At 38.3% G+C, this 72,089-nt stretch overlaps 1 protein-coding gene across 1 annotated transcript; it reads right to left on the bottom strand.

Annotated features, from left to right (window-relative positions):
• Nucleotides 1-41,690: 41,690 nt before the first annotated feature.
• On the bottom strand, nt 41,691-43,745 carry LOC149666694 (uncharacterized). The gene has a single exon (XM_089841610.1). It carries the CDS (start codon nt 43,743-43,745, stop codon nt 41,691-41,693), a length of 2,055 nt encoding a protein of 684 aa, XP_089697736.1.
• Between the last annotated feature and the right edge of the window lie 28,344 nt (nt 43,746-72,089).

The following is a 72,089-nucleotide window of genomic DNA, read 5'->3' as shown; positions in this document are numbered from 1 at the left end:
ACTTTTAGTGTATTTTATTGTGTTTTATTGTACCTTAGTGTATTTTATTATGGTATAGTGTAGTTTTAGAGAGTCTTATTGTACTTTTATTGTACTTTTAGTGTGTTTTACTGTGTTTTGATTTGGTTTTATTGCGTTTTACTGTGTTATGGTGTGTTTTTATTGTAGTTTTAGTGTATTTCAGTGTATTTTGTTGTAATTTAAGTTATTTGTCATAAATTCACAAAGTTTCTGTAAGACTCAATATCATATTGAACATAATAATACGTGGAACAAAGTATTTAGTTTATTATTAGTTTATTTAGTTTATTATTATTATTAGTTTATTATTATTATTAGTTTATTTAGTTTATTATTATTATTTAGTTTATTATTATTATTAGTTTATTTAGTTCATTATTAGTTTATTTAGTTCATTATTAGTTTATTATTATTAGTTTATTTAGTTTATTATTATTATTTATATATATTATGCATTTATAACATTAAAGTAAAACGAAATAAATTTCCTTACCTACATCCCCAATATAACTCCAAAATTATTATGATATTTTTCGTTTGAATCAACTAACCATTCCACGAACATCTGTCACGACAAAACGGAAACAGTAGGTGTACCATTTTTGAACGCTTTTCTCCCAATACCAGTTCAGTATAAATCTCTTCAACTAGAAAGTGTATTTTATTGTCCTTTTCGTGTATTTTATTATGGTATAGTGTACTTTTAGTGTGTTTTATTGTACTTTTAGTGTATTTTATTGTGTTTTACTGTATTTTAATGTAGTTTTATTGTACTTTTAGTGTATTTTATTGTGTTTTACTGTATTTTATTGTAGTTTTATTGTACTTTTAGTGTATTTTATTGTGTTTTACTGCATTTTATTGTAGTTTTATTGTACCTTAGTGTATTTTATTGTACTTTTATTGTATTTTATTATGGTATAGTGTATTTTATTGTGTTTTACTGTATTTTATTGTAGTTTTATTGTACTTTTAGTGTATTTTATTATGGTATAGTGTACTTTGAGTGTGTTTTATTGTACTTTTTGTGTATTTTATTGTGTTTTACTGTATTTTATTGTAGTTTTATTGCAATTTTAGTGTATTCTATTGTGTTTTACTGTGTTTTGTTGTAGTTTTATTGTACCTTAATGTATTTTATTATGGTATAGTGTACTTTTAGTGTATTTTATTGTACTTTTATTGTATTTTATTATGGTATAGTGTATTTTATTGTGTTTTACTGTATTTTATTGTAGTTTTATTGTAATTTTAGTGTATTCTATTGTGTTTTACTGTGTTTTGTTGTAGTTTTATTGTACCTTAATGTATTTTATTGTAATTTTAGTGTATTTTATTATGGTATAGTTTAGTTTAGAGTGTTTTATTGTACTTTTAGTGTATTTTATTGTATTTTACTGTGTTTTATTGTAGTTTTATTGTACTTTTAGTGTATTTTATTATGGTATAGTGTACTTTTAGAGTGTTTAATTGTACTTTTAGTGTATTTTATTGTGTTTTACTGTGTTTTACTGTAGTTTTATTGTACCTTAGTGTAGTTTTAGGTTTTCTTGACACCTTAAGCAATATGGTTTTTGTTGGGGCATGCAAAAACATTTTCTAATTTAAAATAGTCTTTTACAACGTGATTACCGTGACACCAATCGGGAATATTGTGCGGTAATTGTGAGGGGCGCGTCATAACATAATTGTACTGTAGAAATGAAAGTTTATAATGCGCTTTAACTCGAAAACCTCTTGTGCCGAAAGATAGTTTAAAATGTTTGAATCGAGACACTCACCGGTTGCAGCGAGTGATTCTTCCAGTTCAGTAGCGATATGAGTTGGTAAACAACCCGAATAAAGATCATGCCGAGAAGCGAGTTCATACTCTTATAGTATATTAAAAGTTTCGCGCGACGCTACTTTAGCCAAGGTATACAGAGAAGGTATGTTCGATAAAGACATGACTAACAGTTGTTTTTATAAAGCAAAGGCAAGGTTGGTTGATGTCAAAGATAATTTGAAATAAACGTATGACGTCAAGGTTATCCGTGATAAAAATATATTTTTATCACGGTATAGGCGCTATATTATTCACCTTCAGGTACAACGAAGCCTCGGATCCTAGCTAGCTTAATAGTATTTTATGGAACGAAGTCTATAACCAGCAACTGTTAAAGGAGCAAAATATAACACGGTATAGATGCTATATTATTCACCTTCAGGTATAACGAAGTCTCGGATCCTAGCTAGCTTAATAGTATTTTATGGAACGAAGTCTATAACCAGCAACTGTTGGAAGAATCACTCGCTGCAACCGGTGAGTGTCTCGATTCAAACATTTTAAACTATCTTTCGGCACAAGAGGTTTTCGAGTTAAAGCGCATTATAAACTTTCATTTCTACAGTACAATTATGTTATGACGCGCCCCTCACAATTACCGCACAATATTCCCGATTGGTGTCACGGTAATCACGTTGTAAAAGACTATTTTAAATTAGAAAATGTTTTTGCATGCCCCAACAAAAACCATATTGCTTAAGGTGTCAAGAAAACCTAAAACTACACTAAGGTACAATAAAACTACAGTAAAACACAGTAAAACACAATAAAATACACTAAAAGTACAATTAAACACTCTAAAAGTACACTATACCATAATAAAATACACTAAAAGTACAATAAAACTACAATAAAACACAGTAAAATACAATAAAATACACTAAAAGTACAATAAAACACTCTAAACTAAACTATACCATAATAAAATACACTAAAAGTACAATAAAATACATTAAGGTACAATAAAACTACAACAAAACACAGTAAAACACAATAGAATACACTAAAATTACAATAAAACTACAATAAAATACAGTAAAACACAATAAAATACACTATACCATAATAAAATACAATAAAAGTACAATAAAATACACTAAAAGTACACTATACCATAATAAAATACATTAAGGTACAATAAAACTACAACAAAACACAGTAAAACACAATAGAATACACTAAAATTGCAATAAAACTACAATAAAATACAGTAAAACACAATAAAATACACAAAAAGTACAATAAAACACACTCAAAGTACACTATACCATAATAAAATACACTAAAAGTACAATAAAACTACAATAAAATACAGTAAAACACAATAAAATACACTATACCATAATAAAATACAATAAAAGTACAATAAAATACACTAAGGTACAATAAAACTACAATAAAATGCAGTAAAACACAATAAAATACACTAAAAGTACAATAAAACTACAATAAAATACAGTAAAACACAATAAAATACACTAAAAGTACAATAAAACTACATTAAAATACAGTAAAACACAATAAAATACACTAAAAGTACAATAAAACACACTAAAAGTACACTATACCATAATAAAATACACGAAAAGGACAATAAAATACACTTTCTAGTTGAAGAGATTTATACTGAACTGGTATTGGGAGAAAAGCGTTCAAAAATGGTACACCTACTGTTTCCGTTTTGTCGTGACAGATGTTCGTGGAATGGTTAGTTGATTCAAACGAAAAATATCATAATAATTTTGGAGTTATATTGGGGATGTAGGTAAGGAAATTTATTTCGTTTTACTTTAATGTTATAAATGCATAATATATATAAATAATAATAATAAACTAAATAAACTAATAATAATAAACTAATAATGAACTAAATAAACTAATAATAATAATAAACTAAATAATAATAATAAACTAAATAAACTAATAATAATAATAAACTAATAATAATAATAAACTAAATAAACTAATAATAAACTAAATACTTTGTTCCACGTATTATTATGTTCAATATGATATTGAGTCTTACAGAAACTTTGTGAATTTATGACAAATAACTTAAATTACAACAAAATACACTGAAATACACTAAAACTACAATAAAAACACACCATAACACAGTAAAACGCAATAAAACCAAATCAAAACACAGTAAAACACACTAAAAGTACAATAAAGTACAAGAAAACACAGTAAAACACAATAGAATACACTAAAATTACAATAAAACTACAATAAAACACAGTAAAACACAATAGAATACACTAAAATTACAATAAAGTACAAGAAAATACAGTAAAACACAATAAAATACACTAAAAGTACAATAAAACACACTAAAAGTACACTAAAAGTACAAAAAATACACTAAGGTACAATAAAACTACAATAAAGTACAGTAAAACACAATAGAATACACTAAGAGTACAATAAAACTACAATAAAATACAGTAAAACACAATAAAATACACTAAAAGTAAAATAAAACACTATAAAACTACACAAAGGTACAATAAAACTATAATAAAACACAGTAAAACATGTTTACACTAGACCGCCAAGAAGAAAAAACACTGAATTTTTGAAAGTTATTTATTTGCCTTAGTTTTCCCAGTTTCCCAGGTTTGTACGAACCCTGAATTCAACCTCGTACAGATAGGCAGTTCAGCGCTATTATGAAAAATGCAGAAATAATATCCTCATAAAAAGTTCACCACAATGTTTATTGGTAACATTTATTTTCTGTTTTTCTTTACAAACAAGAGATATTTCATTAAGAAATACAATGAAGAGCTATTGTTGTTATTTGTCTTTGATATTTCTTTTTTCGTTAGTAAATATATTACCTTTATCTTCTTTTAGGTTATTTGATAGGTCCAAAGTATGAAAAGGTACATTTGGATTACTTATCAAAACCAATGCAAGTTTATGAGCAAAATCCCTATTTTAAAATACAAATCTTTACATTAAATAACGTCATTATAAGAATAACTTGTACGAATATACACCATTTAACTCCTATATTATCTAAATAGAGTTCCTCAATGGAGACAGTTTTTTCATAACAGCCAAAATCTGTTCCAAAGCTTCCGGGACCAGTGTTTTTATACACAATGGAAGGTAGATTTGATTTTCTTTTTACTTACTCTTTAAAACTAACCTGATAAATTACTGCTTTTTTTCATGTAAATGGAAGCTTCGAGATCAGTAGCACCTCCTGGAGGAGTCTGGATATTTTTCCTTTAGTTCAGTTTTGAACTGTCGAAATAAGATACGGTTCTTTTCTTGATCGGTATCCTTTTCTTTATGGAATGAGGGGGCCATTTTCAGGCCATAATGGATGACAAAAAGCGTTATTTAAAACTGAAAATTAGTATCTTACAACGTGTAATTCGCAAACCTACAAAGATATCAATCAATGGGTTAGTTATCGATGGTTTCTTCTTTCTACACACGGTGGTATCTTGGTCTTACTTGACTTTTAAATTAAAGTCATATTGTCTAAACCTTTCATCATGATAAGGCGCTGAATTTCTGCTGAAGAAGAAGGTTCCCAAGGATCTCTCCACAAGACTTCAAAAATGACAGCTAACTTATTAGTCATTGGTTCTCTATACCAGGCTTCGTAGTCAATATGTTTCTGACATTTCCAACAAAGCTCGATGTAAAAGAGGTGGGCGCCCATCATTTCCAAACGTTGTCAGTTTTATCCTTGGGTATTTGGGCTATTTCTTTCATTTCGAATGCGGGTACAAGGTAAACAGTTTTATCATCTTTTCGAGATTCGAGAAAGAGCCTATTTTCTCAGGCATACTCCAGGAACATTTCGTGGAGGTTATAGTTGGGCATCATATCGACGTCTAAGACTAATACAAATTCTGTGGTGGAATTTCTTCTCGCCACCTTACGTAATAACGTTATAACTTGGAGGTAGGTTAGGTTTAGACACGTTAGGACGAGTCCTGGCGTTTGGTGTTGGCCTGTAAACGGGGTAGCCTCTGCCTCTAACGTTGACTTTAGTACGATACTAATAGAAAAATTAGATGTGAATTGTTTTGAATACGAATGATTTGAAAGGAGAGTATTTACACACGGTTACTTTTCTGTGATTGTATTTTGAAACTAAGTACTGGTATTTGATTCCGTTTGAGCTGTCAAATCTTTGTTCCTTTTGTAAGTATAACTCTACACCCGTATCAGTCCTTTTCCAGTAAGCCATTACCGACCCAAACCTCTACTGTATCGTTATGAACCTGACACATTTTCATTTAGCAATGATAAAACTTTACCGCCACCCCTTAATATACGCTACGCGATACAACAACTCTTCGAATGACGTCACAATTGTTGGATTATTATAGGCAGAATTTAACCAAGGCTTACAAATAGACGCTAACACACCAGTAACACTTTGATTTTCAGAGGTTAATTACGCTTTCTACTATTACGTCTAAGATGATTTTCTTATATATTAATTACGCTTTTACGTGTACCTTTTAATTACCATTAAAACAATACCATAATCAAAATAAACTCCTTGAAAAAAGGTTGAAATTTTGAGTCAAACTAAAAATTACAATGGGTTGCGCAACTTCCAACAGACATTAACCCTTGGCAATGTACGTTTAAAGCTATCCATTCTCGTCTATACTACCGCCACCCCTTAATATACGTTACGCGATACAACAACTCTTCGAATGACGTCACAATTGTTGGATTATTATAGGCAGAATTTAACCAAGGCTTACAAATAGACGCTAACACACCAGTAACACTTTGATTTTCAGAGGTTAATTACGCTTTCTACTATTACGTCTAAGATGATTTTCTTATATATTAATTACGCTTTTACGTGTACCTTTTAATTACCATTAAAACAATACCATAATCAAAATAAACTCCTTGAAAAAAGGTTAAAATTTTGAGTCAAACTAAAAATTACAATGGATTGCGCAACTTCCAACAGACATTAACCCTTGGCCATGTACGTTTAATAAATTCTCGTCTCTTATCAATGACGTCACAAATACAGTTGTAGAAGGGAGGAGTTTCCCAATAGGCGGCGCACGGTGTTTTCCCGCCAATGACGTCATAGATACAGTTGTAGATTTTCCCGCCAATGACGTCACAGAGACAGTTGTAGACAGGACTGCCAGATTCCCGCGCAATGTTTTCCCGCGAGGGGGCGCGCGAGTTTTCCCGCGAGGGGGCGCAGCCGCCAGGGGGGCGCGCGGGAGTTTTCCCGCGAGGGGGCGCGCCAGGGGGCGCGCGCGAGTTTTCCCGCGAGGGGGCGCGCCAGGGGGCGCGCGCGAGTTTCCCAAGTGGGCGTGGCGAGAGGGTGACCTTGAAATTCTACACCTACACTCTACACCTACATTCTACACCTACATTCTACACCTACGGAGGTACGAAGTGCGGCTTTACACTACTCGTAGTAAGCTCGTTTCAGAAACATGAGTCTCTGGGTTTTTCGGGTACGTAGAGGTAGGGGATTGAAGTAATTATTGATACGTTTGGATTAGTTTTTGCATCCTTTCTTCCCTCACCCTTGGCTTCGCGGGCTTTCCGCTTCCGACATTGTTCGCTGGTGTGGTTAGATTTATTGCAATATTTGCATCGTTTTTCCGACTTAAGTTTTTGCTTAATAGTTTGATTACTTATTTCGTCGTCATTCTGACGCGATTTTACATTATTAACTTGATAACCTTTTTGGAAATTGTTTCTATCGTTTCTTGACCTATTACTCGACCCATTGCAGGCTTCGCTATGCTTATTAGTTTTAAAATTACACTCATATTATTCGCATTATTCTTCCAGGTATTGCGCTTCTTGAGCGGCTGCTTGGACGTCTGAAAGTGTGGGTTCATTCGGAACTCTCATATTTTTGATCAAATGTGGATTTAATCCATTTAGAACGCGCATAGCCACTTCGTACGTCGTCATGTGGGGCTCCAATTGTTTGCATAGCTCTTCCATGGCGAGTAGGAAGTCAAGAACTTTCTCGTTCGGTTTTTGTTTGCGATTGCTAATTTGAGCTTCTAATTGTCGCTTAAAATCCCGTCCGAGAAATGCCTGAAAAAAATTTAACCTAAACTGCCGCCAATCATCTACAGATTCCATCTCTCGTTTCCACCAGAGGCTATTGTTTCCCTCTAGCATTAAGGGGACATAATCTAGGATTGCCTCGGACATGAATTTTTTTATATCATTCAAAAACTCCATGAGGTCTCGTTTCGAATCGCCAGATTTAGGAAGGTTGAGTGGTAACTCTCTACGGAACTGAGCCGATATGGCGGCCGGTTCGCGCCTTTCTCGAGAGCGGCTAGTACGGGGTGATGAGTCATCAACGATCAATCCAAATGGTCCGTTCCTTTGGCACCCTCATCGTTATAAATTTCCGTTGTTTGGGTATATGACGGCCTTCTATTTTGAGTTGGAAAATTCGCGGGTGGGCGATTTGAGGTCCCCCTATTGCTATTTAATATGGTTTGTTGCAACTGGTGTTGCAATTCCATCATGATCTTTATGTTTTGAGTTAAGGTGCTTCTAACCAGTGAGCACAAAAATAGAGTAGAGTCGGAGAGACCAAATTCTCCGTCAGCCCCCTTTCAAAAACGTTACCAGTGCCAGTGGCTCTCTAAGAGCGTGGCGCAGATGCGCAATCGGCGCAACCGAGAGAGAAAAAAAAATCAGAGAAGTTTGTTTACATTGTTACGGCCGAGTTTTAAGTTTTACGGTGATACTCCGATACTCGTCCCGCTTCGCGAATCGTGCGTGCTTACAGTGCCTCGGCGACGGTAATTATCAAATTTGTTTCTTGTTTTTAATCTACTGACCCTTTCCAGGGTTTTATTTTTTAACCTCTCAATATTCACAGAAAAATAATAAATATGGTTATAATAAAGTATTGTTGTTACCGTGGCTGTCGCAATAATTCTAGGCATTTGGATACCTCTTTTGTTCAAGGGGCACACATTATGTGTTCTTTTTATCTTTTCCGTGGTTAAATCAGTTCAACCGCACGAAATATTCCATCTTTTACATGTGTCAAATATGGTTTTAGGTTTGCGGAATGGGATGAATTTAATATTGGGGCTACAGTTTTTCGTATTATTGCTACAGTTTTTGAAACAACATTTCTTATAGGAAACCATTATTAGGCCTATAAAATGTTAAAAATTCTAAATTAACAGTAGACAAAGCTACAGCATGGCTACATGAACCATGCTCAATGCTGATCTCTAGTCTAGTGTGTAGTGTGAGCCTCTCTCTAACCGTATTTTCGGGTTTACCCTTTTTGAATTTCCCTCTCAAAGGATCAAAAGACGTCTTACTCCTCGGCTGTGCGCCGAGGTAGTGCGCGTGAGAGCCTTGGTTCCCGGCCGATATAGTCTGCCTTCCACCTTCTATCTTTTACTCTCCTTTTCCCTGCTGTAAGCATGAAAAAAGCTCCTAAGTTTTTACTTTCGCGCGTTTTAGAAGTTCGGGAAAGTATTGGTCCGACCCTGGCTGCCAGGCTAAGCGTCCCTTCAACCCATTTTTTATTCTTAAATAGTTTTATACCAAAAAAGATAAATGCTTTTATGCATATAATATTGTTTTTAAATTAACTTTATTGGCACAAATATTATGGGATTTTTGTAAGTTTTTTCAGTTCCGGCTTCTCTGATTAATCAGCGCTTAGTACGTCATAAACAAAAAAGGAATGAGGTTGCTTTTGGAGGTAATATCTATCGGGTCTGCCTTCTATTCCAGTATGATTTTCTCTGTTCTTTATCTCCACCATCCGTTTCCGTGTCACGTCTAGCATTGTTCGGTGGGGCTTTTGCAAATTACTTCATTTCCATTCCGTCAAGTTTCGTGACAACATGTCTCGGGGCTAATTCTAAGCGCTTGTTGCATAAGCGTGCAAACAATGAATAATTATAGTACCCAAACGCATCTATTATCCCACAAACATTAGGTTTGCAACAAAAATATCAACAAAAGTTTTCCAGTTCATAGGACAGAAGTTGGTTATTTACTTGTTTCATTAATCTAGAACCCAAAATTAAGCTACATTATTTTTATTCATAATTGGAATGATATTTCATATTTGAAATAAAAAAAATAACCGTAAAGTATATAGGCCGGGGTGACCTTACAATAAATTTAGCTAGTCCAGGCAAAACGGTAATATGGCCGGGTCCATCTTCTTTTCTATATTTTGCAAAATAATATAGCTTCAGGAGTAGGAAGATTTTTTCAAGTTAAGAAAGTATTATAAAGAGCGAATAAAAATTAATCAAATACTGTAAAGATCAATTGAATCTCATTGAACCTTCTTATTATATCCTTGGAAGTAGGAAAACTGGTAGATTGATGGTATCGTTCCTTTCAACCGAATTCCCAATGGACCGAAATCCCATTCGACCGAATATCCCGCAATGATTTTAGATTTCCAGCCCAATGGCTATATTCCCGATGGACCGAAATCCCAATCGTCCGAATATGCCCCTAAAAATACATGAATATAACTTGTAACACTGTAGCCGTCAGCGATTCGGTGGTGTAGTGGTTACGAAGTTGGACTGCGAAGCGATAGGTTGTTGGTTCGAATCTCCGAAAGGTATGTTAAAAATATTAAAAGTAAATGTTTCGTGATACTAATTAAAACGCTCACTTTCATTCCTTTCAAGGCAAGAGATATATAGAATTAATAAACAAATTGTGCTTAAAATGAAGTGCAGTCTTAATGGTAGTTTCATCAATGTCTTTAAGTTTTAAATTAAAATTTTAATATTTTGGTTTCGGGTGGGTTAGGTTAGGTTAGCTTAGCTTAGCTTAGGTTAGGTTAGGTTAGCTTAGCTTAGGTTAGGTTGGGTTAGGTTAGGTTAGGTTAGGTTAGGTTAGCTTAGCTTAGGTTAGGTTAGGTTAGGTTAGCTTAGGTTAGGTTAGCTTAGGTTAGCTTAGGTTAGGTTAGGTTAGTTTAGGTTTGGTTTGGTTTGGTTCCAATAAAACGTTGACACCTTTTCTAAAATATGCGCCTTTTAATTAGCTACCACCTTTTCCAAAATATTCTCCCATTAAATAGCTACCACCTTTTCCAAAACATTCTCCTATTAATTAGCTGCCACCTTTTCCAAAAGATTTCCCTATTAATTAGCTCCCAACTTTTTCAAAATATTCTCCTATTAATTAGCTACCACCTTTTCCAAAACATTCTCCTATTAATTAGCTGCAACCTTTTCCAAAACATTCTCCTACTAATTAGCTGCCACATTTTCCAAAATATTCTCCTTTTAATTAGCTACCACCTTTTCTAAAATATTCTCCTATTAATTAGCTGCCACCTTTTCCAAAAGATTTTCCTATTAATTAGCTGCCACCTTTTCCAAAATATTCTCCTATTAATTAGCTGCCACCTTTTCCAAAATATTCTCCAATTAATTATCTGACATCTTTTCCAAAATATTTCTATTATTGCTAATAAAATGTTTTAATACTCATATAAATAATCTTTTTAGCTACAAACAAGGTTGGGTTGGGTTAGGTTAGGTTAGGTTAGGTTAGGTTAGGCTAGGGTAGGTGAGGTGAGGAGTGCAGTAATACATTTTCAACTCACATTTATTTTAACAATAATAAGTTGTGAAATTAAAAATATATTTAATGCAAAACCACACAGTATGTCTTCTTCCAGTTCAATAGAATTTCGGTCCAATGGGACTATAATAAAATCGCACCTTTGGCTACGTTCGGTCGAATGGGACACCACAAAAAAGCCGTTCTGTCGAATGGGAATTCGGTTCAATGGGACCAAAGCAGATTGATTGTTAAAGACACGCTCACCTACATTTCAATTATTGAAGTTCTAAAGCATTTGTTATCTCGTGAAGATGCTTGGGCTGAATATTGGAAGGATAAAAAATTTATGAATGACAAATATATGTTTGATTATGACGATAATCAAATTTGCAAAGCACATTCATTATTAGGGAAAACAAAAAAAAATTTAAGGCTCCTCTTCAACTCAGACTGGTTAATTCTCTAGGAGTTAAAAGTGGAAAGCACAAATTATTTTTTACTTATTTCATAATTGGAAATTTCAGCAAACAGTATCGAGGTAAACTAAGCAGCATAAACTTAGCTATGGCAATAAAACATTTTTGACAAAATATGGTAATTCAAAGTCGAGGGGTCGGACGTTCGTCATTTTAGTGTACGGGATTTTGAGATTTCAGGATTTTGACCAAGATTTTGAGATTTTCCCCAGATTTTGAGATTCTGACTGAGATTTTAGAAATCTTGAAATCTACTCCAAGATTTTAAGATTTCGGGATTTTCAATGAGATTTTCAGATTTTGAACGCGATTTCCAGATTTTGAAGGAGATTTCGGGATTTTGTTCAGGATTTTCTGATTTTGAAGGAGATTTCGGGATTTGGAACAAGATTTTCAGATTTTGAAGGAGATTTTCCGATTTTTGATAAAATTTTAGGTATTTGCAGGGGATATCAAGATTTTGCTATAGACCAATACGAATATTACATGAAGAGAAACAAACTTCCAGGGGCACGCCTCTATAGAGGATAATTTCAATCATGTCAGGGGACACCGCTAGAGGCATGACCGATTTGGCTACCCTCTCTGATGCAGTGAGCTTGGGCTGCCTCTAGTGTTGTCTTGTGGCGATAGGGAAATTATCCAGTATGTAGGCGTGCCCCTGGAAGTTTGTTTCACTTTAAGTAATCGAATTGGTCTATTAACTTCCGGTGTTCATAGGATATTTCGAGATTTTGAAATATAGGTTTAGGTTTTAGACTATAAATTTGTTTTAATTTACCGTAATGAATACCGGAGAAAAATCGACAAAAATAGTCTAATTTGTAATACAGTACTCTTATATAGCGCAGGCGCCAAAATCGAGACGGAAGGCTGAGTTTCCCTCTTAAATAGATGCAAAACGTATATTGTAAGCGTGGGGATTTTCAGATTTTGATATTTTAGGGTGAGATTTTGGGAATTTACGTTATGATTTCGGGATTTCTAGATTTTAATGTGGGATTTCGGGATTTTGGGTGAAGATTTCGGAATTTTCAGATTTTAAGGTAGGGATTTCGGAAATTTACGTTAAGATTTCGGGATTTCTAGATTTTAATGTGGGATTTCGGGATTTTGGGTGAAGATTTCGGGATTTTCAGATTTTAAGGTAGGGATTTTGGGATTTTCAGATTTTGACGTGAGATTTCGGGATTTTGAGATTTTAAGGGTAAGATTTCGAGATTTTCGAGAGAGATTTTAATAGATTTCAAACGAACTGTACGGGATTTTGACAAACGTCCGACCCCTCGTTCAAAGTCCTTAAAACCATTATTGGAAGATTTTGAGCTTTTACAAACTGAAGGATTTCAAATAGAAATACGATTATGATGGGGGGTTTAGCAACTATCCCTGGAGATAGTTTATCTAGTCACGGAATAGACCCAACCAACAAATAAACAAGTTGGCTTGGTTTAGTCTCCATCTAAGGGATCACTTGACTAACAAAGTTGATTGTAGTACCATCTGTCGTTGAGCGACGAAAATAAATCTCTTATTTTCAGATTGGTTTAGAGTCTGACTCTTGGGGTGAAACGGGTTCTGCTCATCGCAAAATCAAGCCAATCAGGTTATCCCTTTTCTCACCGTAAAACCCGAGCTCGAGATCTGAGTCGTTATGAAAATTCAAAAGATTTGATGGTTGGGTTTATTGGTGGATTTCTACAATGTTTTTCCTCTGCTAGAATATGCCGATTCTGTATGATAAATACAGAACAAATATCCACATATTTGATTAGGATGAAATGATAATTAGAACTGAGGATATTCACATTTACCATTTAGATGCGATTCTCGAATATCATGATAACGCATAAATTTATGGAGTAAAAATCCGCTCGCCCTTCTGGGCATTACCGCACTTTTAAGTAGTTCAGTTCCTCCCCGATATAATGCATAACTTAGGCGTAGCATCGAAAGTTTTAAAATTGTTCCTGAAATACATGATAGATGTCATGTCTTAAGATTACATTAATTCAAAAATTGAAAATTTTAGTCTGGGAAAGTTGAATGTAATAGATGTGCGGTTGTTATCACAAAGACCGTTGTTACTGGTAAATGGTCCCTTGTTGGCACAGCGGCCCAAAAATTGTCCTTTGACATTTTTTCCTTTAATGTTCGGATCTTATTTCTAAAGGATGAAACGCATTGGCAATTACTCTTAACACTCATAGAAATAGGAGAATAAATTACTGACATTGTGGTTAATAAAGAATGGTTACCGTATTTGTACGACCTGATCAGTGATTTTAATCACTGGCTTAAAGAGATACCGAGTTCTAGGTTCACCCCAAAGATGCACTACCGTATACACTATCCCAGATTAATTTATGAATATGGTCCATTAATTCGTCTTTGGTGTATGCGTTTCGAAGCCAAACACCAACATTTTAAGAGCATAGCTGCAATATTCCAAAATTTCCGAAATAAAAGTTACAGTGTTTCGAAGCGTCACCAATTACTTCAATGTTGGGAAAGTCTACAATGAATTGTTTAAAGATTTTGTCTTGTACGCAAGTCTCGTTTCAGCATCAGATTTGCTGGTGTCATGGCCGTCCTTAAGTGAGGTGTAACCCGATACCGGAAGATAAACCGACGTATGGCCTCACTTAAATCCAGCCCCGTGTCCAACGATGCTCCAACGCATTTCTTGAAAGTCCCAACGAAATTTTCCGCCGCACCGTTGGTTGCTGGGTGACCAGGTGGGGAGAACTTCTGGCGGACCCCGTTTCTTGTCATGGCGTCACGAAACTCTTGCGAAGTGAACTGACTGCCATTATCAGTGACCAACACTTTCGGCAAACCATGCTGAGCGAAAACGTCTTTGAAAGCCGAGATGGTTTCCGCCGCCGAGATGTTCTTCATGAGTTTGACCTCCGGCCACTTAGAGAAAGCGTCAATGATCAGCAGGAAGGTATGACCACGAAATGGCCGGCAAAATCCGCATGGATTCGGCTCCATGGCGTGTTTGGATGTTCCCATACATGCAGCGGAGTCTTCACGTCTGACTTTCGACCCTCCTGACACGCTTGACATCGACGGGTTAAATCTTCAATGTCACGATCCATTTGTGGCCACCAGCAATACGATCTCGCAAGACTTTTGGTTTTGACAACTCCCATATAGCCATCATGGAGCTCAGCCAAAATCTGCTCACGAAGCTTGATCGGAACTATTACACGAGATCCCCACATCAAACATCCGAATTCTGCCGAGATCTCGTTGCGCCTGATGAAGAACGGCCGAATGTCATCGTTGGGTGACGTCTTCTCCGGCCAACCGTCTTTAACCGAACGTAAAACTTGCGAGAGCAGGACATCTCTTCTTGTTTCCGTTGCAATCTTCTTAGAGTCAACGGGCATGACGTCCAATTGCTGACGAAAGATACTTCTGATTTCGTCGCTCTCGCCCGGTTCTTTGTCCATCTTGGGTAGCGGCAAACGGGACAAAAAATCGGCTATGACGTTATCGGTTGTGCGGACGTATTTAATTGTGAAATCGTAACCCATCAAGATGATGGCCCATCGCTGCATACGAGGATTAACGGTGTCTGGAATTCCCTTCGTCGGATCAAACAACGTTACAAGTGGTTGATAATCAGTCCACAGGGTGAAATGTTTTCCATACAGGTATTGGTGAAAACGTTGAACAGCGTAAACCACTGCAAATGCTTCTTTATGAATTTGCGAGTAGTTCTTCTGGGTTTGATTCAAAGACTTCGAGGCATGAGCTATGGGCTTTCCACTTCCGTCGGGACATCTATGCATCAATACAGCTCCTACGACGTATCCTGACGCGTCGCAGAATAGCTCAACTGGTAACGTAGCGTCGAAGTGAGTCAGAAACGTTGATCGTGCAAGGCGATCCTTAACATCTTCAAATGCTCGCTGGCACGAGCCATTCCAGGTCCACTGTGACTCTCCTCTAAGCAACTTGTGAAGCGGTTCCAAACAGGTCGCCAAATGGGGTATGAACTTTCCATAATAATTCAGCATTCCCAGAAACGATCTTAGTTGCGTGATGTCCCTGGGTGCGTTTACTGCCAGAATCTCTTGAACTTTTTCGGGTACAGGATGAATTCCATTCCTGTCAATGACGTGGCCCAGATATTGAACTGATTCTTGCATGAACTTGCACTTGTCTTTCGAGATGCGCAAACCGGACTCTGCCAACCGACCATGAACCGCATCCAAATTCTGAATATGCTCATGGTCATCCGCTTCGGTAATGATAAGGTCGTCCTGGAAGGCTCCGATTTTCGTCAGTCCTTTGATCACGCCATCAGTCGCTCTTTGAAAAATTGATGACGCGGGCGTTATTCCAAATGGTACGCGCGTTACTTCATATAATCCGTTAATGGTGTTGATAGTGGTGTATCGGATGGAATCTTCTTCCAATTCGATTTGCAAGTAAGCCGCAGTCAGATCTATCTTCGTGAACTTGTCACCTCCCGCCAGCCTTGTAAACAAGTTTTCCTTCGTGGGAAGCGGGTACTTGTCCTTGCGCAAATGCGGATTGATTGTGACTTTGTAATCGCCACAAACTCGTATGGATCCGTTGCCTTTCACCACAGGAACTATCGGTGTTGCCCATTGAGAGTGCGAAACGGGCCTTATAATGCCCGCTGTCTCCAACCGTCGTAACTCTGTCTTCACTGCCTCTGGAATTCCAAACGGGACAGGTCGCGGTCAAAAAAACCTTGGTTCCACCGTCTCGTCAATGTACAGCTTGGCCTTATACCCTTTTTGTTTTCCATATCCTGGCTCAAAAACGGCTTGATGTTTCAGCAACAATTCCGGTACCGTAGTTCCCGTGGCAGCAGATGCAGAGTTAATCTTGATTTCCTTCCAATTTACTCGGAAACAGTCATCCAATCCCGTCCGACCAGCGCTGGACCATCGCCTGGAACAACGTACACTTCAAAATCGTGCGTTTGATCTTCGTACCGCATTGAAGCTCGGAATACCCCCAACGGTTTCATGATAGGACTCATGTACGGCTTTAGTTTGACCGACGTCTCCTTCAGTTGACACTGACTGAAACCTTCAGTGTACATTCGATGGGAAATGACCGTGACTGCAGACCCAGTATCCAATTCCATTACCACCTTCCGGTCCTGTATGTACACGTCTACTAGAATCGGTGGAATATTCTTCCCGGCGAGTGTATAAAACGGTAACGCGTCAGTCTCGTCTTCCTCGACGTAATTTGTAGTCTTGGTGGTATTTCTATTTGCGTGCCTACGTCGTCGATGTGATCCATGTTTCTTCCTGCCCGGAAGACTGGCACCGGTATTCCCGGAACTGTTGCGACAGACATTCGCATAATGGCCCTTCTTTTTACAGCTATTACATGTCTGGTTCATGGCAAAGCAGTCGCTTGGGCTGTGTCCTGACCTTCCGCATCGGTGGCATGGCTGCGTACCGGAAGACTCGCCCTGAGACTTTCCCGATACACGGTTTACGTCAGCGACAGGGTCCTTTGTTGTCTCAGCTCGATGGCATGACGACCAGCTGATTCCATAGACACTGCAGCACTGAGAGCCAACGTAAGGCTTGACTCACTCAATAAACTTTTCACAATGCCCTCATTCTTCATTCCTTGTACGAACTTGTCGCGTAAGTTGTTTTCCAACTGTGCTCCAAAATCACAGTGCATCGCCAAGCGTTTCAGCTCCGTCAAGTATTCGCTGACAGTCTCCGATCCTGTCTGGTTACGTAGACTGAAACGGTAACGCTCCACCGTCGGATTCGGAGCAGGGTTAAGATGTTCCTTTACCAATTTAACAATGACGGCATACGTCTTCGTGGTGGGCTTGTCCGGTGCTGTTAAGTTTCTTACCAGCCCGTAAGTATCTCTTCCGATCAACGCTAGCAACGTGCGACCCTTCTTCGCTTCCGGAATGTCGTTGATCTCGAAGAACAGCTCCAACCGTTCTACGTATGAGTCCCAAGTCTCCAATTTACCATCAAACGGTCCAACATTTCCAATGGTCGCCGCCATTGCAACTGGCGAACTAGCGTTTGTGGCAGAAAACTTCCTTTCCTCTGGCATCACACGGAACTGCAGCCCGAAACTAGCGCGAATACGCGGCAGAAATCTCCGTCGCCACTCCGTCCGTCCATTGGGCTCTGCCCGCGCGAGTTCGAATCTCGCCTCCGTCGCCACTGTAATGTCTTTATTAGCAAGAAACTACATCCACGAATCCGGGTACGAAAGTGATACTTTATTACAATTTGAACACATTTATATACAATGGTTGCATCGTTAAAAAGATAATAAAAACATAGTTAGTCTATTATGATAAAAAACCTAAGACATTACAAGGAGTAAAACATAATCTTTCATATAGAGTTTCGTGTTGTTAACTTTATTTTGTTTTCACTTTCAATTAAAAGGTATCCAACAAAACAAGAAAAAGAAAGAATTTTCTCTGCACTGGTGGCTCGCTATCCTTTTATAGAGGATAGAATAAAGTTGGTTATGTAAGAACAAAATAATACTTTTTTGCTTCTATGGTTATTAGGAGGATAATGAACTTTCTCCTCAGATAGAATTCTTGGATGAAAGGCTTGAAAACTAAGTTTCGGCATGAAAGGTCAAAATATTCCCCTTACTAAAATATTGAATGATTAATGTGTCTATATTACCCAATATCACGTAATTGTTACGTTTAGCACGTGAATATTAGTTGACATCAAGTGTCAATGTTTTTACCTCTCCGAGTGACGATGACGTCACGGAGAGGTAATACACTGACCGTGTCTGTGTGTGTGTGTGTCTGTCTGTCTGTCTGTCACCGCGTTCGCAGTTGGCAAATCGGAGCAAACGATTCGCAATTTCCGGACCGCGTTCGCAGTACACAGAAATTCCGAAAAGCTTTATCTATCTTATTTAACGCCAATCATTGACTAGTCGTTACGCCTTCATCTGCTGACTAACCGCCAATTCTTTCACTCAACACCCTCAGTATTTATTGGCTTCCAACAACAACACCATGCGCTGGTCTTTCGTGTATCCCACATACACACCAATCTATCCTTACTGGCTTCTAGCCACCACCATCTCCTGGTCTTCCGTCTATACCACATAGACACCAATCTGTAACATTGGCTTCTACTCCATTATCGTCGTTAGGCTTAAGATGTACGCGGCGAGCGGCTAGGGTTACGAGAAACGTCTAGCCTCCCAATGGCAGGGCTTCCACCAAAGGTTCACGCAATTGCGCATTTTCTTATCACTTAATGTGAATCAATCGCCTTATATACCCTAAATTTACGAAAGTTCTGATATAGGTGTTCCCTAGAGGTATAACGTTAAATATAGCTATGTTTAAAATAATTTTAGGAATTAAGTTTCTTAAACCGATTTAACTATAATCAACGTAAAATACTGACGATTAAAATAATTAATATCAGTTATATTTAATTAATTATTTAAGGTAAACTTATTTCTATGTAATGACACAAGTGAGAGTTTATATAGAACGAGTAATGAAGATTGCATCCGAATCGAAACACTACACGCATATCAAAGTTAATATAAAGCGAGTAGGATGATAAGATCTCTTACAAAACGATAACATTTCCTTTTTGCAGAATATTAAAAGGAAATATTTTAAATAGTTTTCGGCATTACGATTCTTTTAGTAGTTGTGTAGCTATAAAGCTCTGTTTCATCTCAATATTCCAAGAAAATCTTTTATATTAACATTTCAAATTTGGTGTTTACTTTTTAAATCAGCTTTACTACATTTATATAATAAGATAATTCCAAAAAGTAACTTCGCTGTAGTTTTTAAGTTAGCGGTGGGGAAAAATCACGAAAACCCCATGTTAGTCTCCATAGGAAAATAGCAAAGCGGGTGAATATTACTTTAACGTTACAAAACGGTATCAAGTCATATCTACAAGGGCCTACCGGCAATGTAGTATAGTGTAAACGCAACTTTTAACTTCACTAACCACTACATAATATGGATTTTAATACTTCGTCTCTCTATAAGTGTTGAAGCGATTGGGTTAGATACCCTAGATTTAAGTCAGAATTGACCTTGTTTCGTGTCCTCTTACAAGAGGTGTTAACAGTTCAGAGTGAGCCGAAAGTTAAATACACACTTAAAGCAAAGGACGCCTCCGTTGATGCCCCTGAAAGATGCCTTTTCTGCTACACGTTGGCTAAGCTTGGCAAAGGCTAGTTAAACCAAAGGCAGGAACCAATGGGACCAAGTGCATTAGGTCTGATTGGTTTCTGTCTTTGGTAAGGTAAAATTCGTGTCCAGAAGATTAGCCAGCATGCTAGGGGATAATGGAGCCGCCTGTTACTTTAAGTGATAGATATTAGGTCCTCATTAGAATTATGAGGATACACAGGGAAATGTTAAACGAATAAACCTTTACAAATGACCTTCGCAATATCCCGACAATTTGAACTACGTATTTCCGGTTTTTCTCACTGGCTGGTGGACCTGTGTTTAGATTAGAAAGTAAATTCGTCTCGGCTCGGAGAGGTTTATTTTGGTTTTCCCAACTTGTTTACCTCTCCGTGTGACGTAGTCCAGGAGAGGTTCTGTAACGGCCGTGTCTGTCTGTGTGTCTGTCCGTTGTTACACCCACGTGACCGCGTTCGCAGTTTGCGTATCGGAGCAAACGTGTTCGCCATTTCCGAACTGCTTTCACAGTCACGGAAATGGCTCCTCTACTTGAGTTCTCACACCACCATCTTCTGGTCTTTGTCCATCCCACACGGACACCAGTCTGTTTTACTGGCTTCTAATCACCACCATCTTTTGGTCTTCGTCCATCCCACATGGACACCAGTCTGTACATACTGGCTTCTAATCACCACCATCTTCTGGTCTTCGTCCATTCCACTTGTACACCAGTCTGTACATACTGGCTTCCAACACCACAATCTTCTGTTCTTTGTCAATCCCACATTGACACCAGTCTGCACTTACACTGGCTTCTAACACCACCATCCACTGGTCTTCCGTCTATTCCACATAGACACCAATCTGTATCATTGGCTCCTACTCCATTATCATCGTTTGGTTTTAGGATATACGCGGCGATCAGCTAGGGTTACGAGAAACGTCTAGCCTCCCTAAGGTGGGATCGGCCACCAAAGGTTTTCGCAATTGCGCTTTTTCCTTACTGTTATAAGGGAAACGATTTCCATATATATACCAAAATTTAAAAAAAATCGGGTAAGAGGGGTACGCTTCAATTTAAACGTCAATATTAGGAAAGTTTGAGAAGATAATAGGTATAACTTTATTTTAAACCATTTAACTATTATTAATGTTAATTATTGAAGATTAAAATAATTACAAATAATTATATTTGTTTAAATACTAAAGATAAACCTCTCGTGCAAAGAGAGAGATTATCATTGACTCCTATATCTACCAAGGCCCGTGCATGCGATATATTTCCTTCATTGCCTCCTATATCTATCAAAGCCCGTGCATTGTGATATATTTCATTCATTGCCTCCTATATCTATCAAGGCCCGTGCATTTCGATATATTTTTCAAAACAACAACCAAAATGGGAAGCTCCTCTCAGAAACATAATAATTTTTTTTCTCTGTATATGAAATGAAAATATGGATAATATTGCGCTTCTTCTTTAATGGTATGAATCCTTGCCTGTCTATTAATATTTTACGTAGGAGTAATACGTTTTTAGCGAAGTCTAGTGAGGATAAACACAAGCGAGATTGTTTCGGAAAAAAATACTGCTTCCACTAATGGGTTGTATAGAGTAATCATGATAAAAGCTTAAAAAATTACGAGAGGACAGACCTTTTTTATCCTCTTGTTTTATTCTTAATAGGAATATAAAACATTTATTTTGTATAAAAAAATATTTTTTGGTGCTGAGATTGCTTTAGAAAAATCGAAACGGTTAGGCATTGGTAAAAAAGAAATGTGTAAGCTATTTGCAGAGATGATAATTGTTTTACATGTTTTAAAAAGACTGAAGCTTCCTCTATTGTGTTTATGCTCCTTGTTTGTTTGACTGAAAACCGTCTAGGTGTAGATAACAGTCAGACCAAATATTTCAAAAATATATATTTTAAATCTAATCAGATACGCCCATCTAGTTGAAAATAGAGCTTTTAAATTTGCGGAAGCCATTCTTGAGAATTTTTCTTTGCTTGTGGGTTGTCAATTTATCTACCAGTAAATATTTTTGTTTGGAAGTTGGATATTAAGTCAAATTAAGTGGTTGTAAAGAGCCAGCAAGTTTTTGCCGCTTCTTTTTGTGAGTATTTGATTTTTGTATGTAGAATGGAGGAAGATAATGTTGAGGGTAAGGATGAAATGAGGAAGCGCAAAGCGCGGGAAAGGATGAGAGCAAAAAGGTCGACGTTTTCATTGGATACTTAAGTTTATATAATCTTCTCGACACGGAGAGGTAAAATTTTGGTTTTCCCAACTTGTTACTTATGTGCTAATTAAATAGATAACGATTTTCCCCGTTACCTACCCCTTCCTCATGTGTTTCGTTGTCGTTCGGTAGCTATAGCCATCTATGTTATGTTTGACTGGAACGTTTTGGCGGTTAATTCAAATATGGTTTTAGATAGAGCTAACTTAGTTTTAAATGAGCGTTATGCGTTTGATCATTTTAGCATTGCTAAAGGTAATTCGAGGGGATAATCACTATAACTTAACTTTCTCTTTCAAATGTTTCTGGGCATAAGTCCTTGTTAGAAATTTATAAGATGCGATAAGTGTGCATCGGCATAAGTCTATGCTGTAAACTCATCGAGGGGATTATCACTAAAATTATCTGTTCTTCGACTCGCCGGAATATTAGAATTACAGCATAGGTAAATTTATGCGGTTATAAATTTATCACTGTTAGAGTAGCAAACAAAAAGTTTACTGTGTTTTCCCTGCGGCAGTTATAAGAGTGGTGTTTACGTTAGCGAAGTTAATTTAACATTCCCATATGAGGTATAGAGGGTTTCATGATTTGTTAATCGCACTATAATGCTAATAATTATGAAGGTCTGTGATATAATTCCTGAAACTCAATCCAGCGTAGAGTGTGACGCCAGTATATGGTAGCATCCTCCACCAGGTGTAAATGTTACGTGAAAGAGAAGTTGGCCTCTCTCCGTCTCCGGGATAGGCTCTCGAGTGTCAACCCCCCTGGATGGGACCGAGGGGAACGAGAGCCCGGGACGAGAGAGCTACTCACCAAGGTAGTTAGAACCACGACTCAGGAGAGTCAAGACTGTCCCTTTAGAGGATGAACTTGTAAACCCTTTATGGAAATAAATGTATTTATTTTAAAATCTAAAACCTGTGGTTTTACTTAACTTTTGTAGCTAAGGCGCGATTTTCCCCCATCGTTAAATTAACGTCTTATCGCCCGCTACAAAATGGTGGAGGGGCCGGGCAGCCATAATTAACGACTTTAAGTACGATCCTGAAAAGCTGCACCGAAAAACTACGATACAACAAGGGACAAAGGTAGAAAAAAATTGGCGAATCTACGGACGAATAGCGATTAATGGGAGCTGACCGGACCCGCACGCTGAACCACAAAAAAAGACGCCATTTTGCAGTACCGAAACTCGAATAGGGACCCGCTCGCTTCAAGAAAAAGAATGGACTCCTACGGTATACGGACCGATGGAGTCCAATTTCCCGTGCCGTTAACCGAACAGGACCAGCTCGCTTGAAACTAGAACAAAGGAGAACATTACGATACTCGAACACTGAAAATGGCCATTACCAGCAACGAAGTATCCACACAAAGGAAGACCCATCGCATAATCAACGTACCAGAAAGAGTATCAAAATTTTGTTTTGTTTTAATTTACTTTACTGAAAACTCGTGTTTACGTTGTTTACGATAATAACCTTACGAACTCTATTAACTATAATTCCCCTTGAATTAAATTGTTGGTTAAAAAGGCAACATTAATTTTTATCTTTAAATTTTGTTAATTAATTAACTGACTCTCTCAGAAGATTTTCGAATAATTCCTTTAAAAATGGATCGCGAAGATCAAAGTGGTAGTGAAGGTGACGAAAGTCATCCCATGTCCCCTAATAGGGTTAGAAAACAATTTAAAGGCCTAACGGCAACCATGAATTCTCTATTGGAGATGCAAAAACAATAAAACCAGTTGTTACAATAACTCATGGCTTCGGGAATTTCTAATACTCAAAATGTTAGTTCATCCAGATCTAGTTCCGAAAAAACGGAAATTTGCAATCCTATCACGGGCCTACCTGACAACCTGTTACTACCACTTTAAATAGGAATTTTCCGCCACGTGTTACCGAAACGGTAGAGCAAGGTGACCCCGAAGAGTTAGTAATCCCACCATTCGGACACACCCCTATCTTCGGGGATTCCCCTGAAAGTAAACATGGCAGATAGAAATTTCTATCTATAATCGAAAACAGAGACCCAACGAGAAAGTTTTGGAGTTAATCCTAGAAATAGAACAAATGTGTAAACAACTCGACCCTAACATATCAACACATGAAATAGCTAGGAAAGTTTTGAATGGATTAAACCCCCACCTGGTTCGATCCAGGCAAATCTCGGGCGAACACTCCCTCACCGAAGTACAAGAGGCCGCCCAAGACGCACAGCATATGCAGGCTCAATGCGACGCGTACGATTCAAAATTTACAAAATCCTCTAATGTTAATTTTAAAGTCAAATTGGGAATAAAAATAGGGATAATAAGTTGGGCCAAGAGGACAATGCCAATTCAAATTGCCAATTCATTGTTAGGGAAACCAATAGGGAGACGGTAGAAGAAAAACGACCTCCTCGCCAGCGCTCGTATTGTGGCAAAAGAAACCACAGGGAAAAATATTGCCACAAAAGGAACCGCGATTAAAACAAAGCGGAGTAACGTACCGACCAATCTCGGTCTGGACCACGTGCTTCCGCTGCTGTGATAGTGGTTGGCCCAACTTATCAGGCGAGGGATACAATTTTAGAGCCCCATACACCTGTTAAGACGCTTAATCCCCGAAACCCAGAATCTGACCATTGGGATGACCAATCAAGGATAGACAAAGAGGTTAGTGAGGGTGAAAGCGATACCCATCGTGTTAGGCAAGACGCGAGGCTTAGCTGCTGCGTTTCAACGTCACGTGCAAGACCACGCGTACCAATTACTATTCGTGGGTGGGAAAGTACCGCTCTCATAGATAATGGCGCTGACGTCACTTTGATGTCCAAATTCCTCTTAGACTCCCTAAGGTACCAAAATGAGGAATTAGAACCTTAAACAGGACCGCCGCTAGGGGCAATAGATAACACTAACGTAGAATTAGAAGGGCGATCCACTTTCGTGGAAAACATTAGCGACAGATCCTGGAAGTAGAAATTTTTTGTATCCACTAACCCGAAAGTCGACATTATAATAGGTTGGGATTTTAGCCTTCATACGGGACTTCACGCAAAGCCACACACGTTGACGTACACGTTTAGAGAAGAGGCCAAGAATACCCTTTAGTTTCTTACGCGACCGGTTTCGGCTCGAATTTTTGCGGCGCCTCGGATCATGGGTCGTCGGAACTCAAACGAGTTAATCCGAGTACCGATCTAGTGGAAAATATTCCTGTAGGTCAAGCCTCCTGAAGTTCCAATAGATAGGACCCCGAGGAGCTGCAAGGGCTAGCAGCCTAGCACAAATCGAAAAGATAGTAGTAAGCTTTCCCGATTTGTTTTCAGGGAAAGCTGGCCGAACAAAAGTAGTCGAACACGTAATCAAACTATCTTACCCAACCTCCTATAAATCGCGCCCATATACACTTTCTCCTCCCAAGCGAGAAGTTGTGGAAAAACAATTGGATCAAATGCTCCAAGATGGGTTAATTAGGAAAAGTAACTCCCCCTTTTCATCCCCCATATTACTAATCAAAAAGAAAAGCCTAGACCCAAACAGTAAACCGAACTACCGTTTCTGTGGGGACTTCAGAAAACTTAGTGTGACAGTACCGGATGTGTATCCGATTCCGCTAATTAGGGCACAGCTAGAATAATTATTAGGCAATAAATACTTCACAGTCCTTGACCTAAAAGATGGGTTTTGGCAGGTGGAGTTGAGTGAAGAAAGTAAGCAGTACACAGCCTTTGTGACACACAAAGGTCTGTTTGAGTTCAACGTCATGCCCTTTGGTTAGGTAAACGCCCCGGCGACCTTCCAAAGACTCATGGAATCAGTTTTTAGGGACTTTCTTACAACCCACGCCGAAATATACTTCGACGATTTGCTTACCAAAACCCTGTCAATAGAAAACCACGTGATCGTCTTTGAGAAGATTCTCGAACGCATGCGTGAAGATGGTCTCACGTGCAAACGAGAAATGCCATTTCTTAATGACAAAAGTAAAATACCTAGGTTAATTAGCTTGTGAAAACGGAATTGAAACGGAACCATCCAAGACACTGGCTTTTAGAGAATACTCAGAATACCCCCGTCCCCCTAATCTGAAAGAGGTCAGGTCCTTTCTAGGAATGTGCGGCTGGTACCGCGAGTTTATAGACCACTTTGCCGAATTAGCCCTCCCGCTAACTAATCTCACCAAAATCTCGTCTCAGCATTTTGGTGGATGGAAATAATTTAACAGATTCTGACTTGCGTATGGAAAACTGCCTCAATGAAACGTTCGTTCATAATTTCAACCGGCGTATTACGGACGACTCTCATCTACCTCAGTTAACCGTCAACATTATGGATGACTTCGTGCCTTCCTTCAAATCCTTCCTTAAATCCTCTTCCGGCCCGGATGCCTTTCCCAATCGACTCCTTAAAAAATGCTCTTCGACTATTTTTCGCCCACTACATGCCCTTTTTCACAATTCGCTGCTACAAGGCAGTCTCTTCAGAGATTGGCTAATGGGACACATTACTCCTATTTACAAAAATTCTGGTCAAAAATCCAATGCAAAAAACTATCGTCCAATAAGCCTCACGTCCACTATATGCAAAGTACTGGAAAAGTGTATCAAATTTGCTCTAACAACTCACCTGAAGCCATTTCTTTCCCCTTACCAACACGAGTTTCTACACAATAAATCTACTGTTACCAATATGCTTTCTTCACTTCACCTATGGATGGATGCCTATGAAAATAAGAAGCGCGTGGATGTCCTGTACCTTCATGTGCCCGAGGCCTTTGAAACGGTCCCGCACCCCCGTCTTCTGTCCAAACTCAAGATGTATGGAGTTAACAATAACGTACTACAATGGATATCGGCGTTTTCGCAAAATCGTATGCAGATGGTTCGTGTCGATCAGACGTTAAGTGACCCGTTGCCAGTCTATAGTGGCGTACCACAGGGAAGCGTTTTGGGTCCTCTTTTATTCTTGGTATACATTAACGACGTACCAGAACGGCTACAATCTGAATGTCGTTTGTTTGCTGATGATCTTAAACTATTCCGCGTCATCAATTCTTATTCCGATGTTAAAACTCTTCAGGATGATTTGAAGACTCTTGAGGCTTGGTCGTATGCAAACGCACTTTCATTCAATGATTCAAAATCGGTTGTTCAGAGTAGCCAAGCCAAGAAAATTCAGCCTACCTCGCCATCTCCGTATTTTCTTGTGGGCAAAAACATCAGACGTGTTACCGAACACAGCGACTTGGGTACAATTATAACGGCTAGCCTTGACCAACACTCCCATGTCTCTCGCACGGTGACCCGTGCGAATTGCCTCTTGGCCGTAATTAAACATAACCTTTCTGGCCAGTCCCTAACTACTTTGACCTCAATCTACACGACCTTTATTCGACCATTACTGGAATCAGCCTCTTGCCTATGGAACCCCTATCGTGTTCGGGACATAACCCTCCTGGAGGATGTTCAAGCCCGGGCTTCAAAGATCTCGTATGTGCTGAAAGCCTTTAGGCGAGAAGACAGACTGAGGTCCCTAAACTGGCAATCTCGAGTTCGAGTTCACTTCCTATACAAGTTCGTAATGCTGGAGACTTGCAGCTCGAGCTAGTTCGAGAACGACGGTGGTTAATTTTGCAATCCATCTTATTATTATTTAGTCTGCATAACTCAGCCTTTGACAGCAGCGCCTCACCACCAGGCGTCGCTTTACCCTGAATCTATGACCTACTTCACTCGCTTCATGACGAGCTATAATGTTTAACCAGTTACTAAGTTATCGATGAACACATAACTTGTGTTGTTAATAATTGGTACTTTGGAAGGAACTAGTTTAAGAAGTACTTTTTTATTTCTAATTATTTTGCAGACATGCGAGTTCCTTCTGTGTATCTTAAGAAAATGCACCCCAAAGTTTTTAGAACTGTTTTTAAACGCTACTCGACGTAACTCCAACTTCAAAGTTTTAAAAACGTGGCTGCTAAAAGGGTTAAAGGAAGGCGTTGTTGACAAGTTGCCACTCCTCGCTATTCAAATTATTAAAGAAGTTATTAAGGTATTTATAACATGGAGAATAAATTAATAATATTTTCAAATTGAAGAAAAATAAAGGAAAACTTCAGCTAACATAACTGATTACGCCTTTAAAGAACGGAGTCCTTTTTCTAAACATATAAAAGGAATTTAACATTAAAATTAAATTAATAAGTTACATTAGCATTTAATTAGTTATTAAAAAAAATCCAGGACTACTGCGCCGCCATCCGCCATTGCAGGTTTAGTAGCGTCTGCTAAATCGATCTTACCTTACCCTTACCTCTCTCAGCCTGTGAGAATTCAATCAATTCCGTTTGGGGTAAGAGAGGTTCGATTTAGCAGACGCCACTAAAGCAGACGCCACGGATGGCGAGGCAGTAGCCCTTGATCGTTTTTAAGACTAATTGAATGTAATTGAATTATCATATTGTAATAAGAGATCATTTACTTATTTCATTTTAATATTTGCTTCCTTTTATATGTTTAGAAAAAGGCCGTTCTTTTAAGGCATAGTGTTTTGTTACCTGCACTTTTCTATTAAATGCGATGCTAATTAATAGATTAATGGCGTCACCAATGAAATCCTGGCCTCTGTTAAGAAAGTGGAGCTTCTTGAAGTAATCAACCAGTTTTTTCTCGAGAAGGAAATTAACAGTTCAGCGACTGATGTCTTAAATATTCCAGTAGAATGTTTAAATTTAGTCTCGGGTAAATACCGAGTTTTATTATTCCTATAAAATCCTGTGTTTTTCAACCTGTTCTATATTATCCTATAATTTCATCATTCGGAGATATTTCGTGAATGTTTCATTATGCGGACTGGTCTTATAGTTACTAGAAGCCTAAGTTCATAAGATATGTTCCGTTCCACAAGTTTGTCACTGCATGTTACAAACTGGAGCTTGTCATGAATAGATTCTGGTAAAACGACGCTTGGTGAGTGGGGCGCTGCTGTCAAAGGGGGCTTAGTAAAGCAGACTAAATAGGACATAGATGCGGAAGTTCTGCAAAATTAACCACCACCACCGAGTGTAGGCCTAATCAATTCACTCGCTTCCGTCGTTCTCCCTCAAACTAATTATCTCGAGCTGTGTAAGTTTCTCAGTAGCATTACGAACTGTAGAGGTATATTGACGTCATGCTTATGGAAGGAACATATCACTTATAAATTTACGTCGATGCTGTTAATGCCATGAACTTCTGAAAGAAATCTTTTGATTTTTTTTAGTTCTTTGCCAAAATATAGAATCCAGCAAGGTCGTAGCCCAAGGATTAAATAGTTTTATTACCGCGGTTTTCGAGCCGAAATTGATTTTTAATTGCTATAAGAAGTGCGAACTGGGGTAATTATGGCGTAAGGTATTGCAAAATTCTAAAATTTAATTGTTCATTAATTCTAGCATGGTCATTGCTCCTCAAGCATCTTATATATTAATTAACGCCAGGGATATCTTCACGCCTGAGGTTCAAGATCTTCCAAGAAAATTTAACGAAGTAAGTGAAAGGTTTTTTTTTAATTTAAGCAATTCTTAAACCAGGGTTCATGGAAACCTGGAAATACATTTTTGACTAAAAAGTCTGGGAATTTTAAACGATTTTATTAAAATTCAGGAATATTATACGAGCATTGTTGGTCCTATATTTTCCTAAAAAAACATTTTTTTTCCTATTAAATCCCATAATTCCGGGAGAAAAAATCCAATTTTTTTCTGTAAGGAATTTAAATTTTTGGCTGGGCTCCCTGGCATTTTGTTACCTATGATTCTGAATTTTGTTACAATTTTCAAATTTATATATAGGAAAATGAATTGGAAAGCCTATTAGCTTTGGGTCTATCTAACAATTCACCTGCTGTCCTGAGGTCTGCGTCATCACGCTTGATTTCCGCCATGGAAAACTCTCAACCCACGTCACTTAATTATCTATAGATAATTATTTATATTCATTGAAACTCTTAAATTGAATTTCAACTTGAATTATTTTCTTTTCGTTTCAGCGCAATTCTCCAAAAGGTAATTGAAAACAACTCCGAAAATTCCAATGATGCCTAGCTCTCTAGGATCAGTCCTTATTTATCAAATTCAACAATTGAAGATGATTTCTCAAATGAAGTAAGTAAAGCTTAAGTTTATAAGTGATATGTTCCTTCCATAAGTATGAGTGCACTTCCTATACAAGTTCGTAACGCTACTGAGAGACTTACAGTACTAGAGATAACTAGTTCGAGGGAGAACGACGGAAGCGAGTCAATTGACTAGGGCTACACTCGGTGGTGGTGGTTAATTTTGCAGGACTTCCGCATCTATGTCCTATTTAGTCTGCATTACTAAGCCTCCTTTGACAGCAGCGCCCCTTCACCAGGCGTATGTCGCTTTACCCTGAATCTATGACCTACCTAGGCCACTTCGTGAGAAGCTCCAGTCTGTACCCAGTGCCCAAACTTATGGAATGAACGTATGTCGGAGAGAACTTATGAAATTTCAAAGAACTTAAGATCTAGAGGTGGAAGCGCGCGTTTGAAAAGATCAGTCACGAACTGTAGAGCGCGACAATTAAAAAGGGGTTTAGTAAATTAGTGATCATCTGTCACTCGATGTAGCGCCATTTGGCCTCGCGCTATTGTGTATATTTCATTCAGTATTAATTAAAGGAAAAGGGCAGCTTGAATAACTGATTATACTTTAAAAGAACTGTTTTTTTTTCTAAATATAAGTGGAATTAAATATTTTTTAAAAAAATAAATGACAATCTTACTACAATATGATAATTAGTGGATTTTATTAGTCTTAAAAACGATCAAGGACTACTGCCTCGCCATCCGTGGCGTCTGCTTTAATGGCGTCTGCTAAATCGAACCACTTCTTCTTTCCCCCCCCTCTATGTCTCTCTCCCTCAGCCTGTGAGAATTCAACCAATCCCGTAGGGGTAGGAGGTTTGATTTAGCAGACGCCACTAAACCAATGGCGGATGACGAGGCAGTAGTCCTTGATCGTTTTTAAGACTAATTAAATCCACTAATTATCATATTGTAGTAAGATTGTCATTTATTTTTTAATAAGGGCGAATCAGTTATGTCACCATAACATTTCCTTTACTTTCTAAAAACTAGATGTTGCTAGCGAAGAGAGATTCTTTACTGGCGACGAGAGTATTAAGAAAAGGACGCGGGGGCGATAAACTATTGCGTGGCTGTATGAGGTTAAATTTTCATATTTTATTTTTATTATTTCAGGATGTAAGCGTAAGTATAAGAGAACATTACGAGAGGCGACTCCACGAAAACTATGTGAGTTAAATTTTCTTTACATTAGCTCGTATGTGCTAGGAGTTGAACGGGAAAGAAAAAATACTTCAGTCTGAAGTCCTTTCTAAGTGGATTCTAATTGATTTCAGCTTGAAAAGGAAACGCTCACGAAAGCCTATTTTAGTTTGGAACTTGCGCTTAAAGATCAAATGAAATTACTCGCGAGGTACTCTTCGCAGCAAGTGCAAAGCAGCGCTGAGGTGAGTTTCCCAACTATATCCATTGGTGTGAGTGAGATAAGTGTAGACTACCGAATGACTTTACTGTCCCTTTATTGGCTTGAACTACTGAATGGAAAAAATTCTTCTTTCGCTCTCGAGATCACGTATGTTCTATATTTTCCGAGTTGTCTGCTCGTCTCGTGGTGCGTGTTATAACGTTTTCCAATGGGATCGACCGAGAGCGCTCGGAGATCGCTTCGTCATCGCTTTACCTCGGAGGAACTGATCTAGTTGCTCCCAATGAAAGACGAAAGTATTTTCAGAGCGGTTTTGTGACGTCATCAGACTTTCTCGTGTCGGAGCGGTTGCGATCAATCCGGGAGCGACTGGATAGATGGAAGACGCGCCTCGGTCTCGGAGCCGCTCGTGTTTTTCCATTGAAAATTATCTATACCCTCAACTCTCTACTATCGATTTCTATTCTAAGGGGACGTCAGCACGGAGTTCACTATCCAGTTCAACTATATACTTTGTTTTTCTTAATTCTAGATGGCACGTTTAATCCATGAACTACAAGATAGTATTGGAAAGCGCGCCTCGCTTGTGGACCAAAGTTCCATGTTACGCGAAGAAGTGAGGGCGCAAGCCGGAGAAATACAAATTAAAGATTAAACGAACTTACCAGAGAAATTAATAAATTAAAAAATTCAACCGCTACTGGATATGATAATATCAGTGCGATGGTACTTAAATCGATTGCAAATTATATAGTTAAACCCCTAAAACACATAATAAATAAATCTATCTCTACTGGAATATATCCTGATGCCCTCAAAATAGCCATATCTCACCTGTACCAAAATCTGGTAGTCGCTCAAAGTTAACTAATTACAGGCCTATATCAGTACTCAGCCAAATATCAAAACTTTTTGAAGCTTGCCTTAAAAAACGTTTAGAGAATTACTTATAGCGATTTCCACTGACTGCACTAGAGCACTCTAAGTGCACTCTCGGCGCGTTTTCGTCCGCCACTGGGAACACGAGTGCAACACTCGCCCAGAATCGCGTTTTCCACTGACCCCAAAAACTGCCCGAGAATTGCTCTTTCGTGCTCTGAAAAATTCGACGGAGCGACGGTGCTCGAGTATGACGTAATAAAATTAAAATGGCGGACCATGGGGTATCTCATAGAAGACAGGCTCTCGCTTATGCTTATTTATTTCTGGAATCATCTTAAAGTTCTGAAGATGAAGAATACGAGGTTTTATCATTACTTTAAAGATATTACGCCTCTTCCTAAAACCAATAATTATATCAGAGACGTTGTCGATCATTATTCAAAATAGATTTTTTGAAAATTAATTGAAATGTTAATTCTATTAATTGGTTTCGGCCCATTTGCGTCAAGATATACACACTTTATTGCAATTTCGTCTCCGGCGCCAATTTTGATTATTCAGAGCGCGCTCTGACCTCTCGATCGTGTTCCACTGACGAAACTATTCTCTCCAAAACTCGCTGAGGGCAGTTACGTCATCCTGACACTGAGAGCACTCTTTGGAGCAGTCAGTGGAAATCGCTATTAATAATGAATAAAATTGTATCAGGAAATCAGTATGGATTCCAAAACAATCTCAGCACCAATGATGCTATTTACCATTTCACAAAAACCATTACTAATGCACTTGATAATCGTAAAAAAGCCCTGGCAGTATTCCTCGATCTAGCAAAAGCGTTTGATACCATTTCCCATGAAATACTCTTGGTAAAACTTAGGCGTTATGGTGTGAGGGGTATTGCCCTTGAGTTATTTAAAAGCTACTTAAGTAATAGGAAACAGATGGTGCGCGTGGGTAATTCATATAGTGAAGCTCTATCAGTAAAATGTGGAGTACCACTAGGCACCATTTTGGGCCCCATCCTGTTCTTAGTCTATATAAATGATTTTTGTGAAGCTAAAATATCCAGCTCGTTAATATCATTTGCTGACGATACCGTCCTAATCTACATAGATGAGACATGGGAAAAGGTATACTCGGCAGCTTCGATAGGTCTTAAAAAGGCATTTAACGTATTGCAAAAAACTTGCTAAGTTTAAATATCCCGAAAACTAAATATATAACCTTTTCTATGAGATCGCCTACTGACATACCAGAATTTGAATTGAAAATACATAAAATGAATTGCTTATCATCAAACTGTTCGTGTATCAAACTTGAACAAGTAAATTTTATTAAATACTTGGGCTTATATATAGACTGTCATCTGAAATGGGATACTCATGTACAGCATGTTACTAAAATATTAAAATTCGTATCATTTAATTTAATAACCTTGAGTAAATTCTTAAACTTAAAACTATTAAGAATTGTATATTTCGCCTTGGTCCAATCGCAACTTCAATATGGTCTAATAGCATGGGGCAATACGCATTATGCGATTTTACGCCCATTAGTTGTTCTCGTTAATATTATATTGCGTATTTGTTTACATAAACAATATGATTATCCGACTAAACTCTTGTATGAAGAATTCAATGTTTTCTCGGTATCTAAATTATATGTGTATAATATCCCACTGGATGGATTTAACAAGCGATTTAAATCCGCTGCGATTAGTCATGGAAGGAAAACTAAGTTAGTTTTAAAAGGTAGCCTGGCTCTACCCAGGGTGTTTACCTCTCTGGGACAAAAACATGCTTCGTATACAGCAATAAGTTGTTTTAATAAGTTGCCTCAGAACATAAAGTGTCTAAAAAATTATAATCAATTAAAAATGGCTGTTAAATTTTACATAAGAAATAATTATATAGAACTAACTTATTAACATTGAACTGAATTTGTAATTAACATATAACCAAATTTGTAATTAATATATAACTAAATTTGTAATTAATATGTAACTAAATTTGTAATTAATATGTAACTAAATTTGTAATTAATATGTAACTAAATTTGTAATTAATATGTAAGTAAATTTGTAATTAATATGTAACTAAATTTGTAATTTATATGTAACTGAACTGGAAATTAATACACAACCGAATTGGTAACTAATATATAACTGAACTGGAAAAAATGAAAAGCCGCGAGATTAGCCTGCGCGCGAGAACAATATTAAAAAGATTAACATGTCGCCCGCACACAAGTCTTACTTAGGCGGACGGTGAAATTCCAATTAATTAATCATGTCAAAAATATGTAACAATTGTGGAAAATAAAATATATCAATATCAATATCAATATTGAAGAGCTTGAAACTCAGTAAGTTTGTATGGACATAATTGTAGATTATAGAAAGATTTTAAGTCAGTCTCAGAGTTCGAACAGAACCTGGATAAGTCAGGGATATGAAAAAATGGGGGAAAAGTCAGGGATTTAAAGCTGTTTTTTAAAAAAAAGTCGGGGATTTCGTTAGGTATGTCATACTACGATTGCTTCGAGTAATGCTAAATAAATATGGGCAGTGAGCCCAAAAATAGAGGAGAGTCGGAGAGGCCAAATTCTCCGTCAGCCCCCCTTTCAAAAACGTTACCAGTGCCAGTGGCTCTCTAGGAGCGTGGCGCACATGCGCAATCGGCGCAACCGAGAGAGAAAAAAGTCAGAGAAGTTTGTTTACATTATTACGGCCGAGTCTTGAGTTTTACGGTGTCGGTGTCTCGGTGATACTCCGATACTCGAGCCGCTTCGCGAATCGTGCGTGCCGCGTGCGTGCCTACAGTGCTTCGGCGACGGTAATTATCAAATTTCTTTCTTGTTATTAATCTACTGACCCTTACCAGTGTTTTATTTTTTAACCTCTCAATATTCAAAGAAAAATAATAAATATGGTTATAATAAAGTAAATAATCCATCTTTACATAGGTCAAATCTAGTTTTGTGTTTAGGGAATGCCGGAATGAAATGAATTTAATATTGGGGCTTCAGTTTTTCGTATTATTGTTACAGTTTTTGTAACAACATTTCTTATAGGAAACCATTATTAGGCTTACAAATTATTAAAAATTGTAAATTAACCGCTAACAAAGCTACAGTAACCACGCTGAATGCTGATCTCTAGTGTGTAATGTTAGCCTCTCTCTAACCGCATTTTCGGTTTTATCCTTTTTGAATTTCCCTCTCAAAGAATCACGTGACGTCTTACTCCTCGGCGGTGCGCCGAGGTAGATGCGCGTAAGAGCCATGGTGCCCGGCCGTTATAAAGTACCTTCCCCCTTCTATCTCTGACTCTCCTTTGGATAATGTGCTCCCTGATATGGGCCGTCAGGGATAAGCTGCGTGAAAAAAGGGGGATTTTCTATATAAAGATATTGTCCGAACCCTAAGTCTGCCCAAAGACTATTAAATACGGGTGGCGCGTGGTTCTTATAGGGCAGCGTCTCTCTAGCGCCGCGCCGTGCCGCGCCGCGACCAATATTTAAACTTTTTCGTCGATTAAAACCATGGCCATAACAAAAGACTTAGGAGTCGAATTCAGTTACGGGACTCTCTGCTAAGGGAGCTGCTGACAGCCGATGCCTTTAGAAGAACATGTGTTTTTAGCTTATAATTTTTCCAGTCCTGTGTTTAATAGTCTTGGTACTTCACGGGAATTCAAATGATATTAGCTTCTAGTTTCATCTAAGCGTTAAACGTTAATTCAAGTATTTCTTTAATTAAATAAAGATTGGAGGAATTAAAGGCCCAATGCAAGAAATTGGATTCCGATAATAAAGAACGCATTTTAGGCTACGAAACTAAATATGCTGGGTAAGTGCGCTTAGTTTGAATTTGAATTTATACGGCACCGTAGTCCTCCCAGCATCGTGAGCGGTTAGGTAGGGTCGTACCGGGCAAAATTGTAAAGGACGCTCCTGGCTCTATCTTAAAAATAGAAGATAGTTCTCGTACAAATAAAATGGGGCTACGCGGCAGCACTTAGCAATCGCCTACTGAACCGAAGGGTAGGGGCGTGTGCGAGCGAGGTACACTGGGAGAGATACGGTGCCGCAGGTCGCCCATCATCATTTCCAATACATCTCAACTCCCTTATCCCTGAAAATAGTACTGATAAAATAATAGGCTATTTAGGCCCAAAATTTGGCCTTGAATAGCTCACCAAATCATGTACACTATATAAGCCCAAAATTTTGGGCCTAAATAGAAGCAGCTTTTTTATAGTTAGAAAGTAATTAGCTTTTAAATACCTGAAAAGTGAAATAATTAATGGTTTAAAACATAAGTTTGTAGGATTAAGTATGACACTTCCTATACTTCGTAATGCTAGAGACTAAAGCATGGTTTTCACTTGACCGAAAAAAAACTGCTTTGCAGCTGGACGTCAAATGTCAGATAAGTTTTTTACGTTGCCGCCCAGCGGCAGCGGCAGCATTATAGCGTTTTCACTTAGCGTACACAGACAAAAACTGAACATTGCAGTAATTGCGGCCCATCTATTGCCTTTCTTTTTTGGTCTTTGTAATATTTGTTTCCCACATCTTAAAAATATGGAAGGTTCTGAACCTCTTCAATAAAACTTTCGGCATTCTAAGCGATAGTAACTGACTCGATTAGGAACTAAATAAATAAAAACGGCAGGTTCTTAAATTCGCTAAGTCCTGTTTTTCTTGGGATGCTTGGAGAAGATGGTGGTAGGATTTTACCTTTTAGTTTGTCACGCATTATGATACCTGAAAGAAATAATAATGGCGCCAGTATTGAATTAATTTTTCTTTTTAATTGAAACTTAAGTGCATGCTTAAGAAAAAAACAACGTTCCATTACCGTTTTCCGTTGAAATAAATTATTTTACTGGTAATCAATTTCAAAAATTTACTTATCTCGGCTTTTCGACCACAATTCCATTCCCCGAAAACATTTTATCATTACATTAATTACTTTTGGGAGAGTACGTGCATGGTTTTGCATTTTGAAAGGTTCCTAAAGACGTTACATCCCCATTCGTGACCGGCACGCTTCGCAGTGGAACATTTTAATTATTCTAAAACCAATGGCGCCAAATTCAATAGGGACAGTAAGATTTTTACTCGCGGTTTTGCAAAATGATGTAATATCAAGTGTACTTTAGTCAACCGTCGTATTGTTCTTTCTCATAGTTCAGGGCATGATCAGTGTTACTGCCCAATTTCTCTCTCTAGTTTCTAACAATGGTTAGAGACTATTTGATATGGCACGGACAACATTTGTAAATTCTAAGTAGCACAAAAGGAAAAAAAAACAATTTTTTTATATTTTGGTTTGAATTAAATAAACTCATGATAGTAGTTATAACGAACAGAAAGTCAAGGGAATGGCACCGGTAATGAGCAGCAAAAAGAGAGGAAAGTTTGCTTCAAGTTAGCAGAGGGACATGGTAGTGAAAATGGTAATCTAGAATTTTGCTCGTTCAAACCTTAATATTTCATGAAAAATTCAAGTGAGGAGGCAGCACTACCATGAAAGATTGATTTTGGCAGATAACAGCGAAAAAATTAAGTTCTACACACACTGGGACTATGGGAGAGTTTCAAGGCCGAGGTCGCACATGATGAAATTTCAACTCCAGTTTACATCAATTCTCCCTAGTCGTACTAGTAGCAGGTTAAGCTATAGTTTGCTCAGGTCCTGTTAGTCTCGAAAGGGTTATATAGTCCTTGTAACTTTTAAAAGGTTGTTGTCATGGCTAAACAGACCGCTATTACAGTTTTTTATTGTTTTATAGGCTATTTTGACACGTTATCTCCCAAAAGTAATTAATGTAATGATAAAAAGTTTTCGGGGAATGGAATTGTGGTCGAAAAGCCGAGATAAGTAAATTTTTGAAATTGATTACCAGTAAAATTATTTATTTCAACGGAAAACGGTAATGGAACGTTGTTTTTTCTTAAGCATGCATTTAAGTTTCAATTAAAAAGAAAAATTAATATCTGATCCTTCAGACAAGTGATAACCTCAGTCTTATCGATACTTTTTAGGTCTTGATTCTAATCAAGACATTTTTGATTAATATCTGTTCCTTCAGTCTTCATTTTAATTTAGAATGTTAAGAAACTGTTTTACATTTTCAAAATCTGCACTAAGCAGAAACATATATAAAGGGGACCATAAATTTAGCTCAATCAGACATTTATTTATAATGATACTTAAAAAAAAAAAAATCAATAAAAGATTGTATTCTTATTGTAATTAACATGATAAAATTTTTTACCCCAGAAATAGGACCAAATTGACAATTTTCCAAATTTTTTAAAGATGCTGATTTATGTCCGTTTAACATTTAACTCAAAATTGTCATAAAGCCAATATGAAATTCGGATATCCTTAAAACTTCACAATAACGATCCGAGATTGTCAATTTCAAACTTTTATGCAGCAAAAACTAACGTCTGTTTGATATTAAGCTTAAAACCTTAAACAAAATATAGTCAGGGCTACCCTAAAAGTTCACAAAGATGATCCAAGATTGTTAATACGCCTAAAAAGTGCCATCTTCAAAATATGTAGTCGGGGAAAAGAGAGCGTGATCGAGTGGGCTATGCTAGTGGTTGGAAGTCGCGGGGGTTGTGACAGAGATAAGCGAGTTGAGATGGATAGAAAATGGTGATGGGCGACCTGCGGCACCGTATCTCTCCCAATGTACCTCGCGCACGCCCCTACTCTTCGGTAGGCGATTGCTAAGTGCTGCTGCGTAGCGCCATTTTATTTGTACGAGAACTATCTTCTATTTTTAAGATAGAGCCAGGAGCGTCCTTTACAATTTTGTCCAGTATTTCTTAACAATACAGTTATATTCGTTGTTTTCGAAAACTACCTTGTTCTGTGATCATTTAGTCAGTAATGTGATCTACTAACGGATCGTGTTTTTAAAGTACACTTAATTATTGCACTATTCTTCAGGCTGTATCAGTATACAATTCTAATACCAGGATAGAAAATATTTCAAGAAAGCTTATTTTACTTCGGAAGTAGATAATTGTAAACAGTAATTTTTAGAAAAGGCATATTATTATTTGGGGAGTGAATGAAGATAAACAACAATATTTTGGAAAAGGCGTAACATTGTTACACCATTTCCAAAATATTACTAACCTAAGTCTAACCAATCAAAACGAAACCTAAGAAACCCAACCTAACCTAACCTGACCTAATGCTATTTAATTGAAATAATCAGCTTTAACCTAACCAAACCAAACCCAACCTAACCTTACCAAACCAAACCGAACCGAACCCTATCCAACCTAACCTGACCTGACCAAACCTAACCTAACACTATTGGGGGCTCAAATAATCAACTTGAAGCTAACCATATCTGACCTAGTTCTATTTAAGTTCATATAACATAGCGTACACCATAACAAACAACAGTCGTTTTTCGCATTCCTGTTTTTCTGCCCTCTAGAGAGCTGCTGTAATGGTACGCCGCGTTTACGAGAACCGCTGTATCGGTAACTGTTGTAACGGGTAAACTGCCATTTCGGGAAACCGCTATTTAGGGAACTGCTGATATGAGGACGGCTATTATGGAATCCGCTCATATGGGAACCGCTCATATGAGGGCTTCCCATTTTATGGTGGGTAAAAGCCAATAAAACCCGCCGGTTTTTTATTCGAACCCTGTAAATTACCCATTTGTCGACAACTGAGTAAAGATTATTTTCGTTTGTAGCATTTGTTCCGAATAATATTTGCAACTTTGAAATCAGAAATGGATGCGTAGTAGCAAAGTCATTGAAACGATCCCTGTATAATATTATTGGAACCAAGCAAAAATCCGCCTCCTTAAGATGGGAAACAATATATTATTAGTTTTCGATATTTATTTCATATTCAATATACACTACAACTGACATTTCTTTGAAGCATACCGAAGAGTCCATCCCACGAATCACCTACTTTCGCACCCCAACGTTGTTCCTGGCTCGGGACTAGCGTAACGCTGCAAAACATTGGATAATCTGGGTAATGGTGCATCATAGGAACTGACCACTAGAGATGGGCCGATAACACTTATTCTGAGAGAGCGGTAGCTCTCTTAGATATGACTTCATACTGCTCTTAATGTATAAGGAGGATTTTTTGTTTGGATTTAGATTTTTTTGTATTGCATTAACAGTTTTGAAAAAATTCCACAGAACTACAATTCTGGCCCACAATATGTGGTTAAAATTTCAAAGAGATCCATTAATTAGTTAATTTTATAAAAAATAAAATTGCCAAGGGTGGTTTTCATTTCCATAAAACTTTTCACACCTTTTTATGAAAAACAGGAATTTTTCCTATAGAAATAACATGGGAAAGGACATCGCACTTTTTCTATGGAAAATGGCTTTCTACGGATTTTTTTAAAATTTATGTATGTTGTTAAGCTTTGTCAGCTGATCAAAAGTTTCCGTGGGCGTTTTTCCCTAGCTACCATAGTTTGATCGGTAATTGAAGTTGAAGTTGGACAATTACTTAGTGTAGTCTTTTACAGGCTATAACATTATTTTCGCTACCCTTTATTTTGCTATGATGAACAACATTCTCTGTGTGAGTATAGGTATGTAGATAGAACGTTTGCCTGGTGATATTTTTACCTCGGTTCGAATCCAGATCATCGCACGATTTTTTTTTCACGATACTATCTGCAATGACAGTGACAACTCAAGTAGATAGCATAACAGTATTTATTTATTAAACTATGATTAATTCATTACTAGAGGACTAAGACAAGAGAGAGGCTGAAAGTTGAACAAGATAAAATATACATAATGCGAGTAGGCCAAAAAGCTATACCACTTAAAGTTCTTTGTTTGTAACATGCAGTTTAACCCGGTTAGATCTATTAGGCTATTGGCGAATACAGCAGTAATGGTGAACTTGCACATGCTTACACTTTTGCCTGAATGGAATTGTCGCGCTAAACCGCTATCGCTCCGTGTTCATCCCTATTGGCAGCGTCAAGCACGGCTCTTAATAGATTGTCCGTGGGATATTTCACAGTTTCTTGGTGGCGGGCATATCCAAAATACCATAGAACACTTGCAACGTGGGCGCAGACTCCCAGTGTGCGAGCACCTGCCTTGCAAGTGCAATACGTTTGGAGGATTGGTTCTGGTTGCGGACCTTCTATTAGTTGCGGCTGTTGTTGTTCAGTGTAGGATATATAAAATGTATGCTTCACAGCTTGTGTGAAACGTGAATATATTTTTCCTCGTATCAATCCAGCTTCAAACTCTTGTGTTTCTAAATGAAACTCGTTGGCGATATCTCGCTGAGTACGATCCTGAATATATGAAGGAGCTAGTTTTACCTGGTATGTGCCAAATGTTTTATCTCGAATGTATTCCAACGGTAAAACCGGAAATCCCTCTAACTGATTTTCATCCATTGGATTCCAACGACCGTTCCCCTGTCGCAAGTGGAGTCTTTCGTTTATCACCCGTTCTTGTAACGTATTTGGTCGCTGTGCTAGTTCAAGCATTCTACGCGCTAGGTCATCATCGGCACCTTGCATGAGTATTGGTGGATGAAATCTGTTAATTATAGCGCAAGCAATCCTTAAGAAATCACCAAGACGTTCGCAGTGCTGCATTGGAATCATGTCCCGAAACATTTTGAAAATGCTCTTTAGGTGTCCGTTCCGACTCTCCACAATCCAACGGGTTTTGGTGATTTTTCTCGATTGATTTGCCTCTAATGTCGTGAACTGCCGTTGACCCCTTGGCAACAAAGCTGGCATTTCATGGTTTAATCCCAACCCATCCAGGAAATGGAGAGCATCTCTATACCCTCTGTCAACAACAAAAATGTCGTTTTCCCGGAGCCATTCACGAATAGCACCCCTATCCCTTTCTATATCAGGGTTCATGTCGTGCATTAGGATCGCTGCATCGTTGTGTCTGGCGTCTGAAAAATATGGACCACGTACATCCAAGATGTAGCCATCGGGGGCTACAACGAGTCCGGCCTTGAGCAACGTGTATTTTTTATGCATAGAGTATGATTGCCTTGCTACTCGGAAATGGGAACTCTTCGGAGCTTTAAGGTAGGTACAATCAGGGTACAGAATTGCCACCCGTTCTTCGGGGTTTGGATTGTACAAGCGGTTAGCAAAATCGGTGACATGTGCTTGAATAAATTGTTCACGGTTTCTAGCTTCCATAGAATCGACACCAAGGTTCTGTGGCACAAATGTTTCCATCAAGCTCGTCCGAATTATTGACACAGCTAAACTTACTGCCTGACGAGACGAATAAGTCATTTCGGCTTTTAGAAAATCATCAGAAAGCCCTTGCCGAAGTTTCATGAAAAACATCATCATGTCTTTTTTGGTTGGCAAACGTCTGTTACCGTACATTTCAACCGGTCCGCAAGATCTGAATACTACCCCGAACTGATCTTTGGTTAATGATGTTAATGCCTTAAAATCATTTTCTGAGAAGTTATCTTCGTCGTTGTATTTGTCCCTCTGAGAACGCATTGTCGCTTCTCTGAGTGCTTCAAACCAATCAGAAACATCCCTGCCCAACAGTTTAACGCCACGTTTCACATAATTATGATTTTCCACAAACTGTAGCTGCAGGCAACCTAGATTCGTTAAATGCTGAGCACAGCATCTAAAACCAGTAGGAATATATATGTCGGTCTTTACGTAAAAATCGCACCTCATCAGCAGAGAGGATCTGGTGCCACAGATTTCATGGCATACAAAACATAGGCGTGTAGACCTTTGAACTAACACTTTAAGTATTATTGCCGAAGGGTCATTTTCATCAGCCATAATTGTGACTATTCTCCTATCACAGTTAATACAAAGGCGGTCATCGTCATTGGGATCTCGCACATTGTGCAAACGTGCATCACGATGATCTCTGGCCAGCTCGAATCGACGCTGAACAATATTTTCGTCGGCGTTTATACCATTAACTCGGCGGTTAGCGTTTCTGAGATTGCATACAAAGCAATTAACCATTTTGTCTGTTGCCAAGTAGAAACTTCAACAAAAGTTATGAATAAAGGTACTTCGTTACTGCAATATAACATAAAAAACTAACTTTATGGCCATTTTTTGACCTATTCCATACCTATAAACTAACGCGTAAATAAAAAATAATGTTCTTTAGCATACAATAACATCAATTGTTTGCTCTGTCATTTTAAATATATAAAGAATTCCGATTTATGCCTTGAATACCTTATTTTGAGATCTAAGACTTGTTACCTTATTTTATTATTAATATTTAGTTATTAGACGGGCTGAATGGTCTTTCGGGTTCTTTTTGTTGCCATCTTTTTAAATGGCGGCCAAAAACTTAAAACCCTTCTTTATGGAATAATGTCAGGTAACGATAAATTTTTACGTTGGAGGCCGCCGGAATAATGGCACTGAGGAAAGAAACATTTGTACAAGTGGCAAAAAATGGGGAATTTCCCGGAAGAAAATTTCCTTTAACCTGTAGACGGGCTAAATGGTCTTTCGGGTTCGATTTGTTGCCGTCTTTTTAAATGGCGGCCAAAAACTTAAAACCCTTCTTTATGGAATAATGTCCGCATGAAAAGTAGCAAGAAATGTCCCGACGGGCTGACGGGCAACGCCGAGTGCCTTCGCTCCTTACAAAAATGTAGAAAGAATTAAGAAATATGGGGGAAAACCTCAAAAAAATTGGGGAAACAATAAGTTTCCAAGGATGCCAGGTGTCCCAGGGAACGATAAATTTTTACGTTGGAGGCCACCGGAACAATGGCACTGAGGAAAGAAACATTAGTACAAGTGGCAAAAAAATGGGGAATTTCCCGGAAAAAAATTTCCTTTAACCTGTAGACGGGCTAAATGGTCTTTCGGGTTCGATTTGTTGCCATCTTTTTAAATAGCTGCCAAAAACTTAAAACCCTTCTTTATCGAATAATGTCCGCATGAAAATAAGCAAGAAATGTCCCGACGGGCTGACGGGCAACGCCGAGTGCCTTCGCTCCTTACAAAAATGGAGAAAGAATTAAGAAATATGGGGGAAATCCTCAAAAAAATTGAGGAAACAATAAGTTTCCAAGGATGCCAGGTGTCCCAGGTAACGATAAATTTTTACGTTGGAGGCCGCCGGAACAATGGCACTGAGGAAAGAAACATTTCTACAAGTGGGAAAAAAATGGGGAATTTCCCGGAAAAAATATTTCCTTTAACCTGTAGACGGGCTGAATGGTCTTTCGGGTTCGATTTGTTGCCATCTTTTTAAATGGCGGCCAAAAACTTAAAACCCTTCTTTATGGATTAATGTCAGGTAACGATAAATTTTTACGTTGGAGGCCGCCGGAACAATGGCACTGAGGAAAGAAACATTTGTACAAGTGGCCAAAAAATGGGGAATTTCCCGGAAAAAAATTTCCTTTAACCTGTAGACGGGCTAAATGGTCTTTCGGGTTCGATTTGTTGCCATCTATTTAAATGGCGGCCAAAAACTTAAAACCCTTCTTTATGGAATAATGTCAGGTAACGATAAATTTTTACGTTGGAGGCCGCCGGAATAATGGCACTGAGGAAAGAAACATTTGTACAAGTGGCAAAAAAATGGGGAATTTCCCGGAAAAAAATTTCCTTTAACCTGTAGACGGGCTAAATGGTCTTTCGGGTTCGATTTGTTGCCATCTTTTTAAATGGCGGCCAAAAACTTAAAACCCTTCTTTATCGAATAATGTCTGCATGAAAATAAGCAAGAAATGTCCCGACGGGCAACGCCGAGTGCCTTCGCTCCTTACAAAGATGGAGAAAGAATTAAGAAATATGGGGGAAATCCTCAAAAAAATTGAGGAAACAATAAGTTTCCAAGGATGCCAGGTGTCCCAGGTAACGATAAATTTTTACGTTGGAGGCCGCCGGAACAATGGCACTGAGGAAAGAAACATTTGTACAAGTGGGAAAAAAATGGGGAATTTCCCGGAAAAAAAATTTCCTTTAACCTGTAGACGGGCTGAATGGTCTTTCGGGTTCGATTTGTTGCCATCTATTTAAATGGCGGCCAAAAACTTAAAACCCTTCTTTATGGAATAATGTCAGGTAACGATAAATTTTTACGTTGGAGGCCGCCGGAATAATGGCACTGAGGAAAGAAACATTTGTACAAGTGGCAAAAAAATGGGGAATTTCCCGGAAAAAAAAATTCCTTTAACCTGTAGACGGGCTAAATGGTCTTTCGGGTTCGATTTGTTGCCATCTTTTTAAATGGCGGCCAAAAACTTAAAACCCTTCTTTATCGAATAATGTCTGCATGAAAATAAGCAAGAAATGTCCCGACGGGCTGACGGGCAACGCCGAGTGCCTTCGCTCCTTACAAAAATGGAGAAAGAATTAAGAAATATGGGGGAAATCCTCAAAAAAATTGAGGAAACAATAAGTTTCCAAGGATGCCAGGTGTCCCAGGTAACGATAAATTTTTACGTTGGAGGCCGCCGGAACAATGGCACTGAGGAAAGAAACATTTGTACAAGTGGGAAAAAAATGGGGAATTTCCCGGAAAAAAAATTTCCTTTAACCTGTAGACGGGCTGAATGGTCTTTCGGGTTCGATTTGTTGCCATCTTTTTAAATGGCGGCCAAAAACTTAAAACCCTTCTTTATGGATTAATGTCAGGTAACGATAAATTTTTACGTTGGAGGCCGCCGGAACAATGGCACTGAGGAAAGAAACATTTGTACAAGTGGCAAAAAATGGGGAATTTCCCGGAAAAAAATTTCCTTTAACCTGTAGACGGGCTAAATGGTCTTTCGGGTTCGATTTGCTGCCATCTTTTTAAATGGCGGCCAAAAACTTAAAACCCTTCTTTATCGAATAATGTCCGCATGAAAATAAGCAAGAAATGTCCCGACGGGCTGACGGGCAACGCCGAGTGCCTTCGCTCCTTACAAAAATGGAGAAAGAATTAAGAAATATGGGGGAAATCCTCAAAAAAATTGAGGAAACAATAAGTTTCCAAGGATGCCAGGTGTCCCAGGTAACGATAACTTTTTACGTTGGAGGCCGCCGGAATAATGGCACTGAGGAAAGAAAAATTTGTACAAGTGGCAAAAAATGGGGAATTTCTCGGAAGAAAATTTCCTTTAACCTGTAGACGGGCTGAATGGTCTTTCGGGTTCGATTTGTTGCCATCTATTTAAATGGCGGCCAAAAACTTAAAACCCTTCTTTATGGAATAATGTCAGGTAACGATAAATTTTTACGTTGGAGGCCGCCGGAATAATGGCACTGAGCAAAGAAACATTTGTACAAGTGGCAAAAAAATGGGGAATTTCCCGGAAAAAAAATTTCCTTTAACCTGTAGACGGGCTAAATGGTCTTTCGGGTTCGATTTGTTGCCATCGGCCAAAAACTTAAAACCCTTCTTTATCGAATAATGTCTGCATGAAAATAAGCAAGAAATGTCCCGACGGGCTGACGGGCAACGCCGAGTGCCTTCGCTCCTTACAAAAATGGAGAAAGAATTAAGAAATATGGGGGAAATCCTCAAAAAAATTGAGGAAACAATAAGTTTCCAAGGATGCCAGGTGTCCCAGGTAACGATAAATTTTTACGTTGGAGGCCGCCGGAACAATGGCACTGAGGAAAGAAACATTTGTACAAGTGGGAAAAAAATGGGGAATTTCCCGGAAAAAAATTTCCTTTAACCTGTAGACGGGCTGAATGGTCTTTCGGGTTCGATTTGTTGCCATCTTTTTAAATGGCGGCCAAAAACTTAAAACCCTTCTTTATGGATTAATGTCAGGTAACGAGAAATTTTTACGTTGGAGGCCGCCGGAACAATGGCACTGAGGAAAGAAACATTTGTACAAGTGGCAAAAAAATGGGGAATTTCCCGGAAAAAAATTTCCTTTAACCTGTAGACGGGCTAAATGGTCTTTCGGGTTCGATTTGTTGCCATCTTTTTAAATGGCGGCCAAAAACTTAAAACCCTTCTTTATCGAATAATGTCCGCATGAAAATAAGCAAGAAATGTCCCGACGGGCTGACGGGCAACGCCGAGTGCTTTCGCTCCTTACAAAAATGGAGAAAGAATTAAGAAATATGGGGGAAATCCTCAAAAAAATTGAGGAAACAATAAGTTTCCAAGGATGCCAGGTGTCCCAGGTAACGATAAATTTTTACGTTGGAGGCCGCCGGAACAATGGCACTGAGGAAAGAAACATTTGTACAAGTGGGAAAAAAATGGGGAATTTCCCGGAAAAAAAATTTCCTTTAACCTGTAGACGGGCTGAATGGTCTTTCGGGTTCGATTTGTTGCCATCTTTTTAAATGGCGGCCAAAAACTTAAAACCCTTCTTTATGGATTAATGTCAGGTAACGATAAATTTTTACGTTGGAGGCGCCGGAACAATGGCACTGAGGAAAGAAACATTTGTACAAGTGGCAAAAAAAATGGGGAATTTCCCGGAAAAAAATTTCCTTTAACCTGTAGACGGGCTAAATGGTCTTTCGGGTTCGATTTGTTGCCATCTTTTTAAATGGCGGCCAAAAACTTAAAACCCTTCTTTATCGAATAATGTCCGCATGAAAATAAGCAAGAAATGTCCCGACGGGCTGACGGGCAACGCCGAGTGCCTTCGCTCCTTACAAAAATGGAGAAAGAATTAAGAAATATGGGGGAAATCCTCAAAAAAATTGAGGAAACAATAAGTTTCCAAGGATGCCAGGTGTCCCAGGTAACGATAACTTTTTACGTTGGAGGCCGCCGGAATAATGGCACTGAGGAAAGAAACATTTGTACAAGTGGCAAAAAATGGGGAATTTCCCGGAAGAAAATTTCCTTTAACCTGTAGACGGGCTGAATGGTCTTTCGGGTTCGATTTGTTGCCATCTTTTTAAATGGCGGCCAAAAACTTAAAACCCTTCTTTATGGAATAATGTCCGCATGAAAAGTAGCAAGAAATGTCCCGACAGGCTGACGGGCAACGCCGAGTGCCTTCGCTCCTTACAAAAATGGAGAAAGAATTAAGAAATATGGGGGAAAACCTCAAAAAAATTGAGGAAACAATAAGTTTCCAAGGATGCCATGTGTCCCAGGTAACGATAAATTTTTACGTTGGAGGCCGCCGGAACCATGGCACTGAGGAAAGAAACATTTGTACAAGTGGCAAAAAAATGGGGAATTTCCCGGAAAAAAAATTTCCTTTAACCTGTAGACGGGCTGAATGGTCTTTCGGGTTCGATTTGTTGCCATCTTTTTAAATGGCGGCCAAAAACTTAAAACCCTTCTTTATGGAATAATGTCCGCATGAAAAGTAGCAAGAAATGTCCCGACGGGCTGACGGGCAACGCCGAGTGCCTTCGCTCCTTACAAAAATGGAGAAAGAATCAAGAAATATGGGGGAAAACCTCAAAAAAATTGAGGAAACAATAAGTTTCCAAGGATGCCAGGTGTCCCAGGTAACGATAAATTTTTACGTTGGAGGCCGCCGGAACAATGGCACTGAGGAAAGAAACATTTGTACAAGTGGGAAAAAATGGGGAATTTCCCGGAAAAAAAATTTCCTTTAACCTGTAGACGGGCTGAATGGTCTTTCGGGTTCGATTTGTTGCCATCTTTTTAAATGGCGGCCAAAAACTTAAAACCCTTCTTTATGGAATAATGTCCGCATGAAAAGTAGCAAGAAATGTCCCGACGGGCTGACGGGCAACGCCGAGTGCCTTCGCTCCTTACAAAAATGGAGAAAGAATTAAGAAATATGGGGGAAAACCTCAAAAAAATTGAGGAAACAATAAGTTTCCAAGGATGCCAGGTGTCCCAGGTAACGATAAATTTTTACGTTGGAGGCCGCCGGAACAATGGCACTGAGGAAAGAAACATTTGTACAAGTGGCAAAAAAATGGGGAATTTCCCGGAAAAAAAATTTCCTTTAACCTGTAGACGGGCTAAATGGTCTTTCGGGTTCGATTTGTTGCCATCTATTTAAATGGCGGCCAAAAACTTAAAACCCTTCTTTATGGAATAATGTCAGGTAACGATAAATTTTTACGTTGGAGGCCGCCGGAATAATGGCACTGAGGAAAGAAACATTTGTACAAGTGGCAAAAAATGGGGAATTTCCCGGAAGAAAATTTCCTTTAACCTGTAGACGGGCTAAATGGTCTTTCGGGTTCGATTTGTTGCCGTCTTTTTAAATGGCGGCCAAAAACTTAAAACCCTTCTTTATGGAATAATGTCCGCATGAAAATAAGCAAGAAATGTCCCGACGGGCTGACGGGCAACGCCGAGTGCCTTCGCTCCTTACAAAAATGGAGAAAGAATTAAGAAATATGGGGGAAATCCTCAAAAAAATTGAGGAAACAATAAGTTTCCAAGGATGCCATGTGTCCCAGGTAACGATAAATTTTTACGTTGGAGGCCGCCGGAACCATGGCACTGAGGAAAGAAACATTTGTACAAGTGGCAAAAAAATGGGGAATTTCCCGGAAAAAAAATTTCCTTTAACCTGTAGACGGGCTGAATGGTCTTTCGGGTTCGATTTGTTGCCATCTTTTTAAATGGCGGCCAAAAACTTAAAACCCTTCTTTATGGAATAATGTCCGCATGAAAAGTAGCAAGAAATGTCCCGACGGGCTGACGGGCAACGCCGAGTGCCTTCGCTCCTTACAAAAATGGAGAAAGAATCAAGAAATATGGGGGAAAACCTCAAAAAAATTGAGGAAACAATAAGTTTCCAAGGATGCCAGGTGTCCCAGGTAACGATAAATTTTTACGTTGGAGGCCGCCGGAACAATGGCACTGAGGAAAGAAACATTTGTACAAGTGGGAAAAAATGGGGAATTTCCCGGAAAAAAAATTTCCTTTAACCTGTAGACGGGCTGAATGGTCTTTCGGGTTCGATTTGTTGCCATCTTTTTAAATGGCGGCCAAAAACTTAAAACCCTTCTTTATGGAATAATGTCCGCATGAAAAGTAGCAAGAAATGTCCCGACGGGCTGACGGGCAACGCCGAGTGCCTTCGCTCCTTACAAAAATGGAGAAAGAATTAAGAAATATGGGGGAAAACCTCAAAAAAATTGAGGAAACAATAAGTTTCCAAGGATGCCAGGTGTCCCAGGTAACGATAAATTTTTACGTTGGAGGCCGCCGGAACAATGGCACTGAGGAAAGAAACATTTGTACAAGTGGCAAAAAAATGGGGAATTTCCCGGAAAAAAATTTCCTTTAACCTGTAGACGGGCTAAATGGTCTTTCGGGTTCGATTTGTTGCCATCTATTTAAATGGCGGCCAAAAACTTAAAACCCTTCTTTATGGAATAATGTCAGGTAACGATAAATTTTTACGTTGGAGGCCGCCGGAATAATGGCACTGAGGAAAGAAACATTTGTACAAGTGGCAAAAAATGGGGAATTTCCCGGAAGAAAATTTCCTTTAACCTGTAGACGGGCTAAATGGTCTTTCGGGTTCGATTTGTTGCCGTCTTTTTAAATGGCGGCCAAAAACTTAAAACCCTTCTTTATGGAATAATGTCCGCATGAAAAGTAGCAAGAAATGTCCCGACGGGCTGTCGGGCAACGCCGAGTGCCTTCGCTCCTTACAAAAATGGAGAAAGAATTAAGAAATATGGGGGAAAACCTCAAAAAAATTGAGGAAACAATAAGTTTCCAAGAATGCCAGGTGTCCCAGGTAACGATAAATTTTTACGTTGGAGGCCGCCGGAACAATGGCACTGAGGAAAGAAACATTTGTACAAGTGGCAAAAAAATGGGGAATTTCCCGGAAAAAAGATTTCCTTTAACCTGTAGACGGGCTGAATGGTCTTTCGGGTTCGATTTGTTGCCGTCTTTTTAAATGGCGGCCAAAAACTTAAAACCCTTCTTTATGGAATAATGTCCGCATGAAAAGTAGCAAGAAATGTCCCGACGGGCTGACGGGCAACGCCGAGTGCCTTCACTCCTTACAAAAATGGAGAAAGAATTAAGAAATATGGGGGAAAACCTCAAAAAAATTGAGGAAACAATAAGTTTCCAAGGATGCCAGGTGTCCCAGGTAACGATAAATTTTTACAATGGAGGCCGCCGGAACAATGGCACCGAGGAAAGAAACATTTGTACAAGTGGGAAAAAAATGGGGAATTTCCCGGAAAAAAAATTTCCTTTAACCTGTTGACGGGCTGAATGGTCTTTCGGGTTCGATTTGTTGCCATCTTTTTAAATGGCGGCCAAAAACTTAAAACCCTTCTTTATGGATTAATGTCAGGTAACGATAAATTTTTACGTTGGAGGCCGCCGGAACAATGGCACTGAGGAAAGAAACATTTGTACAAGTGGCAAAAAAATGGGGAATTTCCCGGAAAAAAAATTTCCTTTAACCTGTAGACGGGCTAAATGGTCTTTCGGGTTCGATTTGTTGCCATCTATTTAAATGGCGGCCAAAAACTTAAAACCCTTCTTTATGGAATAATGTCAGGTAACGATAAATTTTTACGTTGGAGGCCGCCGGAATAATGACACTGAGGAAAGAAACATTTGTACAAGTGGCAAAAAAATGGGGAATTTCCCGGAAAAAAAATTTCCTTTAACCTGTAGACGGGCTAAATGGTCTTTCGGGTTCGATTTGTTGCCATCTTTTTAAATGGCGGCCAAAAACTTAAAACCCTTCTTTATGGAATAATGTCTGCATGAAAATAAGCAAGAAATGTCCCGACGGGCTGACGGGCAACGCCGAGTGCCTTCGCTCCTTACAAAACTGGAGAAAGAATTAAGAAATATGGGGGAAATCCTCAAAAAAATTGAGGAAACAATAAGTTTCCAAGGATGCCAGGTGTCCCAGGTAACGATAAATTTTTACGTTGGAGGCCGCCGGAACAATGGCACTGAGGAAAGAAACATTTGTACAAGTGGGAAAAAAATTTGGAATTTCCCGGAAAAAAAATTTCCTTTAACCTGTAGACGGGCTGAATGGTCTTTCGGGTTCGATTTGTTGCCATCTTTTTAAATGGCGGCCAAAAACTTAAAACCCTTCTTTATGGAATAATGTCAGGTAACGATAAATTTTTACGTTGGAGGCCGCCGGAACAATGGCACTGAGGAAAGAAACATTTGTACAAGTGGCAAAAAAATGGGGAATTTCCCGGAAAAAAAATTTCCTTTAACCTGTAGACGGGCTAAATGGTCTTTCGGGTTCGATTTGTTGCCATCTTTTTAAATGGCGGCCAAAAACTTAAAACCCTTCTTTATCGAATAATGTCCGCATGAAAATAAGCAAGAAATGTCCCGACGGGCTGACGGGCAACGCCGAGTGCCTTCGCTCCTTACAAAAATGGAGAAAGAATTAAGAAATATGGGGGAAATCCTCAAAAAAATTGAGGAAACAATAAGTTTCCAAGGATGCCAGGTGTCCCAGGTAACGATAACTTTTTACGTTGGAGGCCGCCGGAATAATGGCACTGAGGAAAGAAACATTTGTACAAGTGGCAAAAAATGGGGAATTTCCCGGAAAAAAATTTCCTTTAACCTGTAGAGGGGGTGAATGGTCTTTCGGGTTCGATTTGTTGCCATCTTTTTAAATGGCGGCCAAAAACTTAAAACCCTTCTTTATGGAATAATGTCCGCATGAAAAGTAGCAAGAAATGTCCCGACGGGCTGACGGGCAACGCCGAGTGCCTTCGCTCCTTACAAAAATGGAGAAAGAATTAAGAAATATGGGGGAAAACCTCAAAAAAATTGAGGAAACAATAAGTTTCCAAGGATGCCATGTGTCCCAGGTAACGATAAATTTTTACGTTGGAGGCCGCCGGAACCATGGCACTGAGGAAAGAAACATTTGTACAAGTGGCAAAAAAATGGGGAATTTCCCGGAAAAAAATTTCCTTTAACCTGTAGACGGGCTGAATGGTCTTTCGGGTTCGATTTGTTGCCATCTTTTTAAATGGCGGCCAAAAACTTAAAACCCTTCTTTATGGAATAATGTCCGCATGAAAAGTAGCAAGAAATGTCCCGACGGGCTGACGGGCAACGCCGAGTGCCTTCGCTCCTTACAAAAATGGAGAAAGAATCAAGAAATATGGGGGAAAACCTCAAAAAAATTGAGGAAACAATAAGTTTCCAAGGATGCCAGGTGTCCCAGGTAACGATAAATTTTTACGTTGGAGGCCGCCGGAACAATGGCACTGAGGAAAGAAACATTTGTACAAGTGGGAAAAAATGGGGAATTTCCCGGAAAAAAAATTTCCTTTAACCTGTAGACGGGCTGAATGGTCTTTCGGGTTCGATTTGTTGCCATCTTTTTAAATGGCGGCCAAAAACTTAAAACCCTTCTTTATGGAATAATGTCCGCATGAAAAGTAGCAAGAAATGTCCCGACGGGCTGACGGGCAACGCCGAGTGCCTTCGCTCCTTACAAAAATGGAGAAAGAATTAAGAAATATGGGGGAAAACCTCAAAAAAATTGAGGAAACAATAAGTTTCCAAGGATGCCAGGTGTCCCAGGTAACGATAAATTTTTACGTTGGAGGCCGCCGGAACAATGGCACTGAGGAAAGAAACATTTGTACAAGTGGCAAAAAAATGGGGAATTTCCCGGAAAAAAAATTTCCTTTAACCTGTAGACGGGCTAAATGGTCTTTCGGGTTCGATTTGTTGCCATCTATTTAAATGGCGGCCAAAAACTTAAAACCCTTCTTTATGGAATAATGTCAGGTAACGATAAATTTTTACGTTGGAGGCCGCCGGAATAATGGCACTGAGGAAAGAAACATTTGTACAAGTGGCAAAAAATGGGGAATTTCCCGGAAGAAAATTTCCTTTAACCTGTAGACGGGCTAAATGGTCTTTCGGGTTCGATTTGTTGCCGTCTTTTTAAATGGCGGCCAAAAACTTAAAACCCTTCTTTATGGAATAATGTCCGCATGAAAAGTAGCAAGAAATGTCCCGACGGGCTGTCGGGCAACGCCGAGTGCCTTCGCTCCTTACAAAAATGGAGAAAGAATTAAGAAATATGGGGGAAAACCTCAAAAAAATTGAGGAAACAATAAGTTTCCAAGAATGCCAGGTGTCCCAGGTAACGATAAATTTTTACGTTGGAGGCCGCCGGAACAATGGCACTGAGGAAAGAAACATTTGTACAAGTGGCAAAAAAATGGGGAATTTCCCGGAAAAAAGATTTCCTTTAACCTGTAGACGGGCTGAATGGTCTTTCGGGTTCGATTTGTTGCCGTCTTTTTAAATGGCGGCCAAAAACTTAAAACCCTTCTTTATGGAATAATGTCCGCATGAAAAGTAGCAAGAAATGTCCCGACGGGCTGACGGGCAACGCCGAGTGCCTTCGCTCCTTACAAAAATGGAGAAAGAATTAAGAAATATGGGGGAAAACCTCAAAAAAATTGAGGAAACAATAAGTTTCCAAGGATGCCAGGTGTCCCAGGTAACGATAAATTTTTACGTTGGAGACCGCCGGAACAATGGCACCGAGGAAAGAAACATTTGTACAAGTGGGAAAAAAATGGGGAATTTCCCGGAAAAAAAATTTCCTTTAACCTGTTGACGGGCTGAATGGTCTTTCGGGTTCGATTTGTTGCCATCTTTTTAAATGGCGGCCAAAAACTTAAAACCCTTCTTTATGGATTAATGTCAGGTAACGATAAATTTTTACGTTGGAGGCCGCCGGAACAATGGCACTGAGGAAAGAAACATTTGTACAAGTGGCAAAAAAATGGGGAATTTCCCGGAAAAAAAATTTCCTTTAACCTGTAGACGGGCTAAATGGTCTTTCGGGTTCGATTTGTTGCCATCTATTTAAATGGCGGCCAAAAACTTAAAACCCTTCTTTATGGAATAATGTCAGGTAACGATAAATTTTTACGTTGGAGGCCGCCGGAATAATGGCACTGAGGAAAGAAACATTTGTACAAGTGGCAAAAAAATGGGGAATTTCCCGGAAAAAAAATTTCCTTTAACCTGTAGACGGGCTAAATGGTCTTTCGGGTTCGATTTGTTGCCATCTTTTTAAATGGCGGCCAAAAACTTAAAACCCTTCTTTATCGAATAATGTCTGCATGAAAATAAGCAAGAAATGTCCCGACGGGCTGACGGGCAACGCCGAGTGCCTTCGCTCCTTACAAAACTGGAGAAAGAATTAAGAAATATGGGGGAAATCCTCAAAAAAATTGAGGAAACAATAAGTTTCCAAGGATGCCAGGTGTCCCAGGTAACGATAAATTTTTACGTTGGAGGCCGCCGGAACAATGGCACTGAGGAAAGAAACATTTGTACAAGTGGGAAAAAAATGGGGAATTTCCCGGAAAAAAAATTTCCTTTAACCTGTAGACGGGCTGAATGGTCTTTCGGGTTCGATTTGTTGCCATCTTTTTAAATGGCGGCCAAAAACTTAAAACCCTTCTTTATGGAATAATGTCAGGTAACGATAAATTTTTACGTTGGAGGCCGCCGGAACAATGGCACTGAGGAAAGAAACATTTGTACAAGTGGCAAAAAAATGGGGAATTTCCCGGAAAAAAAATTTCCTTTAACCTGTAGACGGGCTAAATGGTCTTTCGGGTTCGATTTGTTGCCATCTTTTTAAATGGCGGCCAAAAACTTAAAACCCTTCTTTATCGAATAATGTCCGCATGAAAATAAGCAAGAAATGTCCCGACGGGCTGACGGGCAACGCCGAGTGCCTTCGCTCCTTACAAAAATGGAGAAAGAATTAAGAAATATGGGGGAAATCCTCAAAAAAATTGAGGAAACAATAAGTTTCCAAGGATGCCAGGTGTCCCAGGTAACGATAACTTTTTACGTTGGAGGCCGCCGGAATAATGGCACTGAGGAAAGAAACATTTGTACAAGTGGCAAAAAATGGGGAATTTCCCGGAAAAAAATTTCCTTTAACCTGTAGAGGGGGTGAATGGTCTTTCGGGTTCGATTTGTTGCCATCTTTTTAAATGGCGGCCAAAAACTTAAAACCCTTCTTTATGGAATAATGTCCGCATGAAAAGTAGCAAGAAATGTCCCGACGGGCTGACGGGCAACGCCGAGTGCCTTCGCTCCTTACAAAAATGGAGAAAGAATTAAGAAATATGGGGGAAAACCTCAAAAAAATTGAGGAAACAATAAGTTTCCAAGGATGCCATGTGTCCCAGGTAACGATAAATTTTTACGTTGGAGGCCGCCGGAACCATGGCACTGAGGAAAGAAACATTTGTACAAGTGGCAAAAAAATGGGGAATTTCCCGGAAAAAAATTTCCTTTAACCTGTAGACGGGCTGAATGGTCTTTCGGGTTCGATTTGTTGCCATCTTTTTAAATGGCGGCCAAAAACTTAAAACCCTTCTTTATGGAATAATGTCCGCATGAAAAGTAGCAAGAAATGTCCCGACGGGCTGACGGGCAACGCCGAGTGCCTTCGCTCCTTACAAAAATGGAGAAAGAATCAAGAAATATGGGGGAAAACCTCAAAAAAATTGAGGAAATAATAAGTTTCCAAGGATGCCAGGTGTCCCAGGTAACGATAAATTTTTATGTTGGAGGCCGCCGGATCAATGGCACTGAGGAAAGAAACATTTGTACAAGTGGGAAAAAAATGGGGAATTTCCCGGAAAAAAAATTTCCTTTAACCTGTAGACGGGCTGAATGGTCTTACGGGTTCGATTTGTTGCCATCTTTTTAAATGGCGGCCAAAAACTTAAAACCCTTCTTTATGGAATAATGTCCGCATGAAAAGTAGCAAGAAATTTCCAGACGGGCTGACGGGCAACGCCGAGTGCCTTCGCTCCTTACAAAAATGGAGAAAGAATTAAGAAATATGGGGGAAAACCTCAAAAAAATTGAGGAAACAATAAGTTTCCAAGGATGCCAGGTGTCCCAGGTAACGATAAATTTTTACGTTGGAGGCCGCCGGAACAATGGCACTGAGGAAAGAAACATTTGTACAAGTGGCAAAAAAATGGGGAATTTCCCGGAAAAAAAATTTCCTTTAACCTGTAGACGGGCTAAATGGTCTTTCGGGTTCGATTTGTTGCCATCTTTTTAAATGGCGGCCAAAAACTTAAACCCTTCTTTATCGAATAATGTCCGCATGAAAATAAGCAAGAAATGTCCCGACGGGCTGACGGGCAACGCCGGGTGCCTTCGCTCCTTACAAAAATGGAGAAAGAATTAAGAAATATGGGGGAAAACCTCAAAAAAATTGAGGAAACAATAAGTTTCCAAGGATGCCAGGTGTCCCAGGTAACGATAAATTTTTACGTTGGAGGCCGCCGGAACAATGGCACTGAGGAAAGAAACATTTGTACAAGTGGGAAAAAAATGGGAAATTTCCCGGAAAAAAAATTTCCTTTAACCTGTAGACGGGCTAAATGGTCTTTCGGGTTCGATTTGTTGCCATCTTTTTAAATGGCGGCCAAAAACTTAAAACCCTTCTTTATGGATTAATGTCAGGTAACGATAAATTTTTACGTTGGAGGCCGCCGGAACAATGGCACTGAGGAAAGAAACATTTGTACAAGTGGCAAAAAAATGGGGAATTTCCCGGAAAAAAAATTTCCTTTAACCTGTAGACGGGCTAATTGGTCTTTCGGGTTCGATTTGTTGCCATCTTTTTAAATGGCGGCCAAAAACTTAAAACCCTTCTTTATCGAATAATGTCTGCATGAAAATAAGCAAGAAATGTCCCGACGGGCTGACGGGCAACGCCGAGTGCCTTCGCTCCTTACAAAAATGGAGAAAGAATTAAGAAATATGGGGGAAATCCTCAAAAAAATTGAGGAAACAATAAGTTTCCAAGGATGCCAGGTGTCCCAGGTAACGATAAATTTTTACGTTGGAGGCCGCCGGAACAATAGCACTGAGGAAAGAAACATTTGTACAAGTGGGAAAAAAATGGGGAATTTCCCGGAAAAAAAATTTCCTTTAACCTGTAGACGGGCTGAATGGTCTTTCGGGTTCGATTTGTTGCCATCTTTTTAAATGGCGGCCAAAAACTAAAAACCCTTCTTTAAGGATTAATGTCAGGTAACGATAAATTTTTACGTTGGAGGCCGCCGGAACAATGGCACTGAGGAAAGAAACATTTGTACAAGTGGGAAAAAAATGGGGAATTTCCCGGAAAAAAAATTTCCTTTAACCTGTAGACGGGCTAAATGGTCTTTCGGGTTCGATTTGTTGCCATCTTTTTAAATGGCGGCCAAAAACTTAAAACCCTTCTTTATCGAATAATGTCTGCATGAAAATAAGCAAGAAATGTCCCGACGGGCTGACGGGCAACGCCGAGTGCCTTCGCTCCTTACAAAAATGGAGAAAGAATTAAGAAATATGGGGGAAATCCTCAAAAAAATTGAGGAAACAATAAGTTTCCAAGGATGCCAGGTGTCCCAGGTAACGATAAATTTTTACGTTGGAGGCCGCCGGAACAATGGCACTGAGGAAAGAAACATTTGTACAAGTGGGAAAAAAATGGGGAATTTCCCGGAAAAAAATTTCCTTTAACCTGTAGACGGGCTGAATGGTCTTTCGGGTTCGATTTGTTGCCATCTTTTTAAATGGCGGCCAAAAACTTAAAACCCTTCTTTATGGAATAATGTCCGCATGAAAAGTAGCAAGAAATGTCCCGACGGGCTGACGGGCAACGCCGAGTGCCTTCGCTCCTTACAAAAATGGAGAAAGAATTAAGAAATATGGGGGAAAACCTCAAAAAAATTGAGGAAACAATAAGTTTCCAAGGATGCCAGGTGTCCCAGGTAACGATAAATTTTTACGTTGGAGGCCGCCGGAACAATGGCACTGAGGAAAGAAACATTTGTACAAGTGGGAAAAAATGGGGAATTTCCCGGAAAAAAAATTTCCTTTAACCTGTAGACGGGCTGAATGGTCTTTCGGGTTCGATTTGTTGCCATCTTTTTAAATGGCGGCCAAAAACTTAAAACCCTTCTTTATGGATTAATGTCAGGTAACGATAAATTTTTACGTTGGAGGCTGCCGGAACAATGGCACTGAGGAAAGAAACATTTGTACAAGTGGCAAAAAAATGGGGAATTTCCCGGAAAAAAAATTTCCTTTAACCTGTAGACGGGCTAAATGGTCTTTCGGGTTCGATTTGTTGCCATCTTTTTAAATGGCGGCCAAAAACTTAAAACCCTTCTTTATCGAATAATGTCTGCATGAAAATAAGCAAGAAATGTCCCGACGGGCTGACGGGCAACGCCGAGTGCCTTCGCTCCTTACAAAAATGGAGAAAGAATTAAGAAATATGGGGGAAAACCTCAAAAAAATTGAGGAAACAATAAGTTTCCAAGGATGCCAGGTGTCCCAGGTAACGATAAATTTTTACGTTGGAGGCCGCCGGAACAATAGCACTGAGGAAAGAAACATTTGTACAAGTGGGAAAAAAATGGGGAATTTCCCGGAAAAAAAATTTCCTTTAACCTGTAGACGGGCTGAATGGTCTTTCGGGTTCGATTTGTTGCCATCTTTTTAAATGGCGGCCAAAAACTAAAAACCCTTCTTTAAGGATTAATGTCAGGTAACGATAAATTTTTACGTTGGAGGCCGCCGGAACAATGGCACTGAGGAAAGAAACATTTGTACAAGTGGCAAAAAAATGGGGAATTTCCCGGAAAAAAAATTTCCTTTAACCTGTAGACGGGCTAAATGGTCTTTCGGGTTCGATTTGTTGCCATCTTTTTAAATGGCGGCCAAAAACTTAAAACCCTTCTTTATCGAATAATGTCTGCATGAAAATAAGCAAGAAATGTCCCGACGGGCTGACGGGCAACGCCGAGTGCCTTCGCTCCTTACAAAAATGGAGAAAGAATTAAGAAATATGGGGGAAATCCTCAAAAAAATTGAGGAAACAATAAGTTTCCAAGGATGCCAGGTGTCCCAGGTAACGATAAATTTTTACGTTGGAGGCCGCCGGAACAATGGCACTGAGGAAAGAAACATTTGTACAAGTGGGAAAAAAATGGGGAATTTCCCGGAAAAAAATTTCCTTTAACCTGTAGACGGGCTGAATGGTCTTTCGGGTTCGATTTGTTGCCATCTTTTTAAATGGCGGCCAAAAACTTAAAACCCTTCTTTATGGAATAATGTCCGCATGAAAAGTAGCAAGAAATGTCCCGACGGGCTGACGGGCAACGCCGAGTGCCTTCGCTCCTTACAAAAATGGAGAAAGAATTAAGAAATATGGGGGAAAACCTCAAAAAAATTGAGGAAACAATAAGTTTCCAAGGATGCCAGGTGTCCCAGGTAACGATAAATTTTTACGTTGGAGGCCGCCGGAACAATAGCACTGAGGAAAGAAACATTTGTACAAGTGGGAAAAAAATGGGGAATTTCCCGGAAAAAAAATTTCCTTTAACCTGTAGACGGGCTGAATGGTCTTTCGGGTTCGATTTGTTGCCATCTTTTTAAATGGCGGCCAAAAACTAAAAACCCTTCTTTAAGGATTAATGTCAGGTAACGATAAATTTTTACGTTGGAGGCCGCCGGAACAATGGCACTGAGGAAAGAAACATTTGTACAAGTGGCAAAAAAATGGGGAATTTCCCGGAAAAAAAATTTCCTTTAACCTGTAGACGGGCTAAATGGTCTTTCGGGTTCGATTTGTTGCCATCTTTTTAAATGGCGGCCAAAAACTTAAAACCCTTCTTTATCGAATAATGTCTGCATGAAAATAAGCAAGAAATGTCCCGACGGGCTGACGGGCAACGCCGAGTGCCTTCGCTCCTTACAAAAATGGAGAAAGAATTAAGAAATATGGGGGAAATCCTCAAAAAAATTGAGGAAACAATAAGTTTCCAAGGATGCCAGGTGTCCCAGGTAACGATAAATTTTTACGTTGGAGGCCGCCGGAACAATGGCACTGAGGAAAGAAACATTTGTACAAGTGGGAAAAAAATGGGGAATTTCCCGGAAAAAAATTTCCTTTAACCTGTAGACGGGCTGAATGGTCTTTCGGGTTCGATTTGTTGCCATCTTTTTAAATGGCGGCCAAAAACTTAAAACCCTTCTTTATGGAATAATGTCCGCATGAAAAGTAGCAAGAAATGTCCCGACGGGCTGACGGGCAACGTCGAGTGCCTTCGCTCCTTACAAAAATGGAGAAAGAATTAAGAAATATGGGGGAAAACCTCAAAAAAATTGAGGAAACAATAAGTTTCCAAGGATGCCAGGTGTCCCAGGTAACGATAAATTTTTACGTTGGAGGCCGCCGGAACAATGGCACTGAGGAAAGAAACATTTGTACAAGTGGGAAAAAATGGGGAATTTCCCGGAAAAAAAATTTCCTTTAACCTGTAGACGGGCTGAATGGTCTTTCGGGTTCGATTTGTTGCCATCTTTTTAAATGGCGGCCAAAAACTTAAAACCCTTCTTTATGGATTAATGTCAGGTAACGATAAATTTTTACGTTGGAGGCTGCCGGAACAATGGCACTGAGGAAAGAAACATTTGTACAAGTGGCAAAAAAATGGGGAATTTCCCGGAAAAAAAATTTCCTTTAACCTGTAGACGGGCTAAATGGTCTTTCGGGTTCGATTTGTTGCCATCTTTTTAAATGGCGGCCAAAAACTTAAAACCCTTCTTTATCGAATAATGTCTGCATGAAAATAAGCAAGAAATGTCCCGACGGGCTGACGGGCAACGCCGAGTGCCTTCGCTCCTTACAAAAATGGAGAAAGAATTAAGAAATATGGGGGAAAACCTCAAAAAAATTGAGGAAACAATAAGTTTCCAAGGATGCCAGGTGTCCCAGGTAACGATAAATTTTTACGTTGGAGGCCGCCGGAACAATGGCACTGAGGAAAGAAACATTTGTACAAGTGGGAAAAAATGGGGAATTTCCCGGAAAAAAAATTTCCTTTAACCTGTAGACGGGCTGAATGGTCTTTCGGGTTCGATTTGTTGCCATCTTTTTAAATGGCGGCCAAAAACTTAAAACCCTTCTTTATGGATTAATGTCAGGTAACGATAAATTTTTACGTTGGAGGCCGCCGGAACAATGGCACTGAGGAAAGAAACATTTGTACAAGTGGCAAAAAAATGGGGAATTTCCCGGAAAAAAAATTTCCTTTAACCTGTAGACGGGCTAAATGGTCTTTCGGGTTCGATTTGTTGCCATCTTTTTAAATGGCGGCCAAAAACTTAAAACCCTTCTTTATCGAATAATGTCTGCATGAAAATAAGCAAGAAATGTCCCGACGGGCTGACGGGCAACGCCGAGTGCCTTCGCTCCTTACAAAAATGGAGAAAGAATTAAGAAATATGGGGGAAAACCTCAAAAAAATTGAGGAAACAATAAGTTTCCAAGGATGCCAGGTGTCCCAGGTAACGATAAATTTTTACGTTGGAGGCCGCCGTAACAATGGCACTGAGGAAAGAAACATTTGTACAAGTGGCAAAAAAATGGGGATTTCCCGGAAAAAAATGTGAGTTAAATACTTATTTAAACTTATCGCGGATTCCTAACGTTTTTTTTGAGGGGGTTTCAATGTGAATTGGGCTCTTACGTCCGCGACAAGGATGCGATTATTCAGGTTTCAGTATGTGAATAATCAGGGAAGGAAATGAGGTTTACTCGGGAGGTGACGGAAGGGGTTTGGGGGTCAAGTCACCTCCGGCGGACACGGGGCAGTCGGCACCTATAGGGTAGGATCGCCGACATGTGTCGTATGCCCTTAAACCCAGAAGCTTGGCTTACCGGAGTGCGCCACACTCCCGGCTATTCCTAACGTTTCTCGGCGCAACTGTTTATGATTTAAATCTAGCTTCTGCTATAAGTTAATGGTAATGAAGTTTTATTTTTTAAAAAAGTGGCCAAAAAAAGAAGAAATTAATGAAAAGGAACAGCCAGGCCCAAGCTCTGATATGAAACTAGACCCATGAATTTCCCCATATATTTTGGTGCGTTTTTCAGGGTTTTTTCCCGTAAGTGGAATAATGACAAAATTGCTAGGCCTAACTTCAATTTCAAAATTTTCCAGCAAAAGTGAACAAAATTTTCGAACAAAGTAAACTTCATTGGTTTGTACAAGAAAAGGCTCGCTAGGAATGCTTTAAAGGGAATGCAACCACTAAAGCCTTAAGAAGATGGAAGGGAAGAGGGTTAAATTAAATTGTTCAATACATATTTGAAACCATTCCAAAAGTAATAAATAATTCCTGGAAAAAATAAAATTAAACTTTAAAATAATAAATTAAAAATTAAAAAACACCTTTATTCATTGTATAAATTACAATTTTAATTTTAATTTAAAAACATTAATTTTTTGTAGCAATATTTGTTATTTATTGTTATTTATTATTATAAATGATTAAAAACAATAATAATATTAAATAATCACAAGAAAATTAATTAATAATTATCCATTAATTTTGTTAATTGAGAAGGAATTCAATGTTTGTCTGGATTATTTTACGCGGGATTTGTATGCATCTACAATTCCCAATGCAAAAACTGCAGCATTTATTAACCCTACTATCTATAAATCATCATTAAAATAAATTAATTCGGACGTTTTTTTTGTATTGAACTAAAGTCGATGTTTTACCGATTCCGGCATAAGCAACAATTTTAACGATTTGATTTAGAGCTAGCTCGTGGTTTATGATACGGATCTGTTGACTGATTAGACGCGTTCTCCCATCTTTAATGCATTGAAATTCTTAATATATTTATGTGGTAATTTTCAGACTCTGTAACTAAGGATATCGATGCGTCAGACAATGGCATAAATGTGAACAGATTACCATGTTATCTTTCAAGACTTATAGCTTTGCCCCGTGTATAACTACACCCACTTAGCCTTTTTACATATACATTGATTTGATTGGATGGGGGATAATAGACCTTTTGAACGTAAAAAAGGGGCTCGCCAAAGTTACCAACCCTCGGGATCGGCACGTACAAGCCATCAGTCTCCGCGCACTCTCAAGATACAAAGAGACTAAAGCGCAGGCGCCAAAAAGCAAGATGGAAGGCAGTTTTACACCCCTGTTCTTTCACTTCAATACCCCTAGTCCTAAGACAACAAGTTAAAATACACAATGACAGTTTTTATTAATTTATCAATGCATTGCTGTCCAACATTACTCCGTCTAGCAATTTGCATATCTTTCTGGGTTTCAAACCACGAATCAGGCATAATACAGCCTATAATGAATGCTAAAATCGATGGAGAATTTCATTTCTGGTTGAATTTACCCCAGACGTAAAAATTGTAATCTTACCCTTTCCCGACTTTGTGTTTCAATAATAAATGCACGCCAAGTAATAGAAACATTCCAATAGGTTATTTAGATAACAGGAAGACTTTGAGTGCGTAAGCAGTTTTAATATTCTGCTTATATCCTCGAAAGTTTCTGATATCGCTACAATAGCCGCGATAATCGCGTAAGGATTGAGGTCATTGTCTGATTCGACCTCTGGGAACTGCTTTTTAACAATTTGCGGTGATATTTAAGATAACCCATCATTTCTGCGTTAGTTTTACGTTCGGCTCGAGTATTTTTCTTTTCAAAAATAGGGATATCTTGAATGATTCCAAAAATAAGCTCTACTGGGCTTAAAAGTTCGAGATCCTCTAAATACAGGATTACTATTACTTTAACATAATGGGCTTCCACCAAAGGTTCACGGAATTACGCATTTTTTTATTCCTTAACGTGAATCAATCGCCATATATACCCTAAATTTATAAAAGTTCTGAAATAGGTGTTCGCTCGAAGTGAAACGTTAACAATAGCTATGTTTAAAATTATTTTAGGAATAAAGTTTCTTAAATCGATTTATCTATAGTTAATGTAAAATACTGACGAATAAAATAATTAATATCAGTTATATTTATTTAATTATTTAAGATAAACTTCTTTCTTTGAAGTGACACAAGTGAGAGTTTATATAGAACGAGTAATGAAGATTGCATTTGCATCTGAATTGAAACACTATACGCATATCAAAGTTAATGTAAAGCGAGTACGAAGATAAGATCCCTAAAGCTAGTGGTCCACTAGACCTTACGTAATCGTATCGTAACCGTTCCAGTTTCGTAAACTCGTCGAAAGAGAGCGCCCACTAACTACGTAGGAATTTAACGTTTTCTCTCCGAAAGAGGAGGGCGCTCTCAACGTTACTGTTATTCCAAATATTTGAAAAGCTTTCGCCACTAACCAGAACGGCGATTTTTTTGTCAAATTTTTTATCGGTTAGAAACATTTAAGAATTCAAAAATTTGTTGGTAAAAATGGCAAAGACAAAAAAACCAGTGAAATCGGTAGTAAAATTATTGGAAAAACCGGAAAATAATGCCCAAAATACTGTCGAGAGTCAAGAAAGTGTGAGTAGCCAAGGCCTAAGTGGATCAATAGAGGATCAAAATGAACTTTTTGAGGAAGCTCTTCTTGAAGAAGTGAAAAAAAATCCTATTTTGTATGACTCAAACCATCCTAAGTACAAAAATAAACCATTGAAACAAAGATATTGGATTAAGGTAGCAAAATCAATTGCAAATGGAACATCTCGTAAGTTAGACTCAAAACCAACCTAAAGACCCTAAACTTTCGATTTCTTAAAGGACTAATATAGTCTGATTTGAATTGCAGCTTCAGATTGTGAGAAACGTTGGCTTCAACTTCAAGATAAAGCAGTTCGGGCTTTCAAGAAAAAGCCAAGTGGTAGTGGTGCAGATCCTACTGAAATATATGATAATTTTGAGAAGAAAATGATGTTTCTCAAACCCTTTATTAAACACAGGCCGTTAGTAAACACATTTTGATAGATAGTTTTCACTAAAAGGCTAGAGAAAATTCCTCCTATCTGAGGCACTTTAAATTATTTTAGTCAAGTACTGATTCAAACCGAAATGCCAAATTTTCTCAGTAGTTTTTTACATCACCAAAAATCTGCCAACCCCGAGAAAAAACCTTTTAGTGAAAACGGTTTTGGAATATAAAATAAAATAGTTTAAAGTTCTTAAAACAATTTATAGAACAGCTACAAACTTATCCACGAAATCAAAAGATAGAGCAGCATTCTACGGAAAATCCTCATCAGACAAACTTGACACAACTGTTATTGAGGAGGATAATATACTCAAATATACTGGTAATGGGTTGTTTATATGACTTTTAACTATTATGTCTGGACTATTAATTAATCTATATATTCTTTAAGACGATATCTACCAAGATTTGGACGAGGGTGCGTCCGCTAGCTTTGCAGATATAATTGAGACACAAAACCAGCAAAGTAAAAACACTAACAAGTCTGAAAGCATGAAAATTCCTAGGAAGAGAAAGATAAGCGCTGTGGATGACGCGTTCCTCCAAGCAATTGAAAAGTTGCAAGATCCACCGAAAAGTTTGGATGTAGATGATGCAGAATTCTAAATGAAAATATTTTAAATAATTTTCGGCATTACGATTCTTTTAGTAGTTGTGTAGCTATAAAGCTCTGTCTCATCTCAATATTCCAGGAACATCTTTTGATATTAATATTTCAAATTAATTACTTTTTAATTCAGCTTTACTACATTTATATAATAATAATCTAAGCTTTTGTCTATGAAGGGATTTCCACACTACGCGTGTGGCTTATTTACAGGTGGATCCTTTTACAATGCATAGGAGGGTGGTGGCTAGCCCCTATGCCACAGCTAACTCACAGCGCCCTATACTAACTATTACCGTTAACCTCTGCAAGTTTTGATGGAAAGGAGAAACCGGGTTAGACCGCGGAGGAAAATTCCTTTTAACAATTGGGGAGAGAACTTGCAAACTCTACGCAGAAGGATTTGTTCCAAGATTTTCACCCGGTGTCACAATCCGGGATCGAACCCGGGATCCTCCTGCTGCCAGGCGAAAGCGCTAACCGCTACGCCACCCCAAATTCCACGTTATATAGTGTTAACGTAAATTTAGACTCCACTAAACAACATGGTTGTTAATACTTTATCTTTAATTAAATAAGTGTTGTTACGATTTGTTCTATGAATTAAGATACTAAATTGGCCTTCTTTCGTGTCCTTTTTGGAGGTCTTAACGGTTTAGAGTGAGCCGAATGTTAAATACATAATTAAGTGATAGATGTCCTTTAAAGGAATTATTGTGGTTATGTAGTAAAAGATTTGACACTTTAAGGTTTACAAATGCACTTGGCAATATGTCACCAAATATGTAATATTTATTTCCGGTTTTTCTCATTGGCTGATTGACCTCTGTTTAAAAAGTAATTTTTTTACTGAAATTGTTAGCCCTCCTCTCGACTCGGAGAGGATTATTTTGGTTTCCCAACTTGTTCACTATAATTTTGGAACTCTCCGTGGTGTAGTTTAGTCAGAAACTTAATTTGATTGGATTAGTAAAATCCTAGCAAATTGTAGCATCTGTAATAATTTGGTTTTATTGATGAAAAAGGGGAGTGCTTATTATTCTATTATAAAACATGTTTTGATGTTTTCTTTCCTTATAAACCTTCATATCGATTTTATTCCGTGCATTGGGGTCTGGATTTTGTCGCATATTCCAGAGGAATATGTCTTTTTTACTCTGAAGGGGACATTTTCCGGGGGATTTTGTTGCATTTGCCAGGGGATTATGTAGTACATTCGATTATATTTTAAGATATATGCATTCAAAATTATTCTCAATCAGACGGCCTAGTAGAAGAGAACTGTCGCAATAAAAGTTAAAGAATTGTGCCAAATCTATGCACAAGAGAATAATTTTCTTCTTTTATAAAAAAAACCCAATAAAATCCTGTTTAAACCAGAAAAAAACCATACCAGTGATCTTTTCCAGAAAAATTCCGGATTTTTGCCAGCCCTGATATTCAATTCACGCTATTTACAAATATTATTGCAAAATTAAGCTTTTATGCAACATTTATAGTGCTTTTTAAGACAATCTGCCAAACTTCTAATATCACTTCTAAGTTTAATCGCGTTAAATGTAGGAAATTTTGCACCAAGTATGTCAAATTACTCAACCAAATTGAGGGAATAGGTGTTAAATATTTGATATTTCTATAATTACCAAGAATTTTGATTTGTAAAAAAAAACATATTTACACCATTTTAAGGTCCTATTTATCCCATTTCTAGTCATTATTTACCTCATTTCAAGCCCCTATTTACCACCGTTTCAAACCTCTATTTACTCCTTTGAAAGTTCCTGTTTTCACCATTTCAAAGCCCTAATTACCATATTTCAAGCCCCCATTTATCCATTTCAAATCAATGTTTACCCCACTTCTAGTCCACATTTACCCAAATTTTGAGCCTTTATATACACCAATTCAAACCCCTATTTACCACACTTCAAGTCCACATTTCGAGCCTTTATATACACCAATTCAAACCCCTATTTGCCCTATTTCAAGTCCTATTTCACTCCATTTCTGTTTGATGCACTATTTAAATTTCTTTAATAAATAGTGTTTCTTCTTAACATCTTTTATTTCGTGGTATTTAAAATTCAGCTTCACTTTCAAATAAGTTTAAAACCTTTTATTGTGGTGCTCAAAGGTGTTATTTTTTTAATTTAGGTATCATTTGCGTACCTTTTAACGAATGGAGCCTTTTATACATCTTTTATATAAACAAATGGTTTTTAAAAAATTAACTCCATTTTCACATTATTTTATGATATAATTGACGGTGCTATTTTAATGCATTGAGCACCTTTTATCGAATGATGTTTATTGAATCCTTTTTTACACCGTTTATTTTAGCTAATGGTGTTAATAATATATCGCACTATTTTCATACCATTTCAACACCCGGTCATGGTGTACAAATAAGTGCATAATAAATTTTACAAAACTACAACGCTATTTAGGTACCATAATTTTTAAAGTGTAGCGTCACCTAGAATTAACAAATACACGTTACTTTACCAAGTGGAATTTAAACAAGTTCATATTTACGCTTAAAACACACGCTTAGTAAGTTCTTACGTGAACAAAAACTACACTTTTGTTCGACACAAATACCTCACCTTTTGGGTTCATTTTTAACACCTTTTACGGTTCATTATTACCACTTTTTTGGTTCACTATTTACACCCCTTCGGTTCACTATTTACACCCTTTCGGTTCACTCTTTACACCCTTTCGCTTCACTCTTTACACCCTTTCGCTTCACTCTTTACACCCTTTCGCTTCACTCTTTACACCCTTTCGCTTCACTCTTTACACCCTTTCGGTTCACTCTTTACACCCTTTCGCTTCACTCTTTACACCCTTTCGCTTCACTCATTGCTCCCTATCGCTTCACTCTTTGCACCCTTTCGCTTCACTCTTTACACCCTTTCGCTTCACTCATTGCTCCCTATCGCTTCACTCTTTGCACCCTTTCACTTCACTCTCTACACCCTTTCGGTTAACTCTTTACACCCTTTCGCTTCACTCATTACACCCTTTCGCTTCATTGATTACACCCTTTTTGAATCACTTATTACACACTTTTGACTTCAGTAATTGCACTCTTTTACGTTCAATAATTACACCCTTTTTTAGGACCAGTAATTGCACTCTTTTCTGTGTGATAATTCTCTTTTATAAGTGAACCAACTACGCCTAGATGTCGCTTAACAAACCCACGTTACAAACACTTCGGGTTTTCCTCATACAATATTCCTGCATGCAAACAAAGCAACGAACTGTAATAATTAATATTTTCAATAGTTACTAGACGTTTCAAATACTATTTAAGAAATGCAAAATTTATTCCTTTATAAGAAAAGGAGTTACTTTTCTTCACAATTTTTTCTCAATTTATTGGGCTCCGATTTAGTGCCATTTAAAGAAGAAATTGCATTAGTTACAACTATGCAATGGACAGTGTGGCTAAGCCCTAATAACAGAGATTCATCTAAAGTTAAGGTTTTTGCAGTAATATCGGGCTACGCGGTGTTAAAAACAAAGAAGGAGCAAAACCAAATACATACAGCGATTATAAAATCATCTGTTTTGAGAAACATTTCTGAATCAATGTAAAACTTTTTGCCATTTATAACCCCCCTAAAATTACCGGTTCCTTGGGTATTTTGGTTTCTGAGCTGTTTTTGTTGAAAAAATGTGGCCGTGATGCTCCTTCACCAAACTAGGAAGTAACACGAAGGATGCTGCTAACTCTTTACGTTTTTTTCTACTTCATCCATTTCTTCATTTATTTGTGAAATTAAGGCGTTTTTAAGGTCTTTCACATTAGCTGGTGCATTGCGCCAAATCTTTAGACAAAGCTGCTTCAATGACAGTCTTAAAGTTTTCTCTATTTCCACTCTCGCTATTCGGGAGAACTCCATAAATAACTAAAAAAAGTATTTAATATGTTACTCGTGAAGAAAAAAATCCTTATTTTTCCCATTCTAAAAGAACAAATCAAATAAACTCAACTTCTTGGATTAATAAAAAATGTCTTCGTGGACAAAGACTTGAAAAAGTAAATGATAAGAAAACAAAATGGAATGACCGAAGTAACAGATATTAAACTTTTTCTTTAAAGACATGATTATAAAACATCAATTATTTTAAAAAAAATACTTATCTTCGTTTTTTTCACCAAAATTACATTTGCATTGTTTTCGAAAGACAGATTATTCATTCTATATATTCTTTGTGGTATTAACAGTTTTCGAATGAAAAGGATTAGAATAAATATCCGAGTATGGATATGGGTTATTTTTAAAGGTTTCTCTTTTCGAACTATAAGGCGAAACGTTGTTTAAAACGACTAAATTCAACCGAAGGAAGAAATTTTATCTTTCATCATGATTGACATTTTAAACGTCGCTTTAGGGTGCTTTGGTTTTGCGCCTGCATTTATACGACCACGATTCAATTTGGGTCCCATTTTTTGGGGTCGATGATTTAAAATGTTTTATAAATGAATCATTAAAATCTGGATAAAAGACATTATTTACAAAAAACCTTTGGTATATTATTGAGTGCGTGAGAACTTTTTTAAAAGTTGTGATTGAATTAGTTTGGTATGACTTCAACTCGCTATGAGGAACACATTGTAGAGCAAACGTATAACACGAAACACGTAAATGGACACCGACAAATGGTGGGCTGCGTATTTATTTCACTATTGGGCTTAGTTTCCAGAATTAAAACGTATTGTAGTTCAAATTAAAAGCTGCAATCCTTTTAAATATCACTAACGAGGAACTGTTTCTATCATGGTCTACACTGGAAATCTAGCTGTAAATATAAACGATGTCGCATGTTTCTGTTAAATAGTAAATCTTTGACACGAACCATTTTGAAAAGAATGGAAAATTTAATGATACAAAATTTTTGGGCAAATGTAATTTTGGTGAAAAAAACGAAGATAAGTATTTTTTTTAAATAATTGATGTTTTATAATCAT

This window comes from Phalangium opilio, unplaced genomic scaffold (genome assembly GCF_054372755.1).
Source record: "Phalangium opilio isolate 3A_F unplaced genomic scaffold, DU_Popi_V2 ptg000060l_1, whole genome shotgun sequence".
Taxonomy (NCBI): domain Eukaryota; kingdom Metazoa; phylum Arthropoda; class Arachnida; order Opiliones; family Phalangiidae; genus Phalangium; species Phalangium opilio.
This window is presented reverse-complemented; position numbering and strand designations above follow the sequence as displayed.

Coding starts and splice junctions, on each gene's coding strand:
- LOC149666694 (XM_089841610.1), bottom strand. CDS start 43,745: ATGGTTAATTGCTTTGTATGCAATCTCAGAAACGCTAACCGCCGAGTT.